The sequence below is a fragment of the Gossypium hirsutum genome, chromosome D11 (assembly GCF_007990345.1).
Source record: "Gossypium hirsutum isolate 1008001.06 chromosome D11, Gossypium_hirsutum_v2.1, whole genome shotgun sequence".
In the NCBI taxonomy this organism is placed as follows: Eukaryota; Viridiplantae; Streptophyta; class Magnoliopsida; order Malvales; family Malvaceae; genus Gossypium; species Gossypium hirsutum.
This window is the reverse complement of record NC_053447.1, coordinates 53,504,217-53,576,305: the sequence shown is the minus strand read 5'-3', so window position 1 is coordinate 53,576,305 and position 72,089 is coordinate 53,504,217. Positions and strand designations below refer to the sequence as shown.

General features: G+C 33.3%; 2 protein-coding genes and 1 long non-coding RNA gene across 4 annotated transcripts; all 3 read left to right on the top strand.

Annotated features, from left to right (window-relative positions):
* The first annotated feature begins 23,626 nt into the window (after positions 1 to 23,626).
* On the top strand, positions 23,627 to 27,227 carry LOC107961860 (uncharacterized). Its single transcript, XR_001701456.2, has 3 exons — positions 23,627 to 23,862; positions 26,580 to 26,660; positions 26,801 to 27,227. It is a non-coding gene; the product is annotated as an uncharacterized lncRNA (long non-coding RNA).
* A 1,852-nt stretch (positions 27,228 to 29,079) lies between these two features.
* On the top strand, positions 29,080 to 31,486 carry LOC121223110 (trafficking protein particle complex subunit 6B). The gene is made up of 4 exons (XM_041104132.1): positions 29,080 to 29,322; positions 30,139 to 30,256; positions 30,336 to 30,555; positions 31,225 to 31,486. The coding sequence occupies exons 1-4, from the start codon at positions 29,171 to 29,173 to the stop codon at positions 31,251 to 31,253; spliced, it is 519 nt and encodes a 172-aa protein (XP_040960066.1). The 5' UTR covers positions 29,080 to 29,170; the 3' UTR covers positions 31,254 to 31,486.
* A 24,616-nt stretch (positions 31,487 to 56,102) lies between these two features.
* On the top strand, positions 56,103 to 62,811 carry LOC107961858 (uncharacterized). 2 transcript variants are annotated; one of them, XM_016898020.2, is made up of 8 exons: positions 56,103 to 57,117; positions 57,340 to 57,933; positions 58,309 to 58,935; positions 59,584 to 59,750; positions 59,845 to 60,340; positions 60,584 to 61,219; positions 61,875 to 62,041; positions 62,142 to 62,811. In XM_016898020.2, the coding sequence occupies exons 1-8, from the start codon at positions 56,313 to 56,315 to the stop codon at positions 62,577 to 62,579; spliced, it is 3,930 nt and encodes a 1,309-aa protein (XP_016753509.2). In that variant the 5' UTR covers positions 56,103 to 56,312; the 3' UTR covers positions 62,580 to 62,811. The 2 variants fall into 2 exon arrangements, 1 of the variants encoding a protein (XP_016753509.2); XR_001701455.2 differs by lacking the exon at positions 62,142 to 62,811 and adding an exon at positions 61,340 to 61,476 and having other exon boundaries at positions 56,170 to 57,117.
* The last annotated feature ends 9,278 nt before the right edge of the window (positions 62,812 to 72,089 follow it).

Genomic DNA, 72,089 nt, shown 5'->3' with positions numbered 1-72,089 from the left:
TGAGCGACATGTGTGGCCCAGGATTATTGTGTATCAAAATACGCCGCATCTGCTCCCCGACCGAAGAAGCGTTAATGTGTTTATCGTCAATATCATCAGGTACATCGTCTACATCAGGATCACCGTCACTATCGACCTCTTCATCTCAATGATCGCCACCACCTTCTTTTCACCACCACCTTCTTTTTCACCACTAACCATATCAACATCGGGTGTAATATTCAGGTCGATACCGATCTCACCTATAGTCGATTCACTATCAACGTATGATATTGGAGCCACCATCCACGGTTCTTGAGCTCCGTGTTCTTCATCAAATACATTGACATCTTCATTTTGCTCCATACCGGCTAACTCAGCAAATAAGTGAATCGGTGCATTCTTGTCACTCTCATTCCCACAGTAGAGATCGACCATTGTCTCCAAGTCTTCGTCCTCTACACATTTCATTTCGACGAATTTGACCGGATTTGTCGAAACAGGAAACTTGTAGAAAATTTTTGATATCCTTCTCCCACAACGTCTAAGAATTTTTGCATTAATTCTTGCCTTCATTTCATCGAACGAGACATTTCTATTAAATCTCATTGCTATTTTTTGCCGACATTCAAATACACATCCAACACTTGTTGTCAAGATGACTCCATCGAAAAAACGCATACAAAAAACTTAGCATCCATCTTCAATATTTAATCTGTCAAAAAATAAACAAAATCTCATAAAAAATCTCGAACGGTAAATAAATTACTTAAAAAAATTTAATGTTTCAATATGCAATTTTGTACATTAAAACCGTTTAACCACTAATCCTAATAACTAACACAATAATAATATTAATAATTTTATACTCAAAATAATACACACTAAAATTATTAATTAGTGTTTTACTAAAAATAATAGCTAACCGTAATAATAATACTAGTTTTTTTCCAACTAGTTTATTTTGGTAAATAAAAATAATAACTAACCATAATAATAATACTAGTTTTTTACTAACAATAATACTACTAAGTAACATCTTAATTACTTAATAACATCTTAATACTAACAATAATAATAATAATAATAATAACTAAAACTATCAATTTTATTAATCTTAATAACTAAACTAAAACAAAAAATAATACAAAATATTCAAAACAATAACAACAATATAATCAATTATTTTTAAAAAAATATCTTCTTTTTCTCTTCTCTTTCTCTTTTTTTTCCGCAGCACCTCTTCTTCTTCTTCTCCTTCTTATTTTTCTCCCTTCAGTTGGACAGGGCTCGTGTTTATAACACGAGTAGTGCCGCCAATCAGTATGGCACCATTGGTGTCTCCAAAAAGGCACCTTTGGTGCCGCCAATCACTTTGGCAACTTTGGTGCCGCCAATCACCTTGGCACGACCAGGGTGTTGTCAAATCGGTACAGATTTTTTTTTTTTGGTATATTTTGATAAATAAAAAAATTATAATATTTTAATAAATAAAAAAATTATAATATTTTAATTTTTTTTATTTTTTATTATAATAATTTAGTAAAAAAACCCAAAATTTTGTGTTCCTGCCACCCTCTTTTAGCCATCTAATTCTAGATCTTTGCGCCCAATAAATCTCATCTTCCTCATAAAGCTTCTTCAATTTAAGACGGGTCTCCTTAATTCTGTTGAGATTGACTTGTGCATTCGGAGCATCAATGAAGTCATCAAGCTTCTTCGACAACTTATTGATTTGATGTTTTCTCTAATTAAATTTATTAAATTGCCAAGGCCCCAAAGAATCACGGATACAATTCATCTTCTACAAAATGCTATCGCTACAGTTTCACCAGCTATCTTTTATGATTTTCTTGGCTTTCTCATCCCTCGCCCAGCAAGCTTCGAATCTAAAAAAGAGCCTCGGATCGTCCTGCTTTTCCTTCGGCTTTTTACCCAAAGTATCGAGCATAATCGCCTCATGGTCTAAACTAGTTTGGCGGATAACATTGGTATCAATATACGGATAAGCGCTGCAAGCCGTAGAGGAAAAAACGAACCGGTCCAGTCTTTCTTTGACCATGGCGTCCCCTTCTCTATTGTTAATCCAAGTGAACCAGCCCCTCGAAGTTTTTATGTCCACCAAGGCCAGCTCCTCAAGAACATTTCTAAAGTCCTCCATAAGAACCCTCGGTTTTCTCCTACCCCCCTCCTTCTCATCATCATCCAAAATTGCATTAAAGTCCCCTCCCACGATCTAGTCTTCCTTCACCGTTCTACCAGTTCTTCTAAGCATATCCCAGGACAGATTCCTATGGTTCGGATCAGCTTGACCATATAAACCCGTAAATCGAACATAATTCTTATTTTCCATTTGGACCATCGAGTCAATATGCATATTAGAGTAACTTTGAATGATCACCTCAATCCCATCTCTCCACAGCATGGCCAAACCTCCACTTCGCCCGTTTGAATTTACCGCCAGACATCCCGACATCCTACAAATATCACGAATACGATTGAAACTGTTAGTATTGAGCTTAGTTTCACATAGGAAAACCACATCCGGTTTGTTTGCAACGAGAAGTTGCTTAAGTTCACGAACTGTCGAAAGGTTCCCAAGCTCTCGACAGTTCCAGCTAAACAGTCTCATTGCTCCTGGCGGGGCTGGTCGCCAGCCACCGCCTTACAAGGTGATATGTTGTTCACCAATCTTCTACGAACAATATTTGATGGTCTCTCATCCGTATTATCTCCATTTATGCCCCCTTTGTCTCTTTCTTTTACATTTGAAACGGCCAAGTCCGTCACATGCCGATTTGGTGCTTCTTTTTTCCATGGGAGAGTTTGACATCGAGTCTTCAACGTACTCTTTTCCCTTTCCTTTTTGTTCACTTTTTCCATCTTCTTCCCTCGTATCCGATTTGCTTTCCTCATTAGTATCATTTGCTATACTTTGAGTTGATACCATCTCAATACCGTTTCTCCATATTCCTCTGTTTTGATTTGGATTCATAGGAAGGGCCCTTAACCAGTTGCCGTATTGGAGACCTAGGTTGTTTGAGTCAGAAACTTCCTCATTTTTCTTACACTTTTGTGTAGTGTGTCCAACGATTCCACACTAATAGCAAAACTCCGGTAATCTTTCGTATTTTATAGCACAGACCATTTCAACCCCATTCCTGCCCAATAACCTCACCACTCTTCGTAGTGGATTTGAAACATTTATCTTAACTTTTAATCTCATAAACTCAGTCCACCCTCCATTCCTGTCTTTCCAATGGCCACCAATTCTCCTATAGCTTTGCCAACATCCATGGCAATTTGTCGATCCATATATTCTAATGGAATGTTGTAAATTCGCAGCCAAAAAGGAGAGATGTTGAACTCGTAGGTTTCTAATTCTTTGTCCTTTACAAATGGGAGCATGGCAAAAAGACAATTGTCGAACAACCAGGGCATCATATTAAGGATTCTATTTCTATCTTCCACGCATCCGAACTTGACCAATATTACTTCTTCGTTTAGAGCCACGAAATTTACATCATATTTTGTAAACCATAGAGATCTTAACACTCTATACATAGCCTCCCTATTTGGTTTTTCTATCGCCATTATTTTACCAACTGCCCAAGCTTCAAACCCTTGATAATTGGTTACGATATTAGAACTTATAACCCTGACTGATTCTTCCTCCGAGAACTTCAGGTTTTTTAACAATGCATTGATATCGTCCGCCATAATGGATCAAACCCCCCCAAAAAAAACTCACCGCACTTCCACACGCACTCCTCCGCCCAACCGTAACCTATATACCAAGAAAACCAGGAGAAACCACAACCAACAACAATGACCAAAAATAAAAGTAGTAACCAGTCACGAAAAACAAGAAACTCAAAGACCCACCACCTTTACAGTTCGATCGAAATATCACCAAGGACAGAAAAAAGAAAAAGCTAAACATACATGGACAAAGACACCTGGGAACTTATGAGAAAAACAGAACTGAAGCGAGAGTAAAGCAAATAACGTTGAAAAACAATAACGAACAAGATCAGTAAAAAGAAAGAAAGTAAAAAAATATATCCAAAACAAACGAAACGAAAAACACGATAATAATGAAAGAGCAAAACCCCTAGAAACAAGAAAGAAAGAAACTTAACAAAACCAGTTATGGATTTTATCGTCCCCTTCGAGAAGAGGAGGAAGAAAAACAAACAAAAAACACATAAAAAAAAGAGCTTGACGTATTTTGATCGGACAGATAACCATGCATGCGTAAGAAACGAAGTAAAAGTCCTCAAAAACACCAAGAAAGCCTTATTCCTTCAGCAAGAAGCTTGGACAAGTCAAGAAAACAGCTTTTTTTTTGCCATTAAGCACTGTGGATCCGACTGCAAAAACCCATGCACGTATTTTATGAGACACCACCATACACGTCGATACCAAAACAATTGAAAAACAGCGGCAATTATCATGAAAATTCAAAGAAATTTAGAAGAAAAGGTCAAAATATCACTGCTTTCTTGATATCTTAACTTTCTTGAAACATGGAATCCACAATCTGACTCTGACGAGACATTCTTCGCATCAATCCGCATCCACCGCACATCGTTCAGTGCAAAAAGAAGCAACCCACAGTTAATAAGAAAAAACGATTATTACCAGGGACTCACACCATTACTCACAAACTGCCCAATTATTCAAAGAATAAAGGCAGACACACGCGAATGAAAAACAAGAAGCAGAATCGCATGAATCTTGGAGTTATGATTCAAGTTTATAATTTGAATTATTGCATATTAGTTTCAATTGCATGTTTTGGGTCTCATTTGCATTTATTTATCTGTTCAATGAATTTCCTTTGTTTTATGTACTTTTAAGTAATTAAATTTTGATGAAGTGTTTTTAACTTGAAATAAGTCTACAGAAGCTTGAGGCTTGGGTTTGAAGTACATCAGAAGTTTAGACGAGAAATCAGGGTGAATTGTAGCTAAAAATAAGAAGTTTGGAGCCTCGACACAACAACCCGATGCCTTAACATGCGAGTAGTGGCGCCTCTATGTTGTGCCCCACACGCCCTACGCCAATCAACTCGTTTTGACTCAAAATTTCACGTTTTGACGAAGAATTAAGGGCCTTTTGGTCTTTTATGGGTTTTATGCACATAAATCAGGTTTTTGTACCTTAATTTAGGTTTAAAAGCTATTATAAATACGCTATTTTTAGAGGGAGTTACAACTTTTGACTTTTTAAAATTCAATAGCTACTTCCAATTTATTTATGTTCTTTTGATTTTATGTATAGCTAAACTCCCCTTTCTAGTGGACGTACTATTCAAACTTTGATTCTATATAGTTTGTGAGATCAAATTGCTTTAATCTTTCCTTACTCTTTAATATTTGCATGTCTTCTATTTGAACTACAATTATTCAGGTTTGTTAAATATTTAATTGGTATTTGATAGCTTAGAACAATTGTATTGTCAATTAGATAATTAGTCGATCAACTGATTTATAATATTTGTAACGATTGCATGATTATTTATGTAGTACAAGCATGTGATCTAACTTAAATAAACCTTAATTGTGTGTTTGTTGGTTAGAATTGAGTCTCTTTCGTTCTTAATACAATTGATAGGTTAAATCCTAAGAAATCATTATAGGGTTATTTGTCAATAAGGAAAGTAATTAATAGTGATTGTCTTAATTATCGAAAAGGTAAGAAGAGATTAGGTTACTAGGCAATTGCCAACAATTAAAACCAATTTATTAAAGAGCATTGAAATCTATCTTTGCATTAATGATCAAACCCTAGAATCAAATGGAGAATTTGCTTTGACCAGAGTTTCATCTTATTAATTTTCCCTGATTTTAATTATTTTTTTCTTTGTTAGTTTTTAATTAAGTTTTCTTCAAATATTAATTTTAATATTTAAGTTTCCTTTAAAAACAAAACCCCTTTATATTTTATTTGCTTTAGTTGAAGGAAATAAAATTACTATCGATCTTTGTGGATTCGACCCAATTCACTATTAACTGTAAAGTTTTGTTTATTTGAGTAAATTTTATTTTTGTAGGTCTCAAGAGCCTATAGTAATCGAGACTAATGGACCTTCATGTTCATATGAACTAACTTTTCATGCATTATGCAATGTATAAAATACATTAAAAGAATCAAGAGAATACATCCAAAATTCAACACGCTTCAAAAGTCACTAGGTCCCTAAACTTTACAATTTCAATCGAGTATGTAGTACCAAACCAATATTCTCAATTCATCGTTAATTAACAAGCATGAGATTGAAACATAGTTCGCACAACAAACAATTAAGTTCTCTTTCTTTTTTTCTAATTTAGGTCAATTACCTTTGAACGCGAGTGTGAATGACAACCTGATAACACTCTAGAATAACATATTTTTATGTATTAATTATGTCACTACACCAAAATAGGCCTTTAGCGGCACTTTTAGCGGCGTTTGGAACAAAAGCGCCACAAAAAATCGAGCATTAGCGGCGATTTAGTCAAAGCGCCGCTAAAGGTAGACCATCAGCGGCGATTTCCAAGAAGCGCCGCCAAAAATAGGAATTAGCAGCGTTTTATATAAAGCGCCACAAAAATACTAATACCAACGACGTCGTTTTTGCGATTTTTAAACCTTTAGCGGCGTTTTTACTTTAGCGCCACTAATTCTCCGATCTTTAGCGGTGTTTTTATCTGAGCGCCACTAATGTTCTGGCCTTTAGCGGCGTTTTTGTCTAAGCGCCGCTAATGCTCGTATCATTAGTGGCGTTATTGTCTGAGCGCCACTAATTCTCCGTTCTTTAGCGGCGTTTTTTCTAAGCGCCGCTAAAGTTCGTGTTTTTAGTGGCGTTTTTATCTGAGCGCCACTAATACTCTGACCTTTAGCGGCGTTTTATATGTAAGCGCCGCTAATGCTACCTTTAGCGGCGTTTTTTCCGAAGCGCCGCTAATAGTAACAAAAATCTTATAAGTTGAAATAATTAATATTTTGTTCTATTTATTATATAGTCGTGGTACAATTTACATATAAATTATAATTAACAAATAATATTGATTAATACAAAAAGTTTTTATTAAATAGAAGTCGTATATATATATATAACAGCTAACTATTTATTACTAATTTTCAATCACAGTTGATTTAAACTACTTTACGAGAGAAAATATATTAAATTATGAATAAAATAAAATATAATAAAACTTAAATTTTTGTATTGCAAAGAATAAATTAAAAATAAAATTAACTTTTATAAGAGTAATAAATTTTGGTAGTACTGTTCGACTAAATAAATGAAAGGAATTATAAAACACCAATTTATACAAAATATATTTTAACAATTAATTATTGTTTAATCGATTTTGACTATATTTTATGATTATATATATTAAATATTTATGGAATTTTTTTTATGGACGGTATTTTAAGGAGACTGGGTATAGATTTAAGGTTTGGGATTTAAGGTTAATTTAGGGGTTAGAGGTTTAGAGGGTTTGAGATTTAGGGTTTCAACGGTCATGTTAGGGTTTAATTTAGATTAATATTAGTTTTTGATTATTTTTTATGGTAAATATATATGTTCTTATATATTTGTAAAATATAGATCCAGAATAAATTTAATATATTGAATATTAATATAATAGGTAGATCATCATGATGGATTTATGCATGTCTATTGATTGGTTAATTTGAGACTTGTTAAATGATACAACATCTTGTATATTTAAAAACATTTAACCCTAACCATTTGATTTTTTTGATATATATGGCTATAGCAATAGCAGATGCAAAAATATCGATACTTAAGTTCAAAAATGGTAAAACTTATATTTAGATCGATCCAAACGAAAATTATTGTCATAAAGATAATTTGCTACCATATTTCAATGGTCAGGGGGTTTAGACGGTTATGATAGGGTTTCTTAATAAGAGGTTAATATTAGATTGATTAATTTTTACGGTAAATATATATATGTTCTTATATATTTGTAAAATAAATCCAGTTAGATGAAATTTAATATATTGAAGTTTAGTATATAGTTTATATTATAATTAATATATATAAAATAGCCATTAGCGGCGTTTTAGTCAAAAACGCCACAAATATTACAATATACGGCATCGTTCCGTGAATTAGGGAATCAGATTCTATCGTGGTGTTTTATAGGGAAGCGCCGCTAATATTCTTGAAACTGTGTCAGAACGGCGTCGTTTCAGTTGAATGATGTACTCTATTAGTGGCGTTTTAAGGGAAAACGCCGCAAATATGTTTACAATTTTGTGAAAACGTCACCGTTTCTTTCTGTAATTGAAAATTTAGTGGCGTTTTTTCCCGTAGCGCCGCAAAAGGCATGCAATAGCGGCGTTTTTACCCAAAACGCCGCAAATGTGACCTATAATTAATTTAAACGGCGCCATTTCTTTAAAGGCCATTTAACCCGTGTCCTCATCCTTTACGAACTTATTATCGAAAAAAAAATGCATTTTCTATACAAAATTTTATAATAAAAAAATTATTTTTTATTAACTTAGAGACAAAATTTGTTGTACCAAGTTTATTATAACAAATTTCATCCATTTGTTAAGAGGACATTCGAAGCTTCATACGAAAATTTGTCATAAAGATAATATTGCTTCCTTATTTCAACTTTATACAATATTTTTAACTATATATATAAGTTATTATATTTTAATAGATTTTCACTATATTTTTTTATTATTAAAGAATATATATTTAGGGAATATTTTGGTCGATGCATGGTATCCTAAGGAGTACGGGCCGGTATATATGAATTTAAGGTTTGGTATTTATGGTTTAGGGTTTAGGGGCTAGGTTATGCTTTAGGGGTTACAGACGTAAATTTAGGGGTTAAGGACATGGTTAATTAGGGTTTAGGGTTTAGTGAGGGTTACAGATATTTTAGGGGTTTGGTCGGGGTTTAGGGTTTCTTAATAGGTTAATATTAGATTGATTAATTTTGGAGGTAAATATATATGTTCTTATATATTTGTAAAATATATATCCAGAATAAATTTAATATTAAGATAAGTTTTGAGTATAATAGGTAGGTGATCACTTTATGCATGTACGTAGCTACATAAATTGAATGGTTAATATGAAGATTACAAGGTTAATTTATAATTTGAGACTTGTTAAATGATACAATATAACTAAAAATAGTTATAACTGGCAAAACATTTAACCCAAATTAACGTCCATTTGATATATTTTTACTTATATATGGATATATATGAATATATATGGATATATATATAGTTATTAATTATTTAATTTGTAAATATAGGACCAAAATAAAATTGGTATAAATAAATAAACAAATAAATAAGTTAGTAATTATTTATTTGTTAAATAAATTGGTAATTAATTATTTAAAAGTAAGACAAAAAGAAAATGAGAGTTTTAGCGGCGTTTCTATATAAAAACGCCGCAAAAGGTATCCTTTACTGGCGTTTTAGTAAAAAACGCCACAATTATTGCAATATACGGCGTCGTTCCGTGAATTAGGGAATCAGATTCTATTGTGGCGTTTTATAGGGAAGCGCCGCAAAACTTACATAACTTAACTTAAACGGTGCCGTTTCGTCAGCGGACAAATTCACTTACATCAATCCTTAACAAAATTCACTTACATCTCTGCCTCCGTCTTCCAGTTACAGCAACCCTTAACAAAATTGCAGAGATTAGGTTTCGAAATTTTCTAAGTGTCGAAATTACAGAAAGAAGTGTGTAAAAACTTATCACGAAAAATAGAAAGGGAAGAAAGGTGGTCGGAGTCGATCTTGAAAGACGGTGGGCACAGCTGCGAGATTTGTCGATTGAATAGGTAAGCCGTTTCTGTTCTTTTTTGATTAAATTTTTGGGGTTTTAGGTCAATCTAAGTTATTTGGGGTTTTAGGGTTTCGATTAAACAACATAATTTGTGGGGAATCATTAGATGATGGGGAATAGGTAAGTCGTCTGTTGTCTTGGAACTATGTTTGAATTTAAGGGGAATTTTACTCATGTCTTCGCCATCCATTCTTTTTCTTTTACAGAAGAAAAAAGGGGAATTTGTTTGAACTGGAACAAGGCAAGAACAAGAACAAGAACAAGGCAAGGCAAAGGTAAGGCAATGATGTCGATGGCTTGCATTGAATCTATCCATGTTGTATTGAAAACATTGTCGAAGACATGAATGAGACATGCATTCTCAATAGCTAGAGAAATGAGTATAAGAGTGAAGGAGAATAATAGAGTGATTAACAAGTTTTAGACTTTGATTTACAAGGATCTTCACAATTCTTTCTGCCAAAACTCAATTTGTGTTTTTGGTTTATAAAAGGCTACAAACTGCCAAATTAATTATTTCTCATCACCCAATTGCCTCCGTTTTCTTTTCCAGATTTAATTAGAATGGTTTTAACCCACTAATGATTTCAGGTGAAGAATATGATGGTTAGATTTTGGTGTGAATTTGACGTGTTTTATTTCTTTGGTGTGAATTATATTTTAGTGTTTTAACCCACTAATGATTTCTCATCACCCAATTGCCAAATAATTTGCTGTTTGCTGTGACTTATTTCTTTTTAAAGATGGGGTGATGTGATTATAATGTAGTATCAATGTAGGAATCATTACTGAAGTTTTGGGTAATTATTAGACAAGTAGGTGGACTATTGCTGTTAGTTTAATGGATTTAATGGATTGTTTTTCTGTCATGTTATTTTGGGAACATATATATATGTTCAATTTTGGGAACATGTTAGTTTGGGTACAGCTATATATGTTCAATTTTAAACCTCTAATATCATCTAATTCACTGTCATGTTTCAAAATATATTCATATATATTTTCATATATATGTTCAATTTTAGTTTTTTTAGTTTAGCTAACTTTGTGAGTATAAACTCCTGTTTTTTTAATTTTTTTTGGCTTTAATTACTTATGTTTTTTTCGGTACGTACTAATGTATTTTTGTCTTTTTTTTTCCAGGATTTGCTTTGGAATTGAGTGGATTTAAGGTATTTATTCCTATTTTTCTCTATTTAGGTTTCTTATAAAAAAAAGTCAAATTGTTAAATTTTTTTATATGTTATTATATTTTAGTTGTATAGTTTAATTATTATTTTTCATTTTTAGATGGGAGTTTTAATTACCATTTTAGTTAAATTTGCATTTTACTTTGCAGCTTATTACATTATTTGATGTTTAAATTTTCTGCTCAAGATATTCGGCAAAGGCAATTGTTTTAAACTATTAAAATTCGGAATACAACTCTTAAACAACTTTATATATTTGAGTGCGTGTCCAATGATGGGCGAATCGTTTTATCGGTTTAACGTTTATAAATCATCGATTTCCAATATTATGTGTTGCCATTATAAATTTTACTGGAAAATTAATGATTAATTATCGATCTTTAACTTACATAATGGGAATTCGTTAATGATTAATAATCTTTTACATACAAATAAATTTTTATATTTATTTATATTTTCTATTAAAATAAAAATATACTTTTTCGAAATATATTTATTCTGTAATGGCAATTCAAAGTATTATTTCTTTAATAACAAAAATTGTTTTCATAAATATAAACAAATTAATTATATCTTGTAATTCGAAGTCAATTTTTTTTACTAACATAATTTGTTGTTTGAATTAATAAAAGCTACAAAATATACATCATATCGTAACGATCTTTGAATTTTCCGGAGATTAAATCTACAAAATTATATTTTAAATGAAATGTTTTCAAAGTTATATTTTAAAACATCTTTGATATATATATTTATATACAGTTTTAATATATTAATTAAAATTATATTAATATATTTGAAAATTTAAATCGTTTATAAATCATAATTTACATACATAACACATAGCCTACATGACTTATATAATACACAACTTAAATAATTTAAATAACTTACATAATACATAACTTACATTCATAACTTACATAAACTTATATGTTACCTTACATAATTTGCTGTGACTTATTTCTTTTTAAAGATGGAGTGATGTGATATTATACATAAATTACATAACTTAATTAATTAATATTATACATAACTTACATTAATATTATACATAAATATTATACATAAATTACATAACTTAGTTAATTAATATTATACATAACTTACATAACTTACTTAATTTGCATAATAAATAACTTACATAACTTACATAATACATAACTTATATGACTTATATAACTTACATAGCATAATTTTCATAATACACAACTTACATAGTTTTCATAATAAATAACTTACATAATACATAACTTACATAGCTTAATTATACTTATTCCTAAATCCTAAACCCGTGCAATTTATTGTCAAGATTAGGCTTCAAGAAATAAGAAATGGACCGGTCTTGGATGAATTTGTCAAGGGTAAGCGACGGTTATCGAAATGGAGTACAAACATTTCTAAATTTTGCATTTCAATATGCAAGCCAAGAGAACATGATTCTTTGCCCGTGTAAGAAGTGTGTCAACATAAACTGGCATTATCGTGAAGTTGTATACGAGCATCTAATTGTTGATGGGTTTGTTCGTGATTATAAACAATGGTTTTTTCATGGAGAATGCCCGCCTAGTACTTCCTCTTCAAGGATGGATGTATCTTATGATAGTACTGCTTACCATCAGTCTGTTAGAGGGGATGACATGGAAGGGATGTTGCGGGAAGCATTTAATATTCACAGTCATGGTTTACAGTCGTTCCCACCCGACTTTGTGCCATCTGATGATTGTAATCTCGGTGGAAATGCTTTTACCGAACCCGGAGGAAGTGTACATCATGAAGAGCCTAATGGAGAAGCGGCAAAGTTCTACGCGCTACTTAATGAGATGAACGAAGAACTATATGAGGGATCGAAATTTTCAAAAATGTCTTTCTGCATTCGTCTTTTCCAGTTAAAATGTTTGGGAGGGTAGACCGGGAACTCATTGACAATGCTGTTAGAGTTTTTGAGAGAAATGTTTCCGTTTGCAAAAATCCCTCAGTCATGCAAAGATATGAAGAAAATGATAAAAGACTTAGGTCTTGGGTACAACAAAATCCATAGTTGCCCGAATGATTGCATGTTGTACTGGGGCGATCGGGGAAACCAACAGTGCTGTCATGTATGCGGCAAATCCCGTTGGATAAATAGAAACACAGAAGATGGGAACGACGATGAAAATGATGCACAGCCAAGAAAGAAGCCGGTCAAGATTTTGCGGTATTTTCCGCTGATACTAAGGTTTCAAAGGCTTTTCATGTCGTCGAAGACAGCGGAGTCAATGACGTGGCACCATGAAGGACGAACCGATGATGGACTATTAAGGCATCCGGCAGATTTTTTAGCTTGGAAATCATTTGACAATAAATTTCCAAGCTTTGCAAGCGATCCCAGGAGTGTGAGGCTTGGCCTAGCATCTGATGGATTTAATCCTTACAAGATCATGAGTACTGCATACAGTACTTGGCCAGTAGTGTTTGTTCCTTACAATCTGCCTCCGTGGATTTGCATGAAGCAATCTTCTCTTATCTTATCTATGATTATCCCTGGAGAGAAAGGGCCCGGGAATAATATCGACATTTATTTACAGCCACTTATTGAAGAGTTAAAACAATTATGGGCTGGTGTCGAGACATACGATGTGCTGAGAAAGGAGAACTTTAATTTACGTGCAGCTTTGATGTGGACCATTAATAACTTCCCCGCTTATGCCAATTTATCCGGTTGGAGTACCAAGGGTCGCTTATGCCAATTTATGTAAAGAAGGCATTGGGAAAAAGATGGAGAGACCATAAGAGCACTTTAAAAAAAGACTATTTTAAGATAAAAACAACACTCGAGGAGAGATTACAAAATGTCCCGCCGGGAATGCTGAGGTACCAGTGGGAAGAGGTCGTTAGATTTTGGACTTCGAAGAAAGGAGAGGTATGTGTAACTTATAAAATTTTGTAATTACTTTGGTGTATAGTATTTCCTAATTAACGTACTAATAATTTCATAATGTAGGATCGTGAAGAAGTTGGAAAAAAAAGTAGGCAGCAACAAAAATTCACTCACACAGCTGGGTCGAAAAGTTTTGCGTGTGTAGCTCATGCAGAGGTATTTTCAATTTTTTAATATTGGTAGATATTTATTACTTACTTACATTAATATTTTTACTATTGTATTGTAGGAACTGTCGTCCGGTCAAAAAGTTGGACGCCTTCAACTTTTTGACATTACACATAGGAAGAAAGATGAAAACCCTATGACTCCTGAAGCTGCAGAAATTATGGTACGTTTGCTTAATTAATACAATTTCAATTGTTTTAATAATTTATAGTGTTTATTTTCTAATGATTTATTTCATTTATTGTAATGCAAATATTGTTAAGTTATGTTGCATTGGGTTTTTTTAATATATATTGTGTTCCTAACTATTTGATTTATTTTTTAGGAAAAATTAAAGGATAAAAATGCGGAGTACGAAGCGATTGCTTCCAGTGATAGTTCTGTTCATATTGACGACATTGATAACCGGATTATCACTGAAGTTTTAGGTCCTGAAAGGTATGGTCGGGTTCGATTTCAAGGATCTTTTGTTAACCCATCCCAATATTTTGGATCTAGCTCGCAACAATATGTGCCTTCGAGGAGTCGAGCCGAAGTTGAAGTTCAGAGGTTAAGAGACCAGATGGCTCAGATGCAAGCGACAACAATTGAGCAAATTACACAACTTAAAGCGGAGGCAACATCGAGAGAAGCTGAGGTTCAAAAAAGATATGAAGAACTCCAGCTACAACTGAAAGCAGATGCAGCAGCGAGAGAAGCTGAGGTTCAATGAAAGTATGAAGAACTCCAGCAGCAGCTTAAAGCAGATGCGGCAGCAAGAAAAGCAGAGGCGGCAGCTAGAGAAGTACAGGCTACAGCGAGGGAAGCAGAGGCTAAAGCGAGGGAAACAGAGGCTGCAGCGAGCAAAGCAGAGGCTGCAGCGAGGGAAGCAGAGCAGCGTCAAAAGTTCGATGAACTCCAGCAGCAGCTTCAGAGCATGATGAAGATGTTTCAGCAGTTGCAACAGCCGCCGTCTTAGACTATCGTGTAAATATACTTCGATTTTGACTTTTAATTATCATTTTAACTTTTAACATTTTTGTAAGAATAATACGAATTTTATTTTATTTATTGATATTTATTATTTGTTTAATATATAGATTTATTACTTTTGGCTGGTTTAGATATGATTTCTTCTGATTTGTTTTTACAGGAGGGCTGAAAATATAAAAAAATTTATTTTACAAATCTGCCAAATTTAATGGCGTTTTTTAAAAAAAACGCCACTAAAGGTGTTGGCCTTTAGTGTCGTTTTTGGTCAAAGCGCCGCTAAAGATAAGGGTCTTTAGCGGCGTTTGTGGAAAAAGCGCCACTAAAGATCATGGTCTTTAATGGCGTTTGTGGGGAAAGCGCCGCTAAAGATTAGGTTCTTTAGTGGCATTTTGTGGTCGAAGCACCGCTATAGATCAGGGTCTATTGCGGCGTTTTAGGGGAAAGCGTCGCTAAAGATTAGTTTATTTAGTGGCGTTTGTGGTCAAAGCACCGCTATAGATCAGGGTCTATTACGGCGTTTGAGAAAAAAACGCCGCTAAAGACCTTGATCTATAGCGGCGCTTCTAGCACAAACGCCGCTAAAGATCAGGGTCTTTAGCGGCGCTTCCACTAAAGCGCCGCTAAAGGTCTTAGTCTTCAGCGGCGTTTGTGCTAGAAGCGCCGCTATAGACCAACACCTTTAGCGGCGCATTCATTAGCGGCGTCTGTTGCGGCGCTTTTCAAAGCGCCGCTAAAGGCCTAAAAAAGCGCCGCTAAAAGCCTGTTTTGGTGTAGTGTGTATTTATTCTGAGTATGATCCTGCTAATTTGAGCTATTTATGATCTTTTATCTCACAGGGACTAAATTTGAGGTAAAAGTAAAATTAAGGGCCAAAACGTGAATTTAGAGATAAAATGAGCCAATGTGTGACACAAGGAAAAGTTGGTGCCAAAAGTGTAAGCATGGAGGACACAAGGGTTGAAATGCAAAAGGAAGAGATTTTATTCTATTAAACTCTATTTTAATTATATTAGGATAATTAATATTGAGATAATTATTAAGGATTATTTTTAGGATTTTATTTTATCTTTATTTATCTTCAATTAAATGTATTTATCTTTTAGGAATTTAAGTAGGATTAGACTATCTCCCCTAGCACTATCAATAGGGGTGAAGTGACTCAAAAGGGGATCCCATATATTTTTTTTAAAACACTCTCTCCCCAAAAGTTTGGGCTTTTGTTCTTCTCATATTTCTTTTTAATAAAATCTTTATTTTTATTTATTTATTTTCTTTTCTACCACAACCATGAGCCACTAAACCCATCTAGCCGAAGGTTGTCAAAAATCCTCAAAAGGGTTCATGAGGCTTAGAATCCGTACTTAGCCTCCTTGCTGAGTATTCATCGTTTCTCCACACTACGGGGCTAACGCTTCCGTCCATGTCCCTAAAGAAGTAAGCTTTTCAATGTATGCAAAGGCGGCCGCTTTGTATGTTTTGGGAAGGTTGCACAGTCGGTTCGTTAGCTTACTGCGTCAGAAGTTGGCGAGCCCAAGAGACAAAATGGCTTGGGATTCGCCATTGAGAAGCGTTGATCTAGCATAAGACGATCCCACAGAAGCGATTGTTGGCTAGATTCAGGTTCCACCACAACGTAAGTCTAAGTCATTGGAGTTGGTGGTCGTAGGCATCCTCTTCCACTATAACTGGCTTATTCGGTTAGGGAAGGATCATCTAAAAGCCGAGGATTGAACCCAAGGCAGAACGAGACAACTGGAGGTTGGAATCTCCTATAAGAATTTCCTTTCTCTCAATTCTGTTTTTAATTTTTCTAATTTTCGATTCAATATTCTTAAATTTGTTTTTATTTTATTTTTCGTTTTCAAATCCAAACATTTAATTCTGTTATTTTTTTATTTTATTTTTTTCAGGCACGCAAGTTTTCTTGGGCAAGATTCTGCCTAGGATTTCACGGAACAAGATATTTTGCAAGTCCAGTCCCTGAGGATTTGACCCTACTTCCCTTTTACTATTCTTTTTCATTTTTTTTATTAGGGATAGGATATTTTTGGTGCTTTTAATGACCACATCACAACCCAAGCACCCACCCCGAATTGTTCAATTAATCAAACCTAAACAATCTTTGATGTTATTCATATCCACCTTAGTGGAGCATGATAGAAAACACCGAACCTATAACGCCCTTTGCCCAAGAAAACTCGAGCAATGATAAAAAAAAGTATTGGTATCTAAGTTATGTCATTTTTCCCATTTTGGTACCTAAACAATTTTTTTAGTCACAAGTGCTAAACTACTTTTTTTTTGGTCTCAAGCTAGTACCTCTATTAATTAAATTGCTAGTCAAACCGTTAAGTGTATTTAAAAAAAAGATAACTAATTAAAATTGTCATGTGACAAAAAAGATAAAAAAAATATTATATATTTTTACTTTATATTTTTTCTTTCTTCATCCGTTAATCTTGGGCTTGTTTTGCAAGTGTGAGTATTTAGGACTTCATGGTTTGGATCAAGGTTTTCAAAACCAATCGCTAGTCGAACTGGTCAGACCACCAGTTCCCGGTTTGATCAATTTGTCTGATTCAATCAAATAAATTGTTAAAACTCATAAAAGTATAAAATATAAAAATATAAAAAAATAGAGGAAACAAGTTCAATCGGTTCAACCAATGTTTTTAGTTTGGTTCAACCAGCTTGTATTGGTTTAAGGGTCAATCGATTCAACCTTATCTCTAGACCAATACCCTAGTTGGTTCCCGAGCCAACGATCCAATTGACCAATCCAATTTTGAAAACGCTGGTTTTGATAAATGAAAGAACTTTTTTGGTCTTGTCAAGTTGAGCAAGCAGAAAATAAAGTTCGAAAACAAAATTAATCGCCAATGTCTCGACATTAGGAGGGTGAATTTTGAAGATTGCTAGTATTGCCATACATTATAGAGGAAAAGAAAAATAAAAAAAATAAAAAAAATAAAGAGAGAAATAATCTAAAAGAACAGAAAATAATTAATGTGGGGTGTATCTCGCATTTATCAAACTCTTTACAGGTACTTAGAAAGACAAACGTCAAGCAACTCAAGAAGACCCAAGCCTGACGTCACGACGAGGATCGTCGGGACGACGCGGCAACGTTGAAACAACAAAGCAAAGATGGCATAACGATGAGGTGATTCTCGACGTGATGACATGTTCCCACAAATACCGAGTTTTTTCCCCAGTTAAACTCTGCTATCTTTTCCCACTTAAACTATGATTAGTTTAGAAATATTTTAGTCATATTAGGACTTTAATATTAGCCTATTTAAAGGTCTTTGTAACCTTGTTTAGAGAGTTAACAAAATATCTCTTACGTGAAATTTGATAAAGAGTTTTAGGGAGAGTTATCGAGAGAGCTTTATATTCGGGTTTTGGCTTTTGCTCATTTAAGTTATTTTCTCCATCTTGTACTCTTTGTTTATTTTTTCATTAAGTGAAGTCTTCTTTACCCGTTGTAACACCCCAAACCTGGCCTAGGCGTTATGGCCGAATATGGAAATGTCATAAAGAAGGGTTTTTTAAAATAAAGTTATTTCGATAAAGCTTTGTAACCTTTATTCGTTAAAAACTATTACTGAAAACGTTATTTAAGAACTCGTTGTCAAAACATAATTTATAGCGGAAGTCTTAGAAATTGTTATATTTAATAAACCCGTTCGTATTTTCGAAAAACTATTGTTTTAGTAAAAACCATGTTTTTAACCAACCGCCGCAAATAAAAAGTCAAGTAAAAAATCTGAATCCCAAAACAAAATCAAACCGTCCGGAGAGTCCATAAATTACAAAACTTCTAGAAAATAATCCTTAATTAAATAAATAAAAATCATGATCTTCATCAGTTACGAACTTGTGGTCATCGTGAGGCTCCGTCACATAGATCTGCCTAAGTCTGTGGATTACCTGAACTGAACAGACAGATAGAAGTAAGTTTTCGTAAACTCAGTGTGTAACCCAACATAAATAGTCATGCTATTCATACAGAAATTACGTATATAGTCAGATTCAGACCTAAGCATTTTACAGATACAGGAATATCATGCTTAACATGCTCGCATACAAATATCAGATATATATAACAGAATAATCAGACATGCATAATAGTGTCTTACTTAGAGTAAACTATCAGAATATCAGATCACATAATCTAGGGTTTGGTTAGCCCTTACCGACCCTATGGTAGGCCCATAGTCGATCGGAACAACTCGTGCGACCCTAGGAAAAATTTTAAAATTATGGGCCTACATGCCCATATGGGCCCACACGCCTAGATTAGCCTTGCCCGTGTGGCCCACACGGCCTAGCCCAAAACCTACACACTCATGTGGCATGCCCATATGGGCCTACACACCCAACTTCGCCTAACCCGTGTGTCCCACACAGCCGTGTCTTGCGTACAGCCATGCCTTCGTCGACCACACGGACGTGTCTAGCACACAGCCAACCACACGGACAGGCATATACCCGTGTGGCATCGATAGAATACACTTTCGGTTTTTGCCAAAACTCGATTTTTTGCTTTTTAGGTACACACCTGTTTCAGTTTTCATGTGAGAACACACCTAAGACCACTAGAACCCTAACACCCCGAATGATTTCGACTAAGATTCTGCAATAGGAGAGCCCTGTTGTTATAGGAATGCGCGTGGACCAAGATCGAGTTGCCAAGTCACGGGAAACTCCTACGAAAACCCTAAACAATCAGATCTGAAACGAAACAGAAAATTAAAAGATTAGAACTTTGAATTTTCAGATTTGAAATAAAATCCCCAAAACAGCAAAGAATCAAATTGAGAATAGAAATAAGTGTTAATAAGGGTTCTTGAAACCCTAAAGGAGATTGCGATTCTGCCCAATTGAACACCAATATAGTTTTCCCCAAATTCGACAATCTAATTTCACCCCAAAAGAGTAAGGATGAATCCGCAAGAACCCTAGAAATTGAGGATTTTTGGCTAATTCTTTAAGATAGAAAAAAAAACTGGAAACACAATAAGAACAACAAATAAATTAGATAAAGATTCGGCACAAGTAGAAATAAAAAAAGAATTGACAGCAAGAAATTAAAAGATAAGTCCTGAGAAGCCTTGAAATCCCGAAAGATCTCACAACTCCCTTCAAACGGCTCTAATCTCCCCTCCAAAGAATATCAATGGCAAGAAGAAGGCTGAAGATGGCTCCCACAATCAAAAGATTGTTAAAACAACTTCTAAAGAAAACCCAAGAGAGAATTCTTGGAGAAAAACTCAAAGAGAATTTTGCACTTAAACAAGTCTAAAATTTTTGATATATTTGAGAAGTATCTAACAAGGTGGCTGGCTAAGCCTTTATATAGGCTTTTCAAATGTTTTCCTAATCTAATTAGAAAACTAAGGGTCTGTTTGATTGCCAGTAAAATGTTTTCCGTAAAATGATTTCTGGAAAATGTTTTACTTTTTTGTAAAATGATTTACTGGAAAATATTTTCTGGTGTTTGATTGAATCTGTGTAAAATATTTTCTGCTGGCAGATTTCCTGAAAATATTTTTCGGAAAAGTTGTTTTTACATATATTAATATATATTAATAAATTTTTATATTTTAAATTGTTTTTACATATATTGAAATGATTTATTTATAATAATACTCAATTATTAAGCTACAATATTAATCGTTATAAATTGAAAAAAACTAATATCAAATAAATTATTTGTAATTGTGTTAAAAAAACAAGTTTTCTACCAGAAATGAAGGAAGGAATGAAGGAGGCGATAGAGAAGAGAGCACGGAAAATGTCTTACGGAAATTGAAAGGGTAAGACATTTTCCCTAAAATGTAACCCATTTTCCCTTGTTTTGGAGTTCATTTTCCAAATGGAAAATATTTTCCGCCAATCAAACGCTGGAAAAGTTGGAAATGATTTTCCGAAAAATCAATTCCGTCAATCAAACAGACCCTAAAACTAAAAAAACTCCTAATTATTTTAATTTTAAATGGAAATTCGGCCAAGGGCTTTTAATTGGGCCTCTTGGACTGAATATTTACATAAAAATTTAAACTAAGTATTTAAAAAAAATAAAACTTTACAAATTAGGTCACTTTGACAATTTGGCCTGATTTTCAAGTAAGTATGGTTTGTCTTCTTGTTTGGGCTTGGGTTGGGCCTTTGTGACTCGTATCACCTGTTCTTCACGATTCACTACAAACAACCAAAGGAAAACAAAAAAGCAAGATACAGAGATTTGACGACAGATCGAAACAGAATAGAAGGAAGTAGCAAAAAGAAATGAAAGAATGAAAGAGCAGAGAAAAACAAAAGAAAATTGACATTAGTTTTTGCTGGAAAGAGAGAAATTTTGATAAATAATTAAAAATAAAAATAAAAATAAAAATAAAAACCACTTTGATTACAACCCCACAGCATCCACTAACTCACAACCACCTCAGAATTTTAGCTCTACCAAAACTCTATTAGACAACCAAGCAAAAATTAACATCCACACTTGCATAAAAATTCGAACACAGGACTTTTAACACACTAACTCCCTTACCACTCAAACCAACAAACTCATTCTAATATAAATTAATAGACAATTTTATATAAGCCCACTCAACAAGGGTAAGGCTTGGATCTAAAATAACAAAATTTGGCAAAAAAGAGACTTGAACCTAAGACCTCATACATACACCCAAAACACTTAATCACTAAAACAAACACACATTTATGTTAAATATTTACAGAAGCAGAAATAAATTATTCAAGGCGTTACACCTGTAGTTTTTATCCTCTTCGAAGAAGTTTTTCATGTAAAATTTGTGTGTTCGATATTCTTTACTTTTCTTGTTCGTTGTTTATACGGGTTGAACCCCAACAATCAAAAAAATACTTTTAAAGGTTAAATGACATGGCGATTTTTTACGTAAAATTTGTGTGTTCAATCCTCTTTACTTTTCTTGTTCGTTGTTTATATAGGTTTATCCCCAACAATTAAAAATATATCTAAAAGTTAAATGACGTGGCGGTTTATTATTGGCAGTAAATTTTTTAATAGATATAACATTTTGGTGTAAGTAAAATGGGTAACAAAATAATAATTTATGTACCACTTGTGACCCCCCAAAAAAAAGTTTATGTATCACTTCTGAAAAAATAGTATTATTTTGGCACTAACTCTAATTATCCTCGCTTTCGCTAGGGTTTCAATTTAAATAAAATATTATTTGATCAATAATAAAATTTAATTTAAAAAAATTATAAAATAATATTTTTTATCTTAAATTAAAATGATATTAATATTCAATATTGACTTAATATGTCATTTGATACCCGAATTTAACACTATTTTTTTCAAATGTGGTACATATGTTATTGTTTTGTTTAATTTGACATTTGTATTTGACAAAAGTTATATATTTTGGTACCCCAAAGGTTATAGTGTTACTTTTTAATGTTCAATTCAGATTTTAGAGTTGATTTGATTAAAGTTTATTGCTAATATTGTTAATTTTGAATTTTTCATGATTTTGTTAATAGAATAAGTTTAGTGTTAATTATGAATTTGTTTAATTTTGCGTTTAATTTTATCAAATGCAGCTGATGATGTTATTTAATTCGAATTTTAAAATTGATTTGATGAAAGTTAATTACTATATCATTAACTAATTATAAATTTTTATCAAATCAATTTTAAAATCTGAATTAAATATTGAAATGTTAAACTTGATATCTTGAAATATCAAAACATATAATTTTTATTAAAAATAAATATCATGTTAGATAAAAAATAACACATGTATCGTATTAAAAAAGAGAGTATAAAATCTATTTTTATATGAAGTTTCTTGGGTTCTCATTTTAGGTACAAATTTATTAAGGAGCCTTTATAAATTAGATATTTTGTGTCTATATATATTTACTTTAAATTGAGATTAGTATTGTATATATAGAGAAAAGATTGAATGAAATAGTGATTCCACATCATTCTTATCATTTTTTAATAAAATAATGACAAATCAAATTTTTTATCCTAATTTTTAGTTTTTTTAAGTTGGATTTAAATTTTTTAGAAGGAACATTTGATTTTCTATTTTTTAATGAAAATGGATAAAGATGATGTGGAATCATAGTTTCATATCATCCGTCTCATGGGAAAAGGATTCTATGAAACAAGGATGTCACATCATCTGTATCCATTTTTCAATAATTTTATGCCACATCAATATTTTCATCCTGAAAAAAAAATCAAATCTAAATTAAAATACTTAAATTTAAAATAAAATTACTGATATGACAAAAAATTATTGAAAATAAATAATATTTCTGTTTCATACAATCCTTTCTCCCGTACCATATACATAATATATAAAATTTAGAAGAAAAAAAAAAGAATGTGATTGTTGGGGCGTGGCCCCCACCATGATACCATCACCATCAACTTTTCATTTTGCATGACATCCCATCCCCATTTAGTGGGATGTTGAAAAGCCAAATTTTGGGGTGAGCTTTAGGAAGCTTGCACGGCAAAGTAAAGAGAAAAAAAAGTCAACAAGGAAAAACAGTTAATTGCCCATGAAGAGCTACACGGCAAGTCAAGGAAGAGAAGAAAAAACTGGCTTTTAAAATGAGAAGAGGTGAGATTACGAGAATAAATGAGAGGGCCAAAACAAGGATGAGCTGAAGCAAAGTTACTGCCACCCAAGAAAAAGAAAGCTAAGGAAGAAGCCATAGCCCGGAACCATAAGAAGGAAAAGAGGAGAGGAAAGCTTTATCTGGTATTTGCATTCATTTACCTTGTGTATGTGTAGCAAAATCTTGTTTGGTGTACCTTGATATGAATCAATGAGTTGAAATTTGCACTTTCAAAGTCATATATCTGATCATTTTGCATGATGAATAACTCTTCCTTTTTATGCCTGCTCTTTATCCTTAATTCATGTACGATCATTTAAGGTTGTTTGAAACGATCCTTGTTGACTAAGATTTCCTTAACTCGTTTGTTTTTCAATCCTATGGACTTAGCCTTTTGTGATATGAAAGCATAAATACATGCATGTCTTCCATATAAAACCTTTTGATTTCCTTCCTTTTAGGATGACAGAAGGAAACGTGTAATGTTGATTTAAGATAGGTTGGAACCTTGCTTTTGTTTCATAAGAATTCATGGTCATACATGGACTTTTCATGCATATAATCCTTTGGTTTGTAAGTTGGTATTTACGGTAGCATGCATGGTGGCTTGGTTTGTAGGCAGACGCATGGTTAGTTTTGAGCTAATTTGAATAGAAATCCATTAATGTTATAAGCTTAACACGAGTATTAATATATGTATATTATGGCCATGTGTTTTGGGTTCGCATGTACGTTTCTATGCTGTGTGATTGTATATTGTTTGGTTGTACATATTTGTGATTATATAAAGTTATGTGTATATCAAGTCGATGTTTATGTTTGTGGTTTGTTAGATTGCGTCATAACTCGACGTATATGTCTAAGGTAATATTCTGGGATTAATTATAAATCATGAATTCATTGCTATGTTAGATAAAATTTCATTGATTTTCATCGCTATGCAAATATGAGATGAAATGAGGTTGAGACAAAATAGAAGATAAAATGAAAATAACATGGATACTAATTATTCATGTGTAAAAGTTTATATAAATTTAAAATATTTTAAAAATAAAAATATCATATAGGTAAATTTTTTAAAATTGACCTACCATGAAAAATTATGTCAAACATATAATAAGTTCAAACACAATTTTTTCTCAAAATTAAATCATAATGATAAACTATAGAAAACATAATACATACCTAATAAAAACATTTAAAAGCTTATTATATATTTAAAAATAACATTTTTAAATTATGTCATTCCTTTTTTTTTGGAAAAACAAATTTGGATTGTACATAGATAATTGAATAGTATTACATAATAGTTAATGTTTTTTAACACAATATTTGTATTAGTTAGATTGGCGTAACTTATAATACAAATGGAAAATTTAAATTCTTAAGAAAATATTTATTTTTAAAAATTAAGAAAATGAATACAGAGTCAAATTTGAATTTAGGCATGATATAAACGACAAAAAATATAAATAACATGACATTAAAATATTAAAATAGGATATGAATAAATGAGTGTGTAAATATTTATATAAAATAAATTATTAATGTGTAAAATTTTATATAAATTTGTAATATTTAAACAAGTAAAAATTATTACGAATATGTTTATGTCACGGATACAAATAAATATATATTTTAGATTGGACCACTAAAATTAATAAACTATGCAAAATATATAATAGATTTCAACACAAAATTTGACATTATGCAAATTATTAAGATATATGACATCATGGTAGAACCTTAATAAAATGATTTAATTAATAAAATTAATAACATGCATTAAAGTAAATAGATTTTTAGTTAGTAAATTTATAGTTTACAATAACGATGATAATAATTATATATGTTGAAGAAATAAATATAATGGTAAAATAAGAGGATTTGTGGGGGTGAGAGGCCGAGGGTTACGACCAGGGGTGTAGGGGTCTGCCCCTGCGGTATGGGCCATACCGTACAAGTTGAGGCTATATAGAACTATACTTCTACTATTTGACTTTGATTAGAATATAATTTTTTAACTCTTAAATAGATATGGTTGAAACTCGTCTTATATCATTCGTTGTGATCGCTCTATTGTCATTATCAACATATAAATAAAAAATTCATGAATCATATGAAAATGACAGTAGACAAAAGAAATTAAAAGAGCGAAATACATTATTCGACATATAGAAATATAAGCTTAATAGTTTTAATTAATGAGATGATTAAATATAATATAGCAAATTAAGAATAAAACAAAAACAAATATATATATATAATATTAGAGCGAGAAACAATACCTAGGAGTTTGATAATCTTTGTACTTTTTCTTTCTATTGTTTAATACCAAATATTTATTGATGGTTAGTAGGCCTTAATATATTAATAATGTATTACAAAATAATTAAAATATTAAGAGAAAAATTATATAAAAAAATTCTCATATTTTCTTACATTTTGTATGTTTCACACGGCTCTATTTATAAGCCTTAATGCTTTGATGGTTTTAAAACAAGACAAATAAACCTAAAAAGCATATACACGTGTCGGGCATTAACCCACTAGGGATATTTTTTTCATGTAAGTTGTTGATTTTAAACTCAGCAGTTAACAAAATCTAATAAAAGTTCAAAAAAACGGCTGAGTCCAAAAACTTCGGAACTTGAAGCTCCATAAAGCAAGCCATAGAAGAGCCAACATAAAAGACAAACAAGGGTCAAAGTCCTGCTGTAATTCACGTGTATCAAACAGAATATCGAGGAGTATACATATAATAGTAATTTCCTTTTCCAATCGAATTTCTCTTCCTTGCATGCATGAAAATCCATGCTTTACTTTTCCTTGTTATAAATAGATATGTCCTTGTAACTAGTTGTAGCCGCCCACAACAAAGAAATGGAGAAACCTAAGCTCCGGTTTGCCTGCTTCATAGCTCTTCTCATTATTGTTTTCGGTATGTATACGTATATATATATATATGATCTCTTTCTCTCTTTACTCTACTATTCATTACATTTTCTACTAACTAAAAGGTTCTATGGATTTTCATTTTTCATTCGTACACGTTGTAATGGATTCCTGTGCTAGTTGCAGCCATGACAGAAGCCGAAGCATTGACCGACGGTACCAAGGGACATCCATGCAGTAAACATAAGGACTGTACAGATGCCTGTAGTTATCGAGGCCGGTGTCCGTTCCTTTGCGAGTCCGGATCCTGCGTTTGCGACTGTCCGCCGCCGTAGTATTGAGCGGACGGCCTCCTAGCTATACATCTCTTCAAACATGATTATTAATTGTAGCAGCTAGGCAGAAGCTTATTCCCTTAGCATATTATTGTGTTTTGTTTGAAGTAATAGTTTAGTGATAAATGTTTTACCTTGTAGGGATTACTTAATAAAGTCGTTTTTCTTTAGGCAGCCTCGAAGAAAAAAAAAGGAAAATAAGAATTTTTTTTAGCTGTTGGATTGTTAGAGCTTTTGCTTTTGGGTGTGTTTCCGTTAGTAAAATTTAATTTGCTTCACTAGTTTTGCTCTAAGTTGTTTTTGCTTTGGTATAAATCTCCCGAAAGTCCTTTCACTATTCCAAAATCAGCAAATTGATCCTGCTTTAAAAAAAGAAGAAGTAATTTACTCTTTATAATATTCGAAAGTGATCAAACAAAAAGGGTGAAAGTCTAAAGACAGGATAGCTAATGTATGGAGTTGGCTTTAGCTTCAGAAGACGGAAATGGGCAGGGAGAAAATCTGACAATGGAGGTGCCCAATCGGGCAACAAACAAAGTCACATCAAGAGAAGACGATATTTTGGTTATCTTCGAAAGTGAGAGGATTAAATTGTTTCATTTTAAAATTGGAATTAATTTGTTTAATATCAAAATTGAGAGAAATTGGAGAAGTTTAGATGTATAGGTATTAAAGCTTACCTAAACCCTAAATTTAGGGATGAAACTTATATTATCCATATTTTTTATTATATTTTAATAAGTGTTTAATATTCTTGTAAAAAATTATTTGAAAATTAAAATACTCTTTTTAGATGAAAGAATCCCACAAACAAACACAAGAACCTTAAACATTATACTCTAATTTCTCGAGAAAATAGTTTGATTACTTCTGATACAGAAGAATGAGTTTATGCACAACTAAAGAGATGACAAACTGCTGCTAACAACATAACAGAATCCTCAACAATATAATTGATTCTGTTCAATTAACTCTAATACTCATCCATCATCTACAGTTTTTATGATCTAGAGTCTGTCCCTTAACCGACAACAATGGAATGATGACAAAAGTTTGGTAAGAACGTTGGCCACTTGATCATATGTTGGAACTTCACCCTCCTGCAGCTTTCTCATGAACAAAGAAGAGGTCAAGTTAAACATGTTTGGACTTTGAGTGGAGAACCAGGTTGACAGCAACGGCTACCGCACTGGAATTATCACACCAAATATTGGACATAATGTTTGAAAGTAAAAAGTAAGTAATTTAAGTGATATTCAAGTTAATAATTATTATTATATGTAAAATTAAAATTTTAAATGTTTTTTAAGTAATTAATTTAAATTATTTACATTTTTTAATTTATATATATAAATAATATTTTAAATAATAAATTCACATAAAAAATAACTCTTACAAATTAATAAAAAAATTATAATTAATATAATAATTGACTCATATTCAAAGTATCAAATATTTGACTGTATTTTTTAATTACGTCTTTATTATTATTATTATTATTATTATTATTATTATTGATCCTTATTATTAAAATTAAGAGTATAAGCTAAAGGATACAGCCATGGTCTCTTAGTATTAATTTTTATATTTGAAAACAAATTCAATTTAGATTATATAAACTAATAAAAGTTGTAGTAATTTATTTTTAATATTATAATATATGAAATGTTTTGCACACTTTCAATGGCCTTCAAATTTTTAATTATAATTATATTATAATTATTTATTAAATTTATAATATATATTTATTAAAATAATTAATATAGATTAAATCCTAAACTTTACTAAGAGAGACGGATCGATACTAAAATTTTATCGTTATCTTATACTAAAATATTGCTACACAAGGCCTAAATATATTAAGGGTAGGTTTGGACGAGCGATTGGGTGCAGTAAAGTATGTTTAGCTTACTTTTTGTCTCACACTTCAGTATTATTATCATATCTAATCTCAGTGCTACCGCTATTTTTATACTAACGATAGATAAACATGCCGTCCATTAAAGCTCCTCTAAATCAGTTTTATTTTTGGACTATCAGTTGAAACTCTTCTTAAAAATACTGCTTTCAAAACCCGGCCCAAATAGTAGGATCCATTACCTTTAAATTTAGCCTCAAAATATTAAATTTAAATCAAATAAAGATTGGAAAAGCGAAATATATTTTAGAGAGAAACTGCTTTGTCCTTTCTTCCTGTTGAAGAGATTTGTAATAACCAAAAATGGGGAGAGAAGTATCAGAAAGCTGCATTGATAGCCTACTAATCGAAATGGTTTCCACATATTGCAACCGTTTTTACGCCAATAAGCCTGAGCTCGCTGCTCGTCGGATCGAAGCCATTGGGTATCAGGTTGGCCACCAGCTCTCTGAACGGTGAACCCTTCTTCATCTTATCAATAATCCAATTTCCCCATTTTTTTAGTTAATTCGTATATTTATGAAGCTGATCACTCCATTTAAATTATATTTTTGTCAAATTTGTATTTTACAAAGTGAATTTTAGTTTAAGTTACTGTGTTTTAATGTCTTCTTTTTGGATCTGAGGGAGTGAAACCCCCTCCCCCCACATATATTGAGTTAATTTGAGTGGAATTTCTAAAACCCAATTCTAGTTTTTCTATCTTTATTCTACTATAGATATTATGATGCGGTAAAAGGAAGGGTATGATAAAACTTTTATGATCTAGTAGTGTTCTAAGTGCGCAAGGATTTGAAGTTTTGATTGTTGATGCTAACTGATGCAATGGTTTGGCTTTTATAATTTTCGGCATTGCTTGGGATTGTTGCTATGACTATCTTAGTAATTAGTTTCACCTTTAGTATGCCGTAATGCAAGGTAAATACTTTATTTGCAATCTTGTTGAGAACAGAGCTAACATGTATGCATTTGAAGGTAGTTAGAATCAGGGTATTTCTCTGGACAAGATTTATTTTTCAACTTTTTATGTAATGAGCCCTTTAAGTTTGTTGCTATACATTGCACTTGACATCAAAATTTGATATAAAATGGGGCCTTTGAGAATTGCGATAGTAGTAGCAGTACTTAATGTATTTGGTGAAATGCATTTTGATTCCTTGGGTAGATTAATTAACGCAAGTTATGGTTCGAAAATGGATTGTTCCTGATATCCATTCATTAGCAAAGTTAAGATGCTAATTGTTGTAGTGACAAAGCTTAGTTATTGCCAGGTACACGATGGAGAGGCCACGTTTTAGTGATCATTTAGAGGCAATCAAGTTCATCTGCAAGGACTTTTGGTCTGAACTCTTTAAGAAGCAGATAGACAACTTGAAGACAAATCATAGAGTATGTTTAGGAACTGAAGCTGACCAAAACCTGCATGCTATGATGAAGTTTTATGAAATGGTTTAAACTTGTCTTGTAGGGTACCTTTGTATTGCAAGATAATCGTTTTCGTTGGCTTACACGCATGTCAATTGATCAATCACCTGAAAATGGAGCATCTGAAGAGCCTTCTATCATGGCTGATGAGAAGGCTGTGGAAAGCATGCATCTATATTTTCCATGTGGAATCATCAGGGGAGCTCTTTCAAACTTGGGAATACCTTGTGCAGTTTCCGCTGACATATCCAACCTTCCTGCATGTGAGTAACTCTCTTGATGATTGCTATTTGCTGTATAACTTTTTTATGTTGTAAACATTTACATGTTTTTAGATATCGAAACTATAAGTGATTTTGAGTCAGATAATGATAACATCACATGCCACTTTAGGAACTTAACCAATGCTATTTAATACATGAAGCCTATTCAATTTTGGTTTCCTTAATTATAACATAAGTGATGTTAAGCTATGTTGCTCTGACTTATTGTTTTTCTTGAAATGCTTGTGTTCGATGCTCGTACCTGACATGGGCACAGGAAATTGACCCTCCAAAAATCTTTCAAATTAGTAAGAAACTTGGTAAAACACAACGAACCTGTTTCAGGGACATACCTATATTTGACACTCATATCTAAATTTGAGTAACTTAGATGTTAAGTGACTTTTGTATTGTAGAAACTTGAAAAAGGTTGATTTAACGATTATATATATAATACTATTTACTTCATTTGATGGTTCTTTGTTTTTTAATGCAACTTTTGAGTTTCCACCCTTGTTTGTTGATACTCAATCAATGATGATAACCTGTTTCCAGAAGAAATTTAAATATAATGTCAGATATTTGAACAGATTTAACTGTTCCATTTTATTTGTTTAATTTTAATTCATGTAACATGTAAACTTTTTGAGACTTGTAATCTTGCCTCAGGTTCATTTGTTATCCGAATAAAGGCTTGATGAACATATTAAATGAAATGGGGCACCAATTATTTGGTTTTCAAACATACTCATGATGAAAGAAGATGGTGAGAACTACTAGAGTCCCATTTAGAATATAGATGCTATGGTTACTGTTTTTTTGTTTTTTTTGGGTTTGTTGATGTTATGGTGTTACTTTTGAAGAAATTATGTGGCAAATAGACATTTGGAATATTTGTATATGGATGTTGGTAAACCTTTGTTGTTGGTGAGATTGCTTTATTGAATTTTTTTTTTCTGTGCATATAACCGTGACTTGAAGCAATGCCCTTCTTTTGTTGAACTGACATTTCATTGAAAAGGATCTGTGACTTATACCTCTATTTGCTAGACTCTGATTTGAGTTCTACAAAACAATTCATGCCAAAGATTTGGTTGTTTTGACTAACCACTGTTCCTCTCCCAGCGTTGCAATTGGCGGCGCATATATGTTTTCTTTGTTTCGAGTCTGAATTCTCCATTCATTCCTCTGGTTCTACGTTTTTGAATTTTGTGAGGCCCTCAACCACACTCCATGGTTTCTCCTTTATACCAACATTTCTTCATTCCTGTATCCCAATCCCAATCTGCTGTATAGGTAGCGAAAATCCCCTCGTACTTAAAGGTGATTGCAATTGGTGTTTTGTTTTCCTGTTTTAGGCTGAATATGGTTTTCTAGAGTTCTTCAGCCTTAACAGCTACCTTTAATCACAAGGCACCTCCCACGTCATTTCTTCCTCATTGAAATCCATTTCTGTTAATTCCGGGAACATTGATCCTATTTTAACAGTGTTTTCCTTTCTAATCTGGGTTAGAGGGATGTTATGTACATGAATTCAGAACTCAAAAGTCAAGAAGTCGATCTCTTCAAGGATGACTTCTAGTGGTCATTCCTTTAGCTAAAGATGATAATACATCACTGACCATTGACTTACTTTATTTTATGAAGCTATTTTTTCATGTTTAGTTTTTATTACCATATATAAATTCAAAACTTATAGCGTGCCTGGTTCACTTGAATAGTGATTTCATTCAGGCTCTATTCCATGCAATGGCAAAGCTAGAACATTTTTTTTGGGATCGGAATTAAATTGTATATTTTTACTATAGTAAAAATGTAATTTTATCATTTTAATAATCTATATCTTTATAATTTTTAGAGGATTAAATTAAAATTTTATCATTTTTGGGAGTCAAAAGTGCAATTTTATCATTATTAATTTAAAATTTTATAAATTATAAAGGGTTTAAATGAAAAATTTTCTGGAAACAATTAAATCCCTCATACACCCCTGATTTGAATAGATTTAATTGTTGATACTCATAATCCATCTTAACCCTTGAATAGGAGGATAAAACATGCTTGAGCGTGTTTAAACCCACATCTCATGTAACGACAACAATACTAATGCAATCGAGTTAAGATTCAATTTATTTCTCAATATTATTCTAGTGAACCAAACAATAGAATACTATATTATTGTATATTCCATTTAGGGTCCATTTGGATAAGCGGTGAGATTGAAAGCAAACGATGTTAGTGAGATTAATTATTGTAGCAATGAGATTAGATAAATCAATGGTGAAATATGTGTTTGGATTCAAGTGTAACGGTGGGAATGGCATAAAGTATAATGAGAAAGCAAAATGATTATTAGGGACATTAAATTAAATTTATATTAAAACATAATTTTATTATATAATTAATTATTCAACTTAACTTATGTAACTAATAATATTTATAAATATAATATTTATATGCTTAATTAATGTAAATAAGATTTTAAATATTATTAGAAAAAAATGAAATAAAACAAATATACAAATAAGATGAAAAAAATTATAATAAAAAAGAAAAAAAAGTTATCATATTAGAGATCTGCTTTGATCTTTGGCTTAGCATTTTGAAGGCACTCTAAGGGTTTGGTGTTTACATGGTTAGGGGTGAGCAATCAGTTTTTTTCATCGGGTCCTTTTTGAAACTGATTTAATCAACTTATACCTTACAAAAACTGAACTGACCAATCATGTATGAGGAAATCGAAAAAATCGAACCAACATTGAGTTAGTTCAGTTGGTTCGGTTAGTTTTTTTAGTTAATCGATTTCTTTATTATTTTTTAAATTTTTTTTATGTTTTGTAATGGATAACTTGCCGCAGAACGACGATGGAGTGCTTGTTGTTGAATGTTGACGAATGGTGAAACTCCTGCTGTCGAACGGCTCCTCCTATTGGTTGCTGAACGACAGTGAACGACGCCTCCTATTGGCTATTGTTGAATTTGTTTTGAGGTTTCTTTGCAATGGGATTTTGGGTGTTAGGATGAAATGTCGATGCGAGCAATGAGCTCGACTTAACTGAGTGTAATTTTAAGTTTTGGTTTATTTAGTTGGGTTTTGTTATTAGATTAAGGATAAATTACACCAACAGTCACTCAACTTTGAGGTAGCTGACAAAATAGTCACCTAGGTTTCATTTCAGTCACTCAACTTTGGAAAATTGACAAAACAATCACTAACGTTATAAAAAAGTGACAAAATAGCCACTGATTAATAGTTTCCATTAGTGTGTTAACGGGACCGCTGATGTGGCAAGTTAACTAGCTGCTGTGGCCAGTTAACTTGTCACGTTGGTGAAACAGATGATGGGTCTTAGTCTGGGGCGGGTTTAGGGAAAAAATTAAAGGGTTATGTTGGTTTAAGGTAAAAAATTAGAAACTGATTCTGATTAAGAGGATTTGGGGAAAAAATCGATTTGGGAAAAATTGATAGTGATTTGGGTCTGAAACTGATTCGGGAATTGATTAAGAAGGTTGGTTTAGGGTTAAAAATCGATTTGATAATCGATTAAAAGGGTATAAGGTTAGAAAATGATTGGTTTTTTCCGTTTGGGGATAAAAGAAGATGAAACCAGAAACCTATTAGTGTTTTTGATTCTCAGTGACAATGGTCAATAGAAGAGAAGCTGCCAATGTTGTTACATCCATTGTAACGGGTAAGTTTTTGCATTTAGTTTCTTATTTTTTGGATTTAGGGTTATTTTGATTTAGGGTTATTTTAGGTTATTTCGATTTTGATTTTGATTTAGCATTATTTCAATTTTGGTTTTATTTATTATTAATGTGCATGATAGATTAGAGTTTGGTTATTAAAGTGAATGACAGATAATATGTATGGTATGTCATATGCATGATGTTTATTGTTTGTATCAAACTGATGTTTATTGTTTGTATCTGCCATTATTTGTATCCTAGTTGCTATATTGTTTGTGGCAATATCAAATTTGTTATTTACCTTTTATATTGTATTGGTTATTATTTGTCATTGCCTAGGTGTAGGGTTAAAGTGTTTGGTTATTGTCTGCTATGTACATGACAAAAATGGTTGTGTTTGTATTAAATTATTTTTGTATTGGTTATTATCTGACAAAAATGGTTACAGTGTTTGCCTATGTTGTCTGCCTTTATTGATGAGTAATTTGTTTTGCAGGTTTAATTGATGACAATTTTAATGAGAATGAAGAAGAAATGTCTGGTAGTGATGCATCTGAAAGTGATGTGTCTAATAGGATAAAAGTTAATTTAGATGGTTTAAACATGGATGATAAGAAGTAGGTGAACTGTGTGATAGTGATGATTCTGAGAGGTTAGATAGTGCACATGAATCTGACTTAGATGGCCAAAATTGGCCTGAGCTCAACCCAAAGAATGACATGAGTAATCCTAGACTTAATGTTGGAATATTATTTAAGTCTATAGACAGTCTAAAAGAAGCTGCCAAGCAATATGGTAGGCTAAATAGTTATTTTATTAAGTTTCCCAAAAATGATCTAAAAAGGTTAAAGGCAATCTGCAGTAAAAAATGTTCTTGGTTCATATGGGCCTCTGGACTAAACCCTAATGACCCTACTGATCAGACTTGACAAATTAGGAGTTCAAACCTTAACCATACTTATTCTAAAGTCAATAAAAATAATAATGTAACCTCAACTTAGATAGGTGAACATTATAAAGAAAAATTCATTGTTGATCTTGATTATTCTCCGAAATCATTACAATAAGATGTCAAAAGAGATTTATGTTGCATAGTCTCATTAACCAAATGTAGGAGGGTTAAACTTAGGGCATTGAAATTAATTGAATGAGCATATAAGGCTCAATATGAGAAGATTTATAAGTATTTGTTAGAGGTTAAGACCTAAAATGAGGGAATAACAACAATCTGTTGTCTGGATAACAGGCTGTTTTAAAGGATGTATGTCTGTCTGCAGGCATACAAAGATGGCTATAGGGCTGGTTGTAGGAGGATAGTAGGTTTAGAAGGATTCTTCTTGAAGGGCTACTATGGTGGCTACTTATTTGTAGCTGTTGGGATAGATGTAAATAATGGCATCTATTCTATTGCACATGCTGCTGTCGAAAGTGAAAACCAAGCATCATGACTTTGGTTCTTGGAGTTGTTCGCAATAGACTTGGAAATTGTGAGCTCATACCAAATATCTTTCATGTCTGACAAACAAAAGGTAAAGCTCTATTTATTTATTTATTTATTATTATGTTTCTATTTAGGGTTTAAGGTTTGTCAAAGAATTAAATTGTATTTGTTCTAATTGTAGGGACTTTTAGAAGCAATATGTATGTTGTTTCCTAATTAAAAACAAGACACAGTGTTAGACACCTACATACCAATTTCAAGAAGGTTGGTTTCCGAACAAAGGAATTAAAATATTTGCTTTGGTAAGCTGCCAGAGCAAGCACTATAAGGGATTTTGACGATGCTGTAACATCCCTAACTCGTATCCGTCGCCGGATTAGAGTTACGAAGCATTACTGAACATAGCACGATTAAATACAATTATTGAACATCCTTAATCACTCAAGAACAATGCTACCTTTATAACTTCAACAAATTTAACTATTCACAAACAGATTTAAATACGAAATCATAATTTACAAATCAGCACTAAATAAAAGTTTTTCACTTATTCAAACATCTTGCATTTAAACAATAGAACATCTTCAATACTTGTCGAATTCAAGATAATACGAGTACAACTTATAAAGCTAATCTTATAAATAACATCATGATATGGTATATATTTATATATGCATCTAATATTAAACTTATGTTTTCATAGTTGCGATTTACATATGTGAATATCCATATCAATTTAACAAAACTTATATACAATAGTTACAAATACCTATTCAGCTTATGTTATATTCGAAATCATCCTCTACACAAATTCTAAACTTAATAATCCAATGTTCTCTTTTCATTAACCACACGTAAACATTTAGCTTTGCCTTTCTTATATCATATAAATATCAAGCCAAATAAGTTCACATACAAGCTTTATTTTTTATCATTAATCATCTAATCACTATAGCCGAACATATTAGTAAATCACCATTATATATATATCAAATGATTACACACTTAAACTATGAATAATTATACATAACATTAAGTTGTACCCAAATCGAATATATACATAATCAAAACATCATATTAACCCAAAATCTCATAAGCCACAAGACCAAAATTTACCTATCAAATATATATATACCTAAACCGAATTTGCATACACTTAATTATTTATACCTAAATCACTTCCAAAAGTTTATATTACATTACCTTACAAAATAAACATTTCATATCCTATTTTATACATATAAACCATCAATTAAAATTAACCTTACGAATTAATCTTCTTATCTGCATATTCATGATCAAACACAAATCCAAACAAAACACACTTAAACATTTGAACATTCATTTAATCTATATATAATATGAAAATAATTCATTTCCATATAATGCTTAACCACAACCAAAATATACATAATCTATAATTCAAACCAAAACCGAGCAAAACAAGTTGACTAAGCCATATTCATATGGCTTTAATACATATATACTTTCAAATTAAGTAACTTCAAAGCTAGTCTATACATGCCATAGTCTCAAGGAAATTTCAGCTTAAAATACCGTAATTAGTCGATAGTGTGATAACCTTTACTGACGATCTTCGAGCTCATAACGCTTCAAAATCTATAAGACAAAAGTAAACAAATACAAACACACACACAAAAAAAAAAGCTACTAAGAGCTTAGTAAGTCAAAAGCATAGAATTAATTTAAATAGACAAATTAAAAAGCAATTAACTTATTTTATAAATGTAATATACATCTCTTGATTACACCTTTGATTTCATATACCTTTTATTTAACTAAACATACTGTTAGGATCGTCCCGATTAAGCAACAAGTAACAAAAATAGCGGAATAAATTGAGAAATTGAACACACAAATTTAAAGTGGAAAAAACTCCTCCAAAGAGGATAAAAAATCACGTGTAAAGATAATTTTATTATAATGGAAAAAGAGCGAAGAGTATAAAAGATGGAGATAAAACTAAACATCGTAAACCCTAAAATAAAGAACTCTCAAAACGTAAACACAAAATTCTCTAAATGTGTTATGAGTTCTAATCTCTAATGGGTGTTTTTTCTAAGGTTGTAAAATAACCTATTTATAGGCTAAATCTATAAGACAAAAGTAAACAAATACAAACACACACACAAAAAAAAAGCTACTAAGAGCTTAGTAAGTCAAAAGCATAGAATTAATTTAAATAGACAAATTAAAAAGCAATTAACTTATTTTATAAATGTAATATACATCTCTTGATTACACCTTTGATTTCATATACCTTTTATTTAACTAAACATACTGTTAGGATCGTCCCGATTAAGCAACAAGTAACAAAAATAGCGGAATAAATTGAGAAATTGAACACACAAATTTAAAGTGGAAAAAACTCCTCCAAAGAGGATAAAAATCACGTGTAAAGATAATTTTATTATAATGGAAAAAGAGTGAAGAGTATAAAAGATGGAGATAAAACTAAACATCGTAAACCCTAAAATAAAGAACTCTCAAAACGTAAACACAAAATTCTCTAAATGTGTTATGAGTTCTAATCTCTAATGGGTGTTTTTTCTAAGGTTGTAAAATAGCCTATTTATAGGCTAAATTCATATGTCAAATAATAATAAAATAATCTAAACTAATCAGTGTTTGATTGAAATAAATAAACAAAGTTTAACTAAAAGATTATTTTTCAAATTTGACTGAAAATAGGAGTCATACTTAACACATACCTTAACATATATGTATATATATGTACAATCACCTTGGCAACTTAATTAACAACTAAAATCAATTTATATCTATGAATAAACATGATAACTTTCAAAACCATAATCACTTATAATATATCATCTCAAATAATCAACTTATCTTATTACTTATATTCATTTAACTAATATGTACCTGCCATTTGTACATAACTGAATATGTATACTCATCGAATACATATATATACATCAATATCTTTTATTTTATTTACAATCAATCAATGTACTTAACTAATATCAAATAAGATATAAAATAACACATACCTAATTATTATAATTCCATAGTCCATTTGTTGTTACATTGACAAAGAACTTACTAAACACATAATTTAAAATGATTCATCGGCATGTAGCCTGCTAGGCTTGAAGACTGATTCAGAATATCGACATTAAGCCTGCTAGACATAAAGTCTGAAATATTTCACAGGCATTAAGCCTGCTAGACGTAAAGTCTGAAATATTTCACCGGCATTAAGCCTGCTAGACGTAAAGTCTGAAATATTTCACTGGTATTAAGCCTGCTAGACGTAAAGTCTGAAATATTTCATCGGCATTAAGCCTGCTAGGCACATAGCCTGAATAACTCAAATACAAAGTTAATCTTTCATATAATTCTTTATGATTCACATTAATCTTTCTCAATAGCTATATCTCGATAAGAATTGTTTTATATTCAATTCTTCATAGCAACCTCACATTCGAACCACATATAGATGATTCTTAACATTAAATTCAACTTAAGAAACTCAAATCCTATTTTCGTTCCACATGTATAATTATATATAATTATTAACATTAAGTTTAGCTCAAAGAAACTTATATTAGACATTAGAACATCATCATATATTATATAATTTATGCTATTAATTTCATTTTATTGAACTCAAACATACCTGATCTAACATATACAGTATTTGTACAATAAAATTTCAACCTACCAATTTCAACTTGTATATTCAGCTAACAATATGAAATTAACAAAGTTAATTCAACTTATTAAATGTATGATAGATTTACATATATATTCTAGTTTAATAACATTATTTTGCTAATAGAATTAGCTCGAACAGTGAAAATCGAAATCGGGCGATTACTCGACGACTTTAGTTTTTCCTCGATCCAACTCTGATTTCTTTGGTTCTTGATCTAAATATATTCAAAATTAACTAGTTTAAATATTAGTCCATTCAATTTAGTCCAAAAACACATAATTGGACAAATTACCATTTTGCCCCTAACATTTTACACTTTTTACAATTTAGTCCCTATTGCATAAAACACAAAATACACAAATTTTGCACACACTATGCTAGGTCTGAATGTTCATAAGCTTCATACAAGTCCACACATTTCATTTATTTCACATTTTAGTCCCTCAAAAATTTATTTTCACAATTTAGCCCTAATTGTTCAAATTCATCAAAAATCCCAAGATAAAACATGTTGATCCTTCACCTATCTTTCATTATTCATCATCAAACATCAAAAATCACAAGCTATCATAAATGGAAAAACACAAAATAATAATCAATTTCAAAAATTCAAGCATGGGTCTTATTGTACACAAAGCAACGATCTCAAAAACGTAAAAATTTTCAAAAACCGAACAAAAACGAACCTTAAATTATGCATGAACATGGCCAAACTTTCCTTAAGCTTTTAATGGCTTTCTTCCTTCCTAGTTTTGGCTAATGAAGATGAAATAACCTTTATTTTATGCTTTTATTTAACATATATTATAATATATAATCTTTTACTACTTTAACCTTATATAACTAAATATAGCCTATATATATATCAAGGTTAGTTTTGTCAAATGCCGCCCACTACCCATCTTTTGGTCTTATTGCATCATAAATCCTCCCATTTAAAAAGACAACAACAATTAGGAGCTTTTATATTTAACCCCTAAATTTTCATTTTACGAAATTAAGCCCTTTTATTAAATCAGACACTTAAACGACGAAATTAAAACACAAAAATTTCACACAATCAAATTCACACATAATAAACACACAAAATAATATTAAATATTTTTCTAACTTGAATTTGTGGTCCCAAAAACACTATGTCCGATTAGGGTCAAAATTAGGATGTTACAGATGCCATGGATAAACTGAAGAAAACCAATCAGCATGCTTATGATTGGTTGAAGGAAAATAACCCTACTCATTGGTCAATGTCTCATTTCTCAATTAGGATCCATTCTGACATGTTGGTGAATAATCTTTCTGAATCCTTTAACAAGGTAAACCCCTATGTTTTATGTTTCTTACTAATCATTAGCAGTTCACTAATCCTTTATGTTGTTTACTGGTAGATGATACTGGAAGCAAGAGGGAAACCTATTCTGACCATGATGGAAACAATAATGACCAAGATTATGCTGTTGATTGTCAAGAAGAAAGAAGAAGTTGAAAAATGGAAAGGGATGTTGTGTCCAAAGATCAGGAAAAAGCTGGATGTCAATATCAAAGATTCATTGAGGTAAAGTTACCCTTTTTAATCTTTCTGATGCCTTTATTCTGACTTTATGTTGCTGGTCACATTCTGTTTTAGTGAATGTTTTTTAATATGCATGTAGTGTTTTTTTAATATGTCTATGTATGATTGTTGGTGGGGTTGGTTACATGTTGTTGACTATTTTTTAATATGCATGTAGTGTTTTTTAATTTGTCTGTTGATGATTGTTGGTGGGGTTGGTTACATGTTTTGACTATTTTTTAATATGCATGTAGTGTTTTTTAATTTGTCTGTTGATGATTGTTGGTGGGGATGGTTATATGCTATTGACTATTTTTTAATATGCATGCAGTGACTATTTTTTAGGTGTGTGTGTATGATTGTTGGTGGGGATGGTCACATGCTGTTGACTATTTTTGAATATGCATGCAATGACTATTTTTTAATAATATGCATGTAGTGACCGTTTTTAGATGTGTGTGTGTGTGTGTATAATTGTTGGTGGGGCTGCTCACAATGTTGTTTTAGTGATTTTTTTTAACCAAGCATGGTGACTGTTTTTTAGGTGTGTTCCATCACATGCTGGTGGGGATAGGTATTAGGTTGAATGTGGTCTAGGCAGCCAGCATGTGGTGGGCCTAGTTGAGAATTCCTGTTCCTGTAAGAATTGGGATCTCTTCAGCATCCCTTGCATGCATGCACTGGTTGTCATTCATCTAAAAGATAAGTTCTTAGAGACCTATGTACAAACCTGGTACACTAAGAAAACTCGGCTTGACATTTACTCCAACTTTATAAGGCTAGTAAAAGGTCCTAAGCAGTGGGTGTCTTTCTCAAACATGTTGCCAATACTACCTCTTACACTAAAAAGGTAACCTGGTAGACATATTAAGGTGAGAAGGAAAGAACCTGATGAGCCACAAGCAACAGAAAGGTTGAGCAAGAGAGGGGTGGACATGAGGTGCAGTAAATGCAAAAAAAAAAATAGGCTATAATAAGAGGAGTTGCAAAGGGGAAGTTGGCCAAAACACTCCAGTAAGTCATCTGCCTTAAGTTATATTACTTTTGTTTATGAATTATTTGACGTATTTTACTTGTTGCTGTAGGTCAAAAGACACAAAGTTGGTGTTCAAAACCAAGTGGTTTCCTCAACTCAGCAACAGCTACCCCAAATCAACAAGAGAGTACCCCAAATCAATAGGCTGTCCCAACTCAGTTACAAACTGCCCCAACTTATGAACAATTTGCCCCAACTCACCAAAAATATGTTGCCCCAAGAGAAAAGCTCCCATTCAAGAGGAAACCAACCACTGTTAGATAGATGCCTCCTACTAAAGAGTCATCAATGACAGACCAATGATGACATTATGAACAGACCTTATTTTGTTAACATTTTAAAATTGTGTAAATTTGCCTACTACTGATTTATTAACTTAGGCAAATTAATTTTTGTAAAATTACCTATGATTGTTACTGTTGATTAACTTAGGCATATAGTCACTGATTTTTTTTTTTTGTAAATTTGGCTACAATTCACACCTATTCAAATGTGTTGAATTGTAGCAAAATTGAGCAATAATTTATCCTTCCTTCCTTTTGTAAACAGTTTGACATTTGGCCTTAATATATGAGCATTGATCCATACAATTTGTATTATTTCTAACATATGAGTATTGAGAAAACAAATGTGTGAGAATTGAGAAATACAAATGTTTCTTTCTTTTTTCATCCGTGTTATCTCTTCTAACATATGAGCATTGAGAAATACAAATAAAATGAAGATTAAACATTCTTTCAAGTCTTTCAACTTTGAAATGAAATCAAATATTACAAAATAACTTTCTAACCACATATTCTCCTATTACAATTTGTAAACAACAACAATATGACAAAAAAATTTGTAAGCAACAACCACATATTCTCCCATTTCAAGTCTTTCAACTTTGAAGTTTGTAAGCAACAACATAAGCTGGTTAGCCATGTGTACCAGCAACCATGTATAACAACATAAGCTGGTTTTTAGTGCTAACAACAACAACATATTTACAAATACAGGCACCAAAAACAATATTTTTCTCTCCCTCCTCTTTGCATCCTCCAATGTCCTCACATTTTTCAGAAGACCTAATAACACAATTTGTGAACGAGGCGTCAATGGTAGATCAAACCAGGTGAAAAAACGACGTGGTTTTCGAAACCCACTACCAAATTTCTTACACCCAAAAAACCTCCTACCTAGGTTGTCATTGGACCAAGACGTGTTTAATTTGGCTAGGTTTCCACAATAGCACACCGGAATCACTTCAGGCGTATTCATTTTTCCTCTTCTCCTTCTTTTCCTCATCTTCTTCTTCTTCTTTTTTTTTTCTTTAACCCTAAATTGTGCTAGTAGGGCTGTTAAATTGCTGATAACTAGCCAGTTGGAAGGTTTTTTGACACCAAGCACGCTGTCATCTGCCATGTCACTTTTTCGTGACGTCTGTGACAGAAAATAACAAAAAAGACAGTTTTGTCACTTTTCCAAAGTTAAGTGACTGAAATGAAACCTATGTGACTGTTTTGTCAGCTACCCCAAAATTTAGTGACTGTTGGTGTAATTTACCCTTAGATTAATAGGTTTAAAATTTAGTGAGTAATGGTTTGGGTTTAATTAGGCTAGGTTCAATGGGTATTATATTTATTATATATCATAAACAAATAAATATACTTCAAAAGATTTAAAAATAATATAATATAAATTAGGTTTTTCAATCGGTTGGATTCAGAAAATAAAAAATCAAAAACTGACCTATCAAATCAACAAAATCGAATCTCAAACCGAACAGATCACAAAAACTGATTAAACTGAAATCGAAAAAATTGATTGTGTCAATTTTTCCTGTTAAAACCGATTTATGCTCAGCCCTATGTAACTATGGCTCACACTCAAAGAACGTTTGCTTACTAATAGTAAACAAATGAGGAAAGGGCTTACCTATGACAGTTTGTGGTCAGCTTGTGGCCATGGTCTAGAGAATACATTCCATGTGCTTCGTGTTTGCTGTCTTATTAAGGAGGTTTGGTTTCGTTTCTTCCAACCCGTATACTTCATTCTTTGTTCTTGTTCGATTTAATTCCTTGGATTACTACTAATCCACAGAACTCTTTTTCTCTGGACTTCGTGGATGTTAGTTGGGTGACTTTATTTGGCATCATGATATGGTGATTATAGAAGTAGAGGAATTTGATGATATTCCATGGTAAGGAATGTAACATAGCTGGTGTTAGACCGAGAATGTTAAAATGCCTGACTAGAGAACCCCGCTATCTAAAAATATTCTGAGAGATGGGCATTGGGCTCCACTTCCTGTGGATTGGATCAAGTTCAATATAGATGGTGGCATGGTGCTTTAAAGACATGGGCTGGTCTTGCTTCAACAGGAGCTATTGTACGTAATTCTAGAGGCAAATGGATGTTAAGATATTGCAGAAGCCTTGGGTAGTGTAATGTCCTTGATGTGGAGCTTTGAGGCCTTTTTTCAGGCTTACAGTTAATGGGGGGAGGTCGAAAATGTATTAGTTTGTGATAGCTTGAAAGAGACCTCGGTTATATTGAGCTGTAGTTTAAATCTTGTGGATTTGCTTTGGTGTGACAAATATGCAAAGTGGTGACACAACACTGGATGGTAGTGATAGAAAACTTGTGGTGCAAGAAACAAGATAAAGTGAAATAAGAAATGATACTTGAGGTGTGATTTACTTTCCATAAAGCTTTATTTTGCCTTTAGGATACAACAAGTCATAAAATAGTAAAAGAAAAGTAATGAATATAATAGGCCAATTTAGCTCGGTCTCACAAAAAAAAACCCAAAATAATAAAACAAAGTCCAAGTCTAGTCTAAAATTATATCATTTGGCTCGATCGGAATGACCCATTACTTGAAAAGGTTGAAGGTCCATCTACAAGCTTGACCCATATTGAAACATAATCTTCAAGGATATGCAATCTTAGATATGATATGCAATCTTAGAAGATATGATTTTGTAATCTTAGAGATTTAATTTGTAGATACCCTTTAATCTTAGCCGTTGATGTAATTGATCTGTATAGTTGGATTTGGAGAGACTCAACTATAAATAGAGGTCTCCCCCTTCATTGTAAAACACTGGAGTTTGGAGTAATAATAATTCTTAAGAGCATTCACTCAAATTTCTCCCTCTCTTGCGTTCTTATTTTCTGTGGCTTGTTCTTATTTTGTTCTTCGTTCATCTTCGTTTCTTTTTAAATTGCTTTCATTTGAGTTGGATTTTGGTGGAGGAATTTCATTGAATCTTCATATTGTGAGTGTTAGGCTGACTTAAGCGTTTTTTTAACCTTTTTTATTTATCCATTTAATTGTTTAATCATTAATTATTCTTTTACTTTTATTCGTTTATTTATCCATCAACTTTCTTATTTACATATTTTTCATTCATTTAACCATTCTTATCATTCTTTTATTTTCTTCCATTATTTATATACTTTATTTGTTTTTAATATTATGTCACATATGTTGTTTATTTTTTAAAAACTCGTGTTATAAATCATCCATTTTAAATTGTTTGATTATTTGCTTTAAAATTTTTTTCCATATATTGTCAATTGCACATTTTTTTATACTATCTATTTTATATACCATTTATTTTTAAGATGTTTTGTATAACTTGTTCTAAATTTCTTATTACACAATATTTATTTTTAAACTCATTTATATATTATTACTTTATATTACCTATTTTTATTTTTTTATATTATTTATTCCAAACATATATTACCTACTTTTTTTATATATAATTTATTTATTGATTTGTATATTGTTGATTTCAAATTTCTTTTTCCCTTGTTATTCATTTTCAAATTCATTATTTTTAAATTTGTTTACATTTTATTTTGCCTTATATTTTTTTTATTTCATACTCTTTTTTTTTAAATTCATTGGTCTTTAATTATTGATGCTAGTATTTAAATAATTGCCATTATGTATTTTATAAATTGTTTATTTGTATTTTCATATTGCCTTTTTTATCAAAGTTTTTACACATCGTTTTAATATTGCGTCAATTTTGCCCAATTTTAAAAAAGAAAACTTTTAAAAATAAGGCAATATTCGGTACTTTAGAGCTTTGAGAAAATCATGCCCTAACTTACTAGGTTTCGATTTTTTTGATCCAAATAACCGAATATCCTTTTTAAACTTTAATGCATGAGACAAGCTTAGTTTCGAGGGTTAAAATGTCGTATCTTAACTTACTGGGTGTGACATTTTATTACTTCGAGACAAGGAGGTCTTAACTTCAAATTCGATTTATTTAGGTTTTTAAAGAGGATCGTATTTTAAAATCTTTTCAAATTTTCAACATTAGGACATTAATTAATCAATTAGGTACCAATTTTTGGGCGTTATGAGGGTGCTAATCCTTCCTCGTGTGTAACCGACTGCCGAGCCCGTTTTCTTGAATTTTGTAGACCAAAATCATTATTTTAATAAATTAAAATGTTTTATTAAAATGATTAATCTCAAGGTGACCCGATCACACCTCGAAAAAAGATTCACGATGACTCCATTTTCATTTTAAAAGTCGACCCCGTTTTTCAAAATAAAAATGGTTTCGACAATGAAAATAGCATAATTTGAGTTTTTTTATAGGCACTGAATGATTATACATAAAAAAAAACGTATCCTTTGGTACATATATTTTGGCATAAGGTATATTTTTTCAAAGGTAAATTACTCAGATGATCACCTAATTTTTTACGCACTTTCATTTTGGTCACCGCTGAGTTGGGATGGGAGAGGTCAAAAATGTATTAGTTTGTGATAGCTTGAAAGAGACCTCGGTTATATTGAGTTGTAGTTCAAATCTTGTGGATTAACTTTGGTGTGACAAATATGCAAATTGATGAAACAACACTGGATGGTAGTGATAGAAAGCTTGTTGTGCAAGAAACAAAATAAAGTGAAATAAGAAATGATACTTGAGGTGTGATTTACTTTCCTTAAAGCTTTATTTTGCCTTTAGGATACAACAAGTCATAAAATAGTAAAAGAAAATAATGGAAATAGCATAATTTGAGTTTTTGTATATGCACAGAGTGATTATACATAAAAAAAATGTATCCCTTGGTACATATATTTTGGCGTAAGGTATATTTTTTTAAAGGTAAATTATTCAGACGATCACCTAATTTTTTACGCACTTTTATTTTGGTCACCGCTGTTAGAATAATCTTCTACTTTAGTCACCTGACTATTAAGTCATTAACGACGTCTGATGTACCATAGCACCTCATTGCCACATGTATTTTTTTCCACGTCAATAATCTAGGTAATTTGCAACCCTTTATTCATGTCATTTATCTCATTTCTTTCTATTATTATTCTTCTTCAACACATTGGGTTAAATGATCATAAACACTTACTTCTTTTTCCGGTTCTAGTTCTTCCTCAACAAACCAACTCACATAACAATTGGAAACTTTGCAAATTAGATAAGAAGAAGCAACATGCAGAACACGAGAATTCTATTGCCATTATAATTTTAAATTTTACAACTTGGGAAATTCTCAGTTTATTCCCTTTCATTTCATTACCCAAAAGTACCAATATTTACCAATCCCAGAAAAATTCTCAGATTTTCCCCACAAAAATCAGCTAACAAAGTTCATAACCTCAACATTCCCACATAATTTCCCAGATTTTCCCCTTCATTTCATTACCCAAAAGCATAACACCAACACAAACATACAATCCACAATAGCATAGTGGGATTTCAGTAGGTTAATCCACTACTACTGTTGAACTTCAATTCTCTACCCCTTTTCTCCCCAGGCTGAGACAAACCATAAAAAAGATGAGAAAGTAACTCTCAATTCTAGGGTTTCACCTTAAGGTAAAGAAAGTAAAATAAAAGGGTTTGCAATATTTCTTTTAAAATTACTTGGGCTATAAACGTGGAAAAGAAATAGATGTGGAAACGAGGCGGCGTGTTACATTGATGATTTGATGAATAGGCGATTAAAGTGAAAAATTATCCTAACGGTGATGATCAAAATGAAAATTTTTAATTTTGGACGATTAAAATGAAAGCGACTGAAAAGTTAGATGATCATTTGAGAATTTACCCTTTTTTTTCCATAAAAAAAATATGTTTCCTGAATGGACATGACTTTGGCCAAAAAAAATCTTTGATCATGTTCTTAGGGGAGCATAGGATTTTGTTGTGCAAGATTCATAATTAGTTTGTTTGTTCCTTTCTCTACCATAAATGAGAGTACAACAGAGAAGGTGTTCTGATTATTCTGTGAAAATTTAGAGCTGCGGAGGGCTCATTGTATTGAAACAAATAAAAATGAAACATTAAAAAGGATTATTTTCAAATGTCAAACAACCAAACTACGCGAACGAATTGTTTCAGGTTTTTTACAAAAATAATATAAAAAATAAAAATTACCAAAATGTTATAATTTTTTTTATTTACCAAAATATATATAATTTTTTTTTATTTACTAAAATATATCAAAAAAACCTGCAAAAAAAAAATCTGACCGATGTGACGGCACACTGGTCACGCCAATGGCATTGGCGGCACCAATGGTGCCAATACCATTGGCGGCACCAGTTGATAATAGGGGGGTCGGTGGTGGGGGGCAGAAGGAGAGGGAAAGAAAGAAAGAAAGGAGAGGAAAGAAAGAAAAAGAAGGAAAGAAAAGGAAAGGAGAAGAGAAAAAAAGAAAGAAAGAAGAAGAAAAGGAAAGGAGAAGAAAAAAGAAGGAAAGAAGGAAAGAAAAGGAAAGGAGAAGAGAAAAAAAAGAAGAAAAAGAGGGAAGGAAGGAAAAAAAAGAAAAAAGAAAGTAATTTTTTTATAAATTTATTTATTTTTGTAATATTTGTGTGTTTAAAATTTATGTTATGTACATTATAGTTATTTTATTATTTTATTTAGCATATATATTTTACGATATTTTTTAAAATAATAAAATGCGGATAAAAAAATACGAACAAATGGCCGAAGTAAGAGTGTATTAGTAAATTTTTTTAAAAAATTCAGAAATAATTTATACAAATAATTGAAACAAAATGTACTGAAATAATATAAAATAATAAAATACGGAAATAATATAGTTTTATTGAAAGTAGTAAAAATCGGGAAAATAATAATACGACCAAAGGGCAGGGGAAACGGTTTATTTCGGGTTTTTTTATCAAAATATTACAAAAAAATAAAAAAAAATACCAAAATATTATAAACTTTTTTTTATTTACCAAAATAATAGAGGAAAAAAAAAGGGTGATGGAGGGGAATAAAAAGGCGGCACTAATATGTGGCTAATTACCTTTTAATCCCTCATTATTTATTATTTTCTTTTATTCCCCCTTAACACACTAAATTAATAAATTTCAAACATTATGCACTGAAATAATGTAAAATTATAAAAGACTAAGTTTATAATATTTTTTAAAGTAATAAAATGCGGAGAAAAAAATACGAATAAATGACAGAAGTAAGAGTGTATTACTAACTTTTTTAAAATTCAGAAATAATTAATACAAAATATTTCAAAGAAAATGTACTGAAATAATTTAAAACAATAAAATACGAGAATAATATATTTTTATTTAAAGTAATAAAAATCGAGAAAATAATACGAGCAAAGGGCAGGGGTAAGGGTTTTTTTTTACACCAAATTAATTTAAATAACACACTAGATTAATAAATTTCAAACATTATGCACTGAAATAATGTAAAATTATAAAATTAGAAATTATGAAAATTTTTAAAGGAATAAAATACGGAGAAAAAAATACGAATAAATGGCCGAAGTAATATTTTTTTACTAACTTTTTTTTCAACTTGCAGGCATCGCATCGCAATGGCTCGATTGATTCGAAGCGATATTAGACACATATCTGATGCGGCTAATAACGCAGTACGATTTATTATTTATTAATCAGGAATTCTATTTATTTAAAAAGGATATACGCAGTATATACAAATAAATTATGTTATCGTAATATTTTTTCTGTAATTTAACACTATCAGGACTCGTTCCGAGTATTAAGGGGCTGTGTGAGTGTTTTAAAGATAGCTCCGGATGCACGATTGATGCCGTACCTGGAGCTAGCTGGATCTGGGTCAGTAGCATTGATCCGATCCTCCGACTTGTGCTTTGATTTATTATCAGCGCTAGTGGAGCGGTGACGTCCGGAGACCCATACTTTCCATTTCTGTGCGGGGAGTGCACGGTGACCTTGGAGGATGTTGCAGTCAGCTTGGGCTCCCAATTGACGGGAGTCCCGTAACGGGAGTATCTTCATTCACTGATCTGGCTGCAGTTTGCTATCAACTCCTGGGAGAGTCACCAGAGGACGGTGATAAATATTTTTCCGGCATAAAATTTACATGGCTAAAAGCTAAAATTAGACAATTATCAGCGACCGCCATTGAAGGTGAGTTGATGTCCGCTGCTCGAGCGCACATCATGCATATGATAGGGGCAGTACTCATGCCTGATGCAAACGGCGACAGTGTGCATTTGTCGTACTTGCCCCTGCTAGCTGATTTGTCCACTGCTAGGTCGTATAGCTGGGGTTCCGCCGTTCTAGCAACGCTGTACCGAGAGCTTTGTCGAGTGATGTCCCGATATACCGACTGAGGATTGAACAGCATGCCCGGAAAGGGGTAAGCTGCTATTCTAATATTCATGACATCTATTCTATTTCTATAACTTACTCACATGTTATCGGTCTAACTCGTTACAATGTTATTACTCATGCAGTTTATATGGATGCCATACCGGAGGCCGAAAATTACAAATGTTGTACTCTCGTCCGCACTCGTTGATTCCCACATATGGTGTACTAACACACCAATTATAAATTTCAACGTCGTCGAGTGGTATCACGGCGATCGGGTGCTTCGGCAGTTTGGCTGCATTCAACCTATCCTGGATCCGCCGTGCCAGTTGGGGGATGATCACGGCTTGACAAAGAGAGGAAGAGTTCAATTGGACTATAGAATTAAGCACCGCAAATTTGTCGCACTGTGGAACGATCGATTGCGCCGAATTCCTTAGATGGTTATGGCTACCGACCTGTAACCATCATTGGAGTATACACAATGGTACCATAGTTGCGGGAAGCCGTATTTACTTGGAGCGCAATCGACTGTAATCCCCCCGTACATTCAGCAAGTTAGGGGATTGGACACAGTGAGCCCGATGGATCCAGATTCGATGGCATATTATTCTCCGCAACTGGCAGAGCCCGAGCAGGACCTCCAGCCAGATCCCGGACAATCACAGTCAAATGTGGATTCACATGGATATCGTCCGGATTTGGTGGGTGGTGAATATTATCCGAGCTTCGCAGAGGGCGAATATGCCTATGAGTTTGAATTGTTTGGATCCCTCCGGTCGTAGTACGGCATGGTCGGCCTGTCCGACACGTATCCGCAGCATTATGGGACTCATGATGGTTCAAGTTCGGCGGCGGCGAACGAGCCACAGGACCTTTCCTCTATGTTTTTCACGCCCCCACCTGCGGATGATGAGGATGTTAGTCGTCGCCCAGGTCGTGAGCGTCGACCTCCGCGTAGGTATACCCCCGGACAACACCATCGAACCATCAATTGTAGGGGTTTAATGCACTTTTTGTATAAATTTAATATTTGTATTTTAGTTATTGCTTACTTCTGAATTTTATGTATAAATATCAATTATTCTATTTTTTCATTATATTAAAGCTCAATCGAATTATGAATGCCTCTATTTTCGATATAATCTTAATAATGCCACAACGCTCACATAGTATTTTATAACTTAATCTAGAAACAATTTGGATACAATTATAACTTAATCTGTATACAATTTGGATGCAATTTGGATACAATTATCTTTTATAACAATATACATAAAAATTTTACAGCATTAGCTCAATTTCGACCCGATCCCGACGACTGTCCAACATGAAAGTTTCGGTTAGGGCATTTATTCCGGTTATGACCACTTAACCTGCATATTCCACAACGCTTTCCGTCAGATTTCTCCCTAATGTTCATCTCATTACGGATTCTGCTTGACTGCGGATGACCCATTGGATTCCTCCGTAGCCCTCTGTCTGGGAGAAGCTCGAAAGTGATCGGTGGCACCTCCCACGTAGATAGGTCCGGCAGGACGGGGAACTCATTCTCCCAGACACGCAATGTGCGCTCCAGCGTGTACACATCATCGATATATTGTTCAGCATCAAGGTTGACTTTAGCACACGCTGACACGACATGCGCACAGGGATAATGAAGTGTTTCGAACTTCCTGCACTCGCACCGTCTGTTCTGGAGATCAACTCCGTAGGACCTAGGTTGACGACTGATGTTCTCAGTAACTCGAAACGTTTCCAGTTGTCGTGAATATATTTCCATGTTCATTGACCTCGCCAACCGACGGTTTACGACCATTGCATCCCTCATATGTTCGACAAACACATGTCCCGCCTGAATCTGGTCAACTTGCTGCTGACACATTCTTGGCATCAAAGTAGCCAACCTGTAGAAAGTAGAAGAAAATACCGATGCAATCGGAAGATGACGTGTTTTCAACAAGACAGCGTTGATCCCCTCGACTAAGTTTGTGGTCATGTGGCCATAACGAAAGCCCCCATCAAAAGTTTGAGCCCATTGCCACGGCTCCATTGTACGCAACCATTATCGAAAAGATGTGTTTGTCTGCCCCTCCATGTCACTCTCAAGTCGGATCATTCTTTGCCAGAAAATATGTGGCTCTAACTCGTACGCTGCATGCGTATTAACGAAAAATAAGTTCTAGTAAGTCGATAACATCAAACATTATAACTTATACTGAAAAGATAAGGTTATCATTTACCCATTGCCACGACTTGTCTCTTTTAGTCTGCATTCTTATCATCTTTATGGAAGTTAGACGCAATGCGACGAATGCACTAAACGGATCTCCACGGCACACCGGAACGCCTAATAGCTACAATTAAACCCTTCCCTCTATCGGAGATGATGCAAATGTTATCGTTCCTAATAACATACCTCCGCAGGTTTGTGAGGAAGAATTCCCAAGACTCTATGTTCTCTTTATCTACGATAGCAAATGCTATCGGGAGCACGTTTCTGTTACCGTCTTGAGCAACTGCAATAAGTAGTATCTGTGTATGTTTCCCATACAGCCATGTCCCATCCACTTGCACAAGTGGCTTGCAGTGGGGAAATGCCGGCACACATGGATTGAACGTCCAGAACATCCAATGGAAAATCTTTTTTGCCGGCTGTAACTGGTCATCCGGGCCGTAATATGGACTTGTCTACAACTTAATCATAGTCCCCGGTACATACTCCCGCATAGCAGCTATCCAACCTTGAAGCTCGTTATACAACGAATCGTAATCCCCTTACAGTTGCTCCATCGCCATCTGTTTAGCTATCCATGCCTTTCGATATGAGACTCGATACTGGAATCGTGCTTGCATTTTCGCAATGAATACCGAAACTTTAATGGTCAGCATGTCCTTCACCATTGGCATGATACACGTACAAATAGTTTTCGAATCAAGTTTTCCATGATCTTCTGTTATACATGTTGATGTGCATGTATGAGAACCAACAAATTTTTGTATCTCCCACATCTGAGAACTTCTAATGAATGCAGCTCGTACCCGCCAATTGCACCCTTCCGCTGCCTTCCAACACTCCCCAACATATATTGTCGGAGTAGACACGGAGACTTTATAATCCACCGATATCTTCATGCTGTACCGTTTAATGGCATATACGCACTCTTTTTTACACCTGAATCTCTGGCCTATGAATAACTCATCATCATCAGATGTTACGGCCAGCCCGTGAGAATGAACTATTTCAGGGTACTCCGGAAACTCAGCTACATACGTTGCGTCGGGGTTTATGAGCGACATATGTGGCCCAGGATTATTGTGTATCACAATACGCCGCATCTACTCCCTGACCGAAGAAGCGTTAATGCCTTCATCGTTGTTGACATCTTCATCGTCAATATCATCAGGTACATCGTCCACATTGGGATCACCGTCACTATCGACCTCTTCATCCCAATGATCGCCACCACCTTCTTCTTCGCCAGCACCAACCATGTCAACATCGGGTGTAATATTCAGGTCGATATCGATCCCACCCATAGTTGATTCACTATCAACGTATGATATTGGAGCCACCATCCACGGTTCTTCAGCCTCATCTTCTTCATCCGATGCATTAACATCTTCATTTTGCTCCATACCGACTAACTCAGCAAATAAGTGAATCGGTGCATTCTTCTCACTCCTATTCCCACAGTAGAGATCAACCATTGTCTCCATGTCTTCGTCGTCTACAAGTTCCATTTCGACGAATTTGACCGGATTTGTCGAAACTGGAAACTTGTAGAAAATTTTTGATATCCTTCTCCCACAACGTCTATGAATTTTTGCATTAATCATTGCCTTCATTTCATCGAACGATACATTTCTATTAAATCTCATTGCTATTTGTTGCCGACATTCAAATACACATCCAACACTTGTTGTCAAGATGACTCCATTGAAATAAACGCATACAAGAAACTTAGCATCCATATTCAATATTTAATCTGTCAAAAAAAATTAAAATCTCATAAAAATTCTCGAACGGTAACTAAATTACTTAAAAAAAATTTAATGTTTCAATATGCAATTTTGTACATGAAAACCGTTTAACCACTAATCCTTATAACTAACACACTAATAATATTAATAATTTTATACTCAAAATAATACACACTAAAATTATTAATTTTACTAAAAATAATAACTAACTAACTAACTATAATAATACTAGTTTTTTACTAACTAGTTTATTTTGGTAAATAAAAATAATAAGTAACCATAATAATAATACTAGTTTTTTGATAACAATAATATTATTAAGTTACATCTTAATATATTAATAACATCTTAATACTAACAACAACAACAACAACAACAACAACAACAACAACAACAACAACAATAATAATAATAATAATACTAACTAATACTATTATTTTGAGTTTTATTAATCTTAATAACTAAACTAAAACAAAAAATATTACAAAATATACAAAATAATAACAACAATATAATCAATTATTTTTAAAAAATACCTTCTTTTTCTCTCTTTTTCTCTTCTTTTCCCTAGCAACTCTTTTTTTTTTCTTTTGATTTTTCTCCCTTCAGCTGGATAGATCTTGGTTTTATAATACGAATAGTGCCGCCAATCAGTATGGCACCATTGGTGCCGCCAATGGCATTGGCACCATTGGTGCCGCCAATGGTTTTGGCACCTTTGGTGCCACCAATGCCATTGGCGTGACCAAGGTGCCGTCACATCGGTCAGATTTTTTTTGCAGGTTTTTTTTGTTTTTTTGATATATTTTGGTAAATAAAAAAATTATATATATTTTGGTAAATAAAAAAAAGTTATAACATTTTGGTAATTTTTTATTTTTTTATATTATTTTTGTAAAAAACCTAATTGTTTCAACTGTGAAACCATGTCTGGTCAAAATTTCATTGATGAACAGTTACGCGCGGCCTTCCAACCATAAAATAATATTTTTATGGGTAAACTACAAAAATAGTCACTTTTGTTTGCCTCAGATTATATTTTAGTCACTTATGTTTGAAATGTTACGTTCTAGTCACTTGCGTTATCGTTTTGTTATGAAGTGGTCACTCTACTATTGAACTCCATTACCTTCCTAACGGTAATCTTACGTGGCAGTCCAAATGGGTTTTAAATGCCAACTTAGATGTCCAGTTGTTGGAATAAAAATAGGTTTTTAATTAAATAAATTCAATTTGGATTGCCACATAGGACATCCAAGTTGGCATTTAAAACCCATTTGGACTACCACGTAGGACCGCCATTAGGTAGGTAACGAAGCTTAAAGATAGAGTGACCACTTCGTAACAAAATGATAACGTAAGTGACTAAAACGTAACATTTCAAACATAAGTGATTAAAATATAATATAAGACAAACAAAAGTAACTAATTTTGTAGTTTACCCTATTTTTATAACGCATCGAATGGAAAACATTTGCCCAATTGTTTACAGCTCCGTACGAGAAAAACTAAAATGGGATCAAATTGACCAGTGTTTAATCTTGCATGGTAATGATGATAAGACCTAGTGGAAACTGGTCTCCACATAATAGAAAACTATAAACAAAGACCCAAATGAAAAAGTAGTCAACTTGCTTTCGCTGCCATCTGTTTTTAAGTTTAGCTTTCACTGTTTGGACGACCTTTCAGTTTCCTGGGTATTTTCTTTACCCTTTTTCCTTTTCTGGGAATCATCTCTGTTTTCAAGGGGAAAAACAAATGAATGATATTGATGATATCTCAGCTGATTTGATCCTGTTAGAATCCCAATGGAAAGGCCTAGTAAACACCCTCGAAAAGCTCCAGTGTGAGGGTGGTTCTTCTTCAGTCTCTTTACTTGCTCTTCAATGCCGAAAGATGCAGGAACTTTCCAGCTCAATCCAAAGTGGAATCCGAACACGTTTCGATGTGCTTCGGTACAAAGAAATTGAGATAGGGAATAGACTCAAAGATCTTGAATTGAGAGAAAATGAATTGGGTAAGCGTTCAAAGTTTAAACTTGACGAGGTGTTGATCGGAGAAGGTTCTTCTTTACTGGGTTTGAAGTTTATTGTCAGTGATGATGGGGAAAGGTTGTTGATGTTCTTGAATGCGCATGAAAATGAACACGGAAAGCTTGCCGATGAGGTTTATAATGTACTTAAAATGTCTAATAATCCTGGAAAATTGGTTTGGCAGGCTGTTAAAAGGGTTTTCATGGAGCAAAGAAATGTTGGGGTTGAGACAAATGTGGAAAGAAGAAGTTGTCTGGTTTTGTTGGAGGCCTTGATGAGAGCTAGGCCCGGGATTAAAAAAGGAGTTCAAAAACAAGCAATTTTTGCGGCAAAAGCATGGAAGATAAAGAAGGGGATGCAGGGCGAGGATGATATGGAGATTTTATTGTTTTTGATGCTTGTGGGTGCTTTTGGATTGCTTGGTCAATTTAAATCCAACGAAATTAGGAGTCTTTTTAAGAGGGTTGCACAGCATAAGCAAGCTTCCTTGTTGGGTCATAGTCTTGGACTTTTTGAGAAGGCTGCCCCTGGTAATCTCTCTTTACTTTGTCATGTCATGTAAAATTATGTTCGATCAGCAACTTGCCTAGTTGATATTCTTATGTCTCCAAAAGAAAAAGAAAAACATTTAATGATCATGGGGTTTCCTGAGTCAATTGAGATACGTTAATCATATTGTTCCTTTTGGTGGTAAAACTTCCATTTACCTTCTTTTTCTGTGCTCCCAATTTTTTGTGATTTTGTCTGTTCAGATAGCTGCATCCTCCATTCCCAAGTAAAGATGGAGCAATTGGGTGAGGTTTCAAATGTGATGTCTGAGGCAATAGATGATACAAAGATCAATTCTTCTTCTCCATCTTCTGCTGATTTAAGATTTATTGCAAGTACAGATGCTGATAGATTGTTGATGTTTTTAACTGAGCATGAGAATGATGACAGGATTGGTAATGATGTTTACAATGCACTGAAAACGTCAGGGAAGCCAGCAAAATTGGTTTTGAATGTAGTTAAAGCTGGAATCTCAGAGAGGGCAAATATAGGAGTTCAAAGAGGGGTGGTCAAGAACAGTTGTGTAATTCTGTTGGAGCAGTTGATGAGATTGAGGCCAGTGATTAGTCAGAAATTGAGGAAAAAAGCTGTGGGAGTAGCGCAACAATGGAAAGGAAATATAAAAGATAATGGCATTTATGATAAAGAGATTTTGGTCTTTCTGATGCTTGTGGGTGCTTATGGATTGACTAGTGAATTTAATATCAAAGAAATTGAGAGTCTGTTTAAGAGTGTTTCTCTGCATAAACAGGCTCCTATATTGAGTCCTATCCTTGGTTTCGTTGACCAAACCTTTGGTAAGTGTCTTTTCATTGCTCCCATGCAGAGTTGTATCATTGGTTTTGTTGGTGAAATCCCTACAGAAAACATTTTCATTTTACACACTTTAAATTTTATGACCTTTTTGCCTGTTCATTGGCAAATTTGTTTCTTTTACTACTTAGATTTTGTTAAACAATCAGGATTTTCATTTTAGGTTTAATAGTTCTTCATCCTTGTTCTTGATTTAATCAATCAGTGATTGTAATTTGTACATGTTTTTAAATAAATGGAAAGGTACACATGTCCTTATAGTTTGTGAAATTTATGGATTGTTGTTTTTCATTCTTGTGATTCTACATTCTGTTACTAGTGTGTTATTATGCTCACAAGTTGATATTCTAACAATTCAGTGAGAGATATCTATCATTCTCAAGTGAAGATTGAGCAATCTGAAGCAGACAATTTTCAACTGGATAGCTCCATTCCTTCTGAACCAAAGTTTGAGCAGCATATTGATTCTTCATCTACTAGGTCTTGGCCTGAGCTAAAGTTTCTTAGTATCAATATGAACGCAAGAGGTTTAACGCTATTTCTGTCTGAGCGTGTGGAAGATCATAATCTAATGCGAGGCGAAATTTCCAATGCACTTCTATTGGCCCTGGAACCTGCAAAATTAGTATTGGATGCATCATCATTTTTTTATCGTTCAAAGTCAGGGGATGGGTTTAAGGGAATAGCCTTATCCAATGCAAGAAAGAGTTGTATTCTTTTGTTGGAGCAGTTAGTGACATGTTCAGTCCAGATCGAACCCCATGTGAATGAAGAAGCTCTTAAGCTAGCGGTTGAGTGGAAAGGAAGAATGGATGAGAAGTACCCACAAGGTGTGATGGCATATGGTTTCTTGCAGTTTATAATCACGTACCGGTTGAAGTCTTCTTATAACGTTGATGAACTCCTTTTTCTTTTGGTAACTGGAAGTGAGTATAGACAGTCTCCTGATCTGTGTCTGGCTCTTGGTTTGGCTGATAAGGCATCGAGTGAGTTTACTTTCTATCCTGATCTTTCTTAGGATATTGTTCTAGATGCTATATATACTAAGTAGCTTCTTGATATTGTTACTTCTTTTAGCTGTTTTCTTTAGGTTGTTGTTTTCTTATCTGCAGAGCTTATATTGATGCCTTGAGTTGATGCATTGTGCATTGACTAGAACATGGACGTAAGATGTGTACAGCTATTTTACATCTTTTGACTAATTTCAATTCTTGGAAACATAATATCTTTACTGCTTTCATGCTACAGTGGTTGACTGGTTGCAGTATGATTCTGAATGGTCAATAAATGGGATTGGCAGATCAGTATGTTTATATATTTAGTTGTTCATAGTTCTTCAGACCTCTGTTTTATTTTCGCTGTTCATTTTAAAATTTGAAACTGAAGAAGCTATTATAGAAACCTAAAGCATCACCGGGATTAGAACCAAGCTCCACAAAAGTCAATTTTCGATAAGTATTACATGCTGTTGTCTAGTTGTCATCTTTCTCATTCTTTTGCATTGGAAATTTTTCCTATTTATAAACTATAAAGCTATTAGTAAGTCGACACTGTGCTTTTTCTTTCAGTAATAGTTTTCTAGTCTCTTTAATGGCATTCTGATTAGAACTGCACTATTCGGTTACATTTGACAGTCCTTATCGAGACCCTTATAAATAAGAATCTACGGCTTGAGGCTATTACATATATTTGTGCTTTCGATCTTGCTGACAAGTTCCCTCCTGCACTCCTTCTGAATGCCCACTTGAAGTATTCGAAGATGAGAAAATACCGGAAGGGCAAAAAATCAAATATGAAACTGGTAACCTTTGCACTTATTGTGTCTCTGTATTCTCAATGGTTAAGCTGGTGTCCTACATTATATCTTTATGACTTTTAACTCAACATGCTGGCAGAATGAGACCATAGACCAAGAAATTGCGATTATGAGAAGAGTCATTAGATGCATTGCAGATCACAAGCTTGAATCTCTATACCCTCCTCAGGATCTTGAAAACTATATCCTGCATCTGGAAAGGCAGAAAGAACTGGGGAATGATACAGCACAAAGAGAAAAGCAGAAAGCAGAGAAGAAAAAGGATTTGCCAGTCCCTTTAACCAAAGCTAAAATGCAGCAGGACGGTGAACTTAATCGGCCCTGCATCAATATGTCAGCTGAGGCTGCACCAAGCCTTTTTGCTGGTGCTGGTGGCAATCTTCACTTAAAACCATCACCGCTTGAGCAACCAATTCGCCCGATTGCTGATCAATCTGTGCCTTGTAGTTTGTCGGTCTCTGCTGCTTTTTGTGGAGACACAAGCTCATTTAATTGGCAATATGGGTGTGAAATCGGTGATCCCTGGAGCTTGGAGCATTTCACTTCAACTAGAGCAGTCGACAAGGCTGCCCCTGGTAAAATCTTTTGTTTTTTTTTTTGTGGCTATTTTTGCTTTTAATTCTTTTTTTACCAAACAAGATCATAATTCTTGGTTTAGATCCTTTTATTATTTTATAATTAAATAATTTTGATAGCATGAAAGGTCTTGCACACGCTTAGAGTTTAGCAAGTATCTTTTTTGGTTTTCTATTCTTTTACTCTAAATTTTCACTTACGAGTTCGATATATGCTAATTAGTTGATTCTCGAACCATACAGAAAGCAGTATCCATCATGCTCAAGTAATGATTGACCAATGTCAATCAGACAATTTTCATTCAGATGCCTTTGTTCCTTCTGAAGCAAAGTTTAAGCATTATACCACTTGTTCATCTACTAGTTATGGGGTTGACCTACAATCTTATAGCACCAGTATGGATGCAATGGGTTTAATATTGTTTCTATGCAAGCATGTGGAAGATCACAATTTTATGCGCTGTGAAATTTCTGACGCTCTTCAATTGGCCCCTGATCCTGCTAGACTTGTTTTGGATGCAATATCAACCTTTAATATACCAGAGTCATCGAATACTCACGAAAAGAAGTGGAATGGGTCTAATTCTGGAAACTTATGCCATGTGAGAAAAAGTTGCATTCTTTTGTTGGAGCAGTTAAGGACATTTCCATTCCAGATTGATCCCCATGTAAACGAAGAAGTTTTGAAGCTGGCTTTCGATTGGAAAGAAAGAGCACTGAAAGGTGTGGTGGCCTATGGTTTCTTGCAGCTGATAGTCACCTACTCTTTGATCTTTGCTTACGAAGCGGATGAGCTTTTTGGTCTTTTGGTAATAGCAAGCGAGTATCATCAGTCTCCTGCTTTGTGCCTGGCTCTTGGTTTGACAGATAAGATCCATGGTTAGTCTACTTTTTCTAGTTTATCCTTGCCCTTGTTTTAGTTGATTCTTTTAGCTGTTAGATGAAGTTATCCTTGTCCTCTCTGCTTAGCTCTCACATATTGCTAATTTATAACGACAGCTTCTGATGATGAGGCGTAGTGCAGGAATGTCCCCTAGAATGGGTTATTTCTATTGAATCTAAGATGCTAGTGGAGTTCTTTGGTTGCATCCTGTACTTGATTGGCACATGAAAGGAATCAAAGGGGGTCCTTATTGGTAAAATATTAGCTTGTTATTTTTCAGAATCATCTAGATTTTGGTTTCTTTCATGCATTCAATGTCAGATTGAAATATATGAAGGTCAAATAATTGAGCTGAAGGTAAGAACAAATTGAGAAAATATATTATGTTCTGGTAAAGAGCATTCAAATTTGATAGAACTCCTTAGAAGGCGTCAAGAAAATATACCGTATAAGAAAATATATTATGTAGTGAGTTTCTGATAACTACCAATCTTGTTGTCTCTTTGTCATTTCATTTGGTCATTTGCTTGGAAATATTATGATATCTATGAATTGGAAAACTAACCTATGAAGTTCGGTGGTGACTTTTTATGAGCATAAAACCTGACGGTAGTCTAATGCCACCTGCAAAATCTGCTTTAAATTTGACAGTTTTGATCGAAACACTTGTAAAGAAAAACCTACGGCTCGAGGCTATTGGATACATATGTGCATTAGATCTTGTTGACAAGTTCCCACCTGCACAGATTCTGAAAGCTCACTTGGAATATTTGATGCAGAGTGTGCATCAAGAGGCCCAAAAATCACATTGGAAACCAGTAAGTTTTCCTTATTTCTTTATATTCATGCGTGCTCAAAGATTTGCTGGCTAATGAGCTATCATACTGTGTCCGTGTTTTTATTTGAATGGTCTCACAGCGTCAAATTAGAGATAAAAAAAAAGGTGCGGTGGGAAAAGTCATCGGATGCATTGCTGATCACAAGCTCGAAAAACTATTCCCGCGGAAAAAACTGGAAAACTACATTAGGCACCTGGAAAAGCAGAACGCGGATGCAAATGTTGCTGCACGAAAGGAGAAGCAGAAAACAGGCCGGAAGAAAACACCGAAAGCCCCATCTGCAAATACGAAGCCACAACATGAGTCTGGAACTAAGCTACCCTCCCCGACCACCAGTTCTACTACTGGTTCCACTACTAAACTGTCACCTCTGCAGCTACTCGAAACCTTCTTTGCAGATCAAGCCGTATCGCATGGGTTACGGGACTCTGCTACTTTCTCCGCAACCTCAAACCTAGTAAGTGATAATCAGCAAACGGATGTGGCCGCCATTAACGATGATGGGAACTCTGACTAGGATTGAAAGGAGCAAAACTCAATGAATATTTTGCACCGTGAGCTTGCTGTTGGGCTTTGGTCAATGTTTGATTTGTATGGGAGATCATGGAACCTTGCTTGACGGTTATATTACAAATGTTTGATGTGGGTTTGTTTACATTTTTCCTTTCAAAAAGTTAAATAAATAATTAACGAATTCATATAACTATTAATTATTCTATTTTATGATAAAGAGTATTATGATTGGGATATTGAAATTGACTTTTTTTTTCCCAGAAATTGAAAATTGATTATGAAAATTTAACATTTTTTTATTACTAAATTATAAATATTTAATTTGTATTTCAAAAAATATATTTTTATATAACTTAAGATTAACTACAGAATATAATTCTATTATATTGTAAGAGCACATTTTGAAAATTGAAATTAATTGTTTCACAATTCTACTAACATTGATAAATTATTTCAAAAGTTTGGATAAAATTTCTTAAGAAAATTTAGCAAGGTATAAAGTAATTGGATAAAAGTGTAATTATTAGGATGGTAGTTAAATTTTATTGTAATTTTAAAAAAAGAATTGTATTTCCCTAAACGTATTTGACATATAGTGTAATTACATTATAATTTATTATGTATGTTTGGTAGTACAAATTATAATTATATAATTACATAATTAAAAAAATAATTATTATAAAAAGTATCAATACAATAAAAGAAATTTCTAAACGACTAACACAAATTAAAATCAAATGATCATAAGTAATATATTATCCAAGAAAGTAGTCAATAATACGGTTAATAATAAAAATAACAATAAAAATAAACATCATATGTAATTTTATCTAATTTCTCAAACATTCCATATTTGTTGGGTTATTCCTCTTTAACATTTTAACATGTACTCATCATTTCCTTCTTCCATTTGCTTTTCACAATATGGATTACCCAATTCTACCTACGAATGAAGTTATGAAATATGCACCATGCTTGATAAGTGCTAAAAGTAGCATGTTTTAATATCATTCTTAATGCAATTTTGGATGATTATTTAATGTTAATGGTGAATTTTATGCTCCTAATCCTTTAAATTCATGTTTTTGTACTTAGAAGAACATTTGGGAGAAAAAGGAGTGAAAATCGGAGTAAGCTACAGAAGTCACATGGGCTGACCCATTCCACATGTCCTAGCCACATGACCGTGTGGGTCACACGATCATGTGGTAGGCCATGTCAATTTCGCGAATTTGCACCCTAAACTGTGGGAAATCACGTTTTTTAGGTTTTTCGGGCATTCTAAGACGTATATATGACAAAAATAAGAAGATATGAGTGAGCCGTAATATAACATTTAAGAAAACAACTCGAAAAACACCATTAAAGCTGAATCTGAAGTAGATTTCTGTCAAGATTGAAGATTCCCAATTGATTTCTTAGGAGATTATAACGAGTTTCTTTATTTCTTTCGGTTATACTGTGTCTTAGATGTTTTTATTTTCATGTATGAACTAATTTTCTAAATACCTAGGGAGATGAACCCTATGATGGATTCTATTGTTTGATTTTTATTTTATGCAATAAATACTTAGATCTTGTTCTCAATTATGTGTGCTTAATTCTTGGTTTGATATTTCTAGATTATTGATGCATGTTTGATGTGATTAAATCAGAGGAGGGATAGACCCTGTTTAAGAGTAGATTTTGTGGAATTGAGTGGAATTGCATGCAATCCTAAAAATAGGATGACATAAATCTACCGGATTAGAGTCAAATTTAATAGGGGAATTCATAAATCGAGTTAATGCAAAAATAAGAGTTTTTAATTAAAAAGAAATTTTAATTAATCAACCTAGAGTTAGTTGCTCTTAGGCCTAGTTTAGTAATGTTTCTCAAAAGTGCTTTGGGAGAAAAAACACTTTTGGGGAGAAGCTAAAATTTTCAGCTTTTAAAAAAAGTGCTTTTGGGCCAATTTTTGGCTTTGGAGAAACACTTTTTCTCTAAAAAAAACAGCTTGTTTAGGAATGCCCTTATCCCAAAAGTGCTTCTTGAAAGATATATTAGCATAGTTTAGGGATTTCTACAGATCAAGATATTATAAAAGAACTGTGTAATTTAAATTAATAATGACAAATAAAATCTAGATGAATTCTTTTCTGGGTATTGTTTGGCTTCTTGGTTTTTACTCGATTATTTTTGTGTTTTGTTCTTTACCGTGTTCATTAGTTAATTAATTTAGTTATTTTTAATTTTTAATTAATCACTAAATTTATTCAGTTAAGTAATAGAAAGACAGTAATTACTAGTACTTTTAGTCTTCGTGGGAACGATATCTTTACTCACCATTCCTATATTATTAATTGATAGGTGCACTTGCCTTAGTCAAAATTTTAGTTAGTTTCGCGACGCATCAAGTTTTTGGTGTTGTTGCCAGAGACAAGAATATTAGAAAATTTTTATTTCCATTAATTTAGTCATTTTTATTTTTATTTTAATATTTTTATTTTTAATTTAATTTTTAATTTACTTGATTATTACAGGTTCTTTTAGTTTATGACTAGAGGCAACCCATTAGAACTAATTTTTCGATAGTGAAATAGAAAACACAACTCGCAGAAATCGTAGAGAAGTTAGAAAAGCAAGACAAGGTCAACAGATTTTAATAGACGATTAAGAGCAAAATGATATTATTGTGGAGATGGATGATAATAAAAATAATCAGCAACCTCCTGCACATCCTATTCCTCAGACTATGTATGACTATGCTAAGCCCACTCTGATTGTGGCTGAATTGAGTATTGTCAGACTGACTATTGCTGCAAACAATTTTGAGATTAAGTCGAACACAATTTAGATGGTGCAATAGTATGTTCAGTTTAATGAGTTTCAAGGTGAAGATTCGAATGCTCATTTCACTAATTTTTTGGAGATCTGTGACACATTTAAGATTAATGGCGTTACTGATGATGCCATATGCTTACGATTGTTCCCATTCTCTTTGAGGAGCAAGACAAAATAATGGTTGAATTCACTTCCATGGGGTTCTATCACTATTTGGGCTCAGATGACTTAGAAGTTTTTGTTCAAATATTTTCCATCAGCTAAAATAGCTAAGTTGAGGAATGACATCTCTTCTTTGGTTCAATTTGACATTGAGACACTTTATGATACATGACAGAGATTTAAGGAGTTGTTGAGAAGGTGTCATCATGAACTACCTTTGTGGCTCCAAGTTCAAATTTTTTACAATAGTTTGAGCCCCTCAATTAGATAGATGATTGATGCAGCAGTTGGCGGAACATTGAATAACAAAACATCTGAGGCAACTCAAAAGTTTATTGAGGAGACGTCACTGATTAATTATTAGTGGCAAGTTATGAGAGTAAAACCTGCTAAGGCAACCAAAGTTTTTAATATTGATGCAATTTGTATGTTGGTGAGTCAGGTTGGAGCTATTGGCAAGAAAATTGATGGTTTGAATTTTTCTAAGCAGGTAAGTCCTGTAATGCAATGTGATGTGACTGGAGCGGGGATGATTAATCTAGAATATTCACCTTTCAAGTCTAACATGAAATATGAGCAAGTCGACTTTATGGGTAATAATTCTAAACCTCAAAATAACCCCTATAGCAATAGTTATAATCCAGGATGGAGGAATCATCTGAATTTTTCATGGGGTGGTCAAGAAAATCAAATATCACAACCCCCTGGGTTTTCAGTAACCTTGTCAGTAAGAAAAGAAATCGAATCTGGAAGAGATGTTGAATAAATTTATTTTAGTGTTAGAAACTAGATTCCAAAACACTGAGATAACTTTGAGTAATTAACAAACATCTATTCAGGGCCTCTAGAATAAGGCTAGTCCGCTTGCTAAGTTGGTTTCAAAAAGACAACAAGGCAGTTTACCAAGTAACACTGAAACCAACCCAAAAGAAAAAGCCCATGCAATCGTTGTATGAAGTGAGAATGTGTTAGTCGAGCTTGAAAAGAACATGAAATTATACGCTGTTGAGAAAAATGATGGGGTTAACGAGATCAAGAAAGAGTATAAGCCGGTGGTCAGAGAATACAAACCACCAATTCCATATCCGGCAAAAGTGAAGAAAGATCGTATGAATGAACATTTATGTTAAATTTCTTGAACTTTTTAAAAAAATTGCATATTAACTTACCCTTTGTTGAAGCCCTTTCATAGATGTTAAAGAATACAAAATTTTTAAAGGAGCTGTTAAGAAATAAAAGGAAGACGAACTGTCTACTGTGGAGCTTAATTAGGAGTGTTCGACCATTCACGAAAACAAACTACCCACCATGTAACACCCCTAACCAATATCTGACGCTGGAATAGGGTTACGAAAAATTACTAGACTTACAGTTCAATCAATCAAACATTTCATGTACATTTCTCATTCAAATCAAAAACCATTCATAATAAATCATATGGTCCCTAATACGAGCCCTTGAGGCCTAAAATAAACGTTAAAAATGGTTTGGGACTAAACCGAGTACTCAAGAAATTTTTCAAAAAACATGGAAAATTTTTAAAGGTGTAGGGGAGACACGCCCGTGTGGCCAGGTCGTGTGTCTCACATAGCCAAGAGACACACCAGTGTTCAGGTCGTGTGAGCATTCAAAATAGGGAAACACGACTGTGTCTCAGCTTGTGTCCGTACCTGTGTAAGACATTGACTTGGGTCACACGGTCAAACCACACGCCCGTCTACTAGGCCATGTACCTTTCAAAGCCTCACACGCTGTTACATGTCTCGATCCAAACAACATTTCTTCGCGAACGGAGGTTGGCGCGTTACTTTCAACATCGTCGGAGTCTGCTTGATTGAAATCCATTACTATATGAAAACATGATTTAAACTGTCAGGAGATATCACACTATCACAGGTTATATAATGGCATGTATAGCTAGACTCACATACGCTACGTTAGTCCGAAAATCGACTAAATCGTAGCTCTGATACCAATAAATGTAACACCCTTAACCCATATCCGACGCTAGAACAGGGTTATGAAGCATTACTGGATTTATAGTTCAATCAATCAAACATTTCATGTACATTTCTCATTCAAATAAAAAACTATTCATAATCAATCGTATGGTCCCTAATACGAGCCATCGAGGCCCAAAATAAACGTTAAAAATGGTTCGGGACTAAACCGAGTACTCAAGAAATTTTTTGAAAAACATGGAAAATTTTCAAAAGGGCAAGCGACATACGCCCATGTGGCCAGGCCGTGTGCCTTACACGGCCAAGAGACACACTCGTGTCTCAGGCCGTGTAGCCATCCGAAATAGGAATACACGGGCGTGTTCCAGACCGTGTCCATGCCCATGTAACTCACTGACTTGGGTTACACGGCCAAACCACACGCTCGTGTGCCAGGCCGTGTGCTAGGCCGTGTGAAAACTAGAGGGTATACTGACTTGTGCCATATGTCCAAGCCTCACGCCAGTGTGCTAGGCTGTGTGAAGCTACTGACTTATTTTCTATAGAAGTTACAGGGGACACACGGCCGTGTCACCTGGCCGTGTGTCACACACTGCTGAGACACACACCCGTGTCTCTGCCTGTGTGGACAAAAATAGGCTATTTTCCAAACCATATTTCTCACCCAAATTGGTACCAACTTAAACACAACCATTTTCATATAACCAAGGCCATAATTAGACATTCAAAACTAACCAATATTAAGCTTATAACATGTAATATCCACACATAAAACACAATGTCCATAAGCACATTAATTGACCACTTATAATCATGCAAACTATGTATCTCAAACATACCTAAATGGTCAAACACATACATGCATCATTGTGCCTGTAACTTAACATGTATGCCACTTATCAAACTCAACCATTTGGTACCCAAAATACCAATTCACAACCAAGGCATTCACATGACAACCATACATCACATACAATAAGGTTATTTACATATTTACATAACAAAATATACCAAATTCAAGCCAAATCAAATGACTGAATACATGACAACACACATAGGCTACCATTAGCCAAAATGACCAATACATGCCATTAAACCCAAAATATAATATCAAAAGTACCAAAATAAGCGTCTAATAGTGTGACGAGATCTCCGACAACTTTCAACCTAAAAGAGCTTCTGAAACACTATAAACCATGGAAGAAATAAATAGAGTAAGCAATTAAGCTTAGTAAGTTTGCATAACACATAATTTAACTTACCATTTAACCACAATTCAGGTAAGTAACTCAAAGCATAACACAATCCAATTTGGCCAAAGCCTAACACATGATCATTAACCAAGTTAGCTATGTATTCATTTAAAAACCAAGAATCATGTATAAATTCATCAATTATATAAATTCCATGTACTTGTAACTTCTATACCGTGTATCCGTATATCATATAAACCATTTTCATGTAAATACCTGTACTAGTTTGTATCGAACTCAAATAAACTCGTAACTGAATTGTGCCTGTTGAACCACTTAGAATATTGGTAGATACGCGGGTAGTACACACGAGGTGTATTGAACAGTAATCTGTCAATTCCTGTACGTGTATGCTCATACGAGCTGTAAACGGTAAGCTCCCCCGAGCTAAATAACGGTAAGCTCATACAAGCTGAGAATCGGTAAGCTCTCACGAGCTGTAAATCGGTAAGCTCATACAAGTTGTGGCATGTCCGCAACACATGCAGGACCTCAACCAAAATGGTAACATTAATGATATTTCATTTGTATCATATGAATTTCTAAGGTTCAAGCGGGGATCAGTAGTCGTTGTATATATTCAACCGGTAATTATACATAGGAATTATACATTCCACATAAATATAATTCAATTAAAGCATATAAATCCGCAATTTAATTACACGAACTTACCTCCAACTCGCATGGAGAAAAATCGATCATTTAATCCAAAACTTTTTCCTTTCCCCGATCTAAATCAGTATGTTGCTTTTCTTGATATATATAATCAAATCTAACTAATTTAATTCTCATTCTATTCAATTCAATCCAAAATCATATTTTGGAAAAATTACAATTTTACCCATACACTTTTGACTTCTTTATAATTTAGTCCCTAGGCTCGTAAAATGAAATTCATGCAATTTCACCACACTCAAGCCTAGTCGAATATCCTATATGCTCATATCAGCCCATACATTTAACAATTTCACACATTTATCACACAATTTTCATATTTCACAATTTAACCCTTAATTGACAATTTCATTAAAAATCACTTAACAAAAGTTGTTTAATTAACAACAAAGATTCATTTTCTTCCATTAAACTTCAAAAGTAACTAAAATTATCTCATGGTAAAACCCTATACTTTCAACCATTTTGCAAATTAGTCCCCTAATTAGCTAGGTTAAGCTACACCGATTCCAAAAATATAAAAATCAACAAAAACGGGACAAAGTATTTCTTTGTAGAATTTTCAAGCTTTTACAAGGGTGTTTATTGCTGAAATTTTCAGTTGTGCATGTATGGAGAAGATGAACATTTTGTTTTATTTTATTTTTATCTTTAATTGGCTAATTACTAAATTACCCTTACCTAACTTTAAAAATTTCACTAATACCAAGCCATGCACATCCACTATCACTTTTAATGGTCTAATTACCATATAAGGACCTCTACTTTAAAGTTCTATGGCTATTTAATACCTTTAGCTAATAGAACACAACTTTTGCATTTAGTCCTTTTTCACAAATTGAACATACACACGGTAAAATTTCTTAACAAAATTTTTATACTATCATATCATCATTCTGTAGATATTAAAATAATATTAAAATAAAATTTTTGACTTCAAATTTGTGGTCTTGAAGCCACTGTTCAAATTTTACTGGAAACGGGTTGTTACAACTCTCCCCTTTATGAATTTTCGTCCCCAAAAATCTTATCAAAAAATAGGTTAGGGTATTGTTTTCTCATAGTTTCCTCGAGTTCCCAAGTAGCCTCCTCAATCCCGTGACGTTGTCAAAGAACCTTCACTAAGACTATACTTTTGTTTCTTAATTCTTTAATCTCTCATGCCAAAATTCTGATCGGTTCTTCGTTATACGACATGTCGGGCTGAATCTCAACCTCTGTCGGAGGAATTACATGCAAAGGGTCTAATCGGTATCATTGTAACATAGATACATGAAACACATTATGAGTCCTTTCTAACTCTGACGATAATTCAAGTCGATAAGCCACTGGCCCAATTCTCTCGATAATCTCATATGGTCTGATACACCGCAGACTCAATTTTCCTTTGTGACCAAATCGGAGAATTCTCCTGCAAAGTGATACTTTCAGAAACACTCTGTCGTCAATCTAAAATTCAATATCTTTACATTTCAAATCCGCATACGATTTATGTCGATATGAAGTGGCTTTCAAACTGTTACAAATCACTTTCACTTTCTCTTCGGTTTCTCTGATCAAATCAACCCCGTGTATCATTTATCACTAAGCTTGATCCAATAAAATAGAGTTTGATATTTACGAACATATGAAACTTCATACGGTGCCATCTTATGCTCGATTGAAAACTATTATTATACGCGAATTCAACCAACGGTAAATATTTTTTCGAGCTACCTTCGAATTTTACAACAAGCAACGAAGCATATCTTCGAGAATCTGAATCACTCTCTTAGACTGACCATGTATAGGGGCGTGGGAGAAACGAATGAGAACAACACATGGTCTAGGTGATCACACACAGCTTGGGTGATGACATACAGCCTGGACACACGGGCGTGTGATAGACCATGTGAACACTTTAGCAAAATTTTAGAGAAAAAATTTAATGCCACGCGGGTATAGTGAGTTACACGGTTGGCTCACACGGCCTTGTGGCCCAACATGAGTCCAACACACATTCGTGCCCCTAATTTTTTCTCAATCCTTAATGTTTTCCTTTCCTATCTAGTTGCTTGTCCTTTTCCCCGTGCCCACCTCATCCCTCCAAACAGTTGTAGATCATGATTTACCTTTTATTCCGCTGACCCCGATCGTCCCCCAATCTCTATTCCCCTTTCTCCCTTCTTCGTCCCCTTCGTCGTCATTCGTCCAAGCCATTAATTTTTCCTTCCTTTCCCTTTCCCGACCTCAATCGCTCTTCCCTCAACAGCTGTCGCTGTTTACCCTGTACTCACAATTGCGTATCCTTTACCTTGTCGGTTGGTCGACCTTCCCTTTTCACCCTTAAAACCTCTTATTTTCCCCCTAAAAAACCTCAACACCGTCGCCTCTCCTTTCCCCTCTCACAAACATCAGCCAAGCTCCTTTGCTGTCATTCTTCATCAAACTTTCCTTTTTCTTTGCACCACTGCTGTCAGTCCACCCTTCTACCATTGGTCCCAAATCTTGTTTTTTTGTTTATCTATTTATTTTATTATAATTAACATTGTTATTATTATTACAATACTATTATTTTTATTACTATTATTATAATTATTGTTGTCTTTATTGTTTTGTCTAATTGTTATTCTATTTAGTTGGTAGTTATATTAGTATTAG

Coding starts and splice junctions, on each gene's coding strand:
- LOC121223110 (XM_041104132.1), top strand. CDS start 29,171: ATGGGGAGAGAAGTATCAGAAAGCTGCATTGATAGCCTACTAATCGAA. Junction 29,323..30,138: donor GGCCACCAGCTCTCTGAACG/GTGAACCCTTCT, acceptor AGTTATTGCCAG/GTACACGATGGAGAGGCCAC. Junction 30,257..30,335: donor ACTTGAAGACAAATCATAGA/GTATGTTTAGGA, acceptor CTTGTCTTGTAG/GGTACCTTTGTATTGCAAGA.
- LOC107961858 (XM_016898020.2), top strand. CDS start 56,313: ATGAATGATATTGATGATATCTCAGCTGATTTGATCCTGTTAGAATCC. Junction 59,751..59,844: donor AAAAATCAAATATGAAACTG/GTAACCTTTGCA, acceptor ACATGCTGGCAG/AATGAGACCATAGACCAAGA. Junction 60,341..60,583: donor AGTCGACAAGGCTGCCCCTG/GTAAAATCTTTT, acceptor CGAACCATACAG/AAAGCAGTATCCATCATGCT.